Source organism: Oncorhynchus keta, chromosome 34 (genome assembly GCF_023373465.1).
Source record: "Oncorhynchus keta strain PuntledgeMale-10-30-2019 chromosome 34, Oket_V2, whole genome shotgun sequence".
NCBI lineage: Eukaryota > Metazoa > Chordata > Actinopteri > Salmoniformes > Salmonidae > Oncorhynchus > Oncorhynchus keta.
The window spans coordinates 31,368,724-31,438,138 of NC_068454.1; the positions used below are offsets into that span (position 1 = coordinate 31,368,724).

General features: G+C 40.9%; 10 protein-coding genes across 12 annotated transcripts; 2 read left to right on the forward strand and 8 right to left on the reverse strand.

Annotated features, from left to right (window-relative positions):
• The first annotated feature begins 10,862 nt into the window (after nucleotides 1-10,862).
• On the forward strand, nucleotides 10,863-11,844 carry LOC118366939 (gamma-crystallin M3-like). The gene is made up of 3 exons (XM_035749803.2): nucleotides 10,863-11,012; nucleotides 11,143-11,382; nucleotides 11,503-11,844. Exons 1-3 carry the CDS (start codon nucleotides 10,998-11,000, stop codon nucleotides 11,791-11,793), a joined length of 546 nt encoding a protein of 181 aa, XP_035605696.1. The 5' UTR covers nucleotides 10,863-10,997; the 3' UTR covers nucleotides 11,794-11,844.
• Nucleotides 11,845-14,611: 2,767 nt separating this feature from the next.
• On the forward strand, nucleotides 14,612-15,608 carry crygmxl1 (crystallin, gamma MX, like 1). Its single transcript, XM_035749807.2, has 3 exons — nucleotides 14,612-14,684; nucleotides 14,873-15,115; nucleotides 15,261-15,608. Exons 1-3 carry the CDS (start codon nucleotides 14,676-14,678, stop codon nucleotides 15,537-15,539), a joined length of 531 nt encoding a protein of 176 aa, XP_035605700.1. The 5' UTR covers nucleotides 14,612-14,675; the 3' UTR covers nucleotides 15,540-15,608.
• Nucleotides 15,609-17,770: 2,162 nt separating this feature from the next.
• Nucleotides 17,771-18,816, reverse strand: LOC118366936 (gamma-crystallin M1-like). The gene is made up of 3 exons (XM_035749800.2): nucleotides 18,731-18,816; nucleotides 18,233-18,484; nucleotides 17,771-18,115 (listed from the first exon to the last, which is right to left on the reverse strand). The coding sequence occupies exons 1-3, from the start codon at nucleotides 18,737-18,739 to the stop codon at nucleotides 17,819-17,821; spliced, it is 558 nt and encodes a 185-aa protein (XP_035605693.1). The 5' UTR covers nucleotides 18,740-18,816; the 3' UTR covers nucleotides 17,771-17,818.
• Nucleotides 18,817-26,106: 7,290 nt separating this feature from the next.
• LOC118366948 (gamma-crystallin M2-like) lies at nucleotides 26,107-27,865 on the reverse strand. 2 transcript variants are annotated; one of them, XM_035749812.2, is made up of 4 exons: nucleotides 27,730-27,815; nucleotides 27,067-27,125; nucleotides 26,682-26,924; nucleotides 26,107-26,441 (listed from the first exon to the last, which is right to left on the reverse strand). In XM_035749812.2, the coding sequence occupies exons 2-4, from the start codon at nucleotides 27,073-27,075 to the stop codon at nucleotides 26,169-26,171; spliced, it is 525 nt and encodes a 174-aa protein (XP_035605705.1). In that variant the 5' UTR covers nucleotides 27,076-27,125; nucleotides 27,730-27,815; the 3' UTR covers nucleotides 26,107-26,168. The 2 variants fall into 2 exon arrangements, with proteins under 2 accessions (XP_035605705.1, XP_035605706.1); XM_035749813.1 differs by lacking the exon at nucleotides 27,067-27,125 and having other exon boundaries at nucleotides 27,730-27,865.
• A 2,102-nt stretch (nucleotides 27,866-29,967) lies between these two features.
• Nucleotides 29,968-31,627, reverse strand: LOC118366941 (gamma-crystallin B-like). The gene is made up of 3 exons (XM_035749805.1): nucleotides 31,466-31,627; nucleotides 31,008-31,250; nucleotides 29,968-30,314 (listed from the first exon to the last, which is right to left on the reverse strand). The coding sequence occupies exons 1-3, from the start codon at nucleotides 31,478-31,480 to the stop codon at nucleotides 30,039-30,041; spliced, it is 534 nt and encodes a 177-aa protein (XP_035605698.1). The 5' UTR covers nucleotides 31,481-31,627; the 3' UTR covers nucleotides 29,968-30,038.
• Nucleotides 31,628-32,333: 706 nt separating this feature from the next.
• LOC118366949 (gamma-crystallin M2-like) lies at nucleotides 32,334-34,254 on the reverse strand. Of its 2 annotated transcripts, none has more exons than XM_052493675.1 (3): nucleotides 34,109-34,254; nucleotides 33,707-33,949; nucleotides 32,334-33,175 (listed from the first exon to the last, which is right to left on the reverse strand). In XM_052493675.1, the coding sequence occupies exons 2-3, from the start codon at nucleotides 33,881-33,883 to the stop codon at nucleotides 32,903-32,905; spliced, it is 450 nt and encodes a 149-aa protein (XP_052349635.1). In that variant the 5' UTR covers nucleotides 33,884-33,949; nucleotides 34,109-34,254; the 3' UTR covers nucleotides 32,334-32,902. The 2 variants fall into 2 exon arrangements, with proteins under 2 accessions (XP_052349635.1, XP_035605707.1); XM_035749814.1 differs by having other exon boundaries at nucleotides 34,204-34,250.
• Nucleotides 34,255-36,935: 2,681 nt separating this feature from the next.
• LOC118366945 (gamma-crystallin S-1-like) lies at nucleotides 36,936-38,151 on the reverse strand. The gene is made up of 3 exons (XM_035749808.2): nucleotides 38,074-38,151; nucleotides 37,615-37,857; nucleotides 36,936-37,278 (listed from the first exon to the last, which is right to left on the reverse strand). Exons 1-3 carry the CDS (start codon nucleotides 38,083-38,085, stop codon nucleotides 37,006-37,008), a joined length of 528 nt encoding a protein of 175 aa, XP_035605701.1. The 5' UTR covers nucleotides 38,086-38,151; the 3' UTR covers nucleotides 36,936-37,005.
• A 223-nt stretch (nucleotides 38,152-38,374) lies between these two features.
• On the reverse strand, nucleotides 38,375-41,858 carry LOC118366947 (gamma-crystallin M2-like). The gene is made up of 3 exons (XM_035749811.2): nucleotides 41,712-41,858; nucleotides 40,225-40,467; nucleotides 38,375-39,827 (listed from the first exon to the last, which is right to left on the reverse strand). Exons 1-3 carry the CDS (start codon nucleotides 41,718-41,720, stop codon nucleotides 39,552-39,554), a joined length of 528 nt encoding a protein of 175 aa, XP_035605704.1. The 5' UTR covers nucleotides 41,721-41,858; the 3' UTR covers nucleotides 38,375-39,551.
• Nucleotides 41,859-45,775: 3,917 nt separating this feature from the next.
• Nucleotides 45,776-50,750, reverse strand: LOC118366934 (uncharacterized protein C2orf80-like). Its single transcript, XM_035749797.2, has 9 exons — nucleotides 50,715-50,750; nucleotides 49,907-50,002; nucleotides 49,701-49,782; nucleotides 49,480-49,562; nucleotides 49,173-49,263; nucleotides 48,504-48,581; nucleotides 48,083-48,170; nucleotides 47,763-47,872; nucleotides 45,776-46,160 (listed from the first exon to the last, which is right to left on the reverse strand). The coding sequence occupies exons 2-9, from the start codon at nucleotides 49,945-49,947 to the stop codon at nucleotides 46,107-46,109; spliced, it is 627 nt and encodes a 208-aa protein (XP_035605690.1). The 5' UTR covers nucleotides 49,948-50,002; nucleotides 50,715-50,750; the 3' UTR covers nucleotides 45,776-46,106.
• Nucleotides 50,751-51,324: 574 nt separating this feature from the next.
• Nucleotides 51,325-59,093, reverse strand: sgo2 (shugoshin 2). Its single transcript, XM_035749783.2, has 9 exons — nucleotides 59,071-59,093; nucleotides 56,505-56,638; nucleotides 56,174-56,349; nucleotides 55,821-55,898; nucleotides 54,913-54,986; nucleotides 54,638-54,804; nucleotides 52,194-54,518; nucleotides 51,997-52,111; nucleotides 51,325-51,650 (listed from the first exon to the last, which is right to left on the reverse strand). The coding sequence occupies exons 2-9, from the start codon at nucleotides 56,629-56,631 to the stop codon at nucleotides 51,512-51,514; spliced, it is 3,201 nt and encodes a 1,066-aa protein (XP_035605676.1). The 5' UTR covers nucleotides 56,632-56,638; nucleotides 59,071-59,093; the 3' UTR covers nucleotides 51,325-51,511.
• Between the last annotated feature and the right edge of the window lie 10,322 nt (nucleotides 59,094-69,415).

The window sequence follows — 69,415 nt, forward strand, 5'->3', positions numbered from 1 at the left end:
AAATACATTTAAAGTCTGTTTTTCACAATTCCTGACATTTAATCATAATAAAGAATTCCCTGTCTTAGGTCAGTTAGGATCACCACTTTATTTTAAGAATGTGAAATGTCAGAATAATAGTAGAGAATGATTTATTTCAGCTTTTTTTCATTCATCACATTCCCAGTGGGTCAGAAGTTTACATACACTCAATTAGTATTTGGTAGCATTGCCTTTAAATTGTTTAACTTGGGTCAAACGTTTCGGGTAGCTTTCCACAAGCTTCCCAAAATAAATTGGGTGAATTTTGGCCCTTTCCTCCTGACAGAGCTGGTGTAACTGAGTCAGGTTTGTAGGCCTCCTTGTGCATACACGCTTTTCAGTTCTGCCCACAAATGTTCTATAGGATTGAGGTCAGGGCTTTGTGATGGCCACTCCAATACCTTGACTTTGTTGTCCTTAAGCCATTTTGCTACAACTTTGGAAGTATGCTTGGGGTCATTGTCCATTAGGAAGACCCATTTGCAACCAAGATGTAACTTCCTTCTTGAGATGTTGCTTCAATATATCCACATAAATTTCCTACCTCATGATGCCATCTATTTTGTGAAGTGGACAAGTCCCTCCTGCAGAAAAGCACCCCCACAACATGATGCTGCCACCCCCGTGCTTCACGGTTGGGATGGTGTTCTTCGGCTTGCAAGCCTCCCCCTCCTCCAAACATTATGGCCAAACAGTTATATTTTTGTTTCATCAGACCAGAGGACATTTCTCCAAAAAGTATGATCTTTGTCCCCATGTGCAGTTGCAAACCGTAGTCTGGCTTTTTTATGGCGATTTTGGAGTAGTGGCTTCTTCCTTGCTGAGCGGCCTTTCAGGTTATGTCGATATAGGACTCGTTTTACTCTGGATATAGATATTTTTGTACCTGTTTCCTCCAGCATCTTCACAATGTCCTTTGCTGTTGTTCTGGGATTGATTTGCACTTCTCGCACCAAAGTACGTTCATCTCTAGGAGACAGAATGCGTCTCTTCCTGAACAATATGACGGCTGAGAGGTCCCCTTGTTTTAATACTTCCGTACTAGTGCTTGTACAGATGAACGTTTGCGAAATGCTCCGCGTAATGAACCAGACTGGTGTAGGTCTACAATGTTTTTTCTGAGTTCTTGGCTGATTTCTTTAGTTTTTCCCATGATTTCAAGCAAAGAGGCAAAGAGTTAGTAGACCTGGAAATACATCCACAGGTTCAACTCCAATTGACTCATATAATGTCAAATCGCCTAGCAGAAGCTTTTAAAGCCATGACATCTGTCACAACTTCCGCTGAAGTTGGTGCCTCTTCTTGTTCGGGCGGCGTTCGGCGGTCAAAGTCACCGGTTTTCTAGCCGCCACCGATCTACGTTTCATTGTCCATTTGTTTTGTCTTTATTGTACACACCTGGTTTCCATTACATTATTATTTATTCCCTATTTAACCCTCTGGTTCCCTCATGGTTTTGTGCGTGTTTGTTCATTCTTAAGTGTTCGCTATTTTCTGTGAGCTGTAGTATTTTCCTGCGTGGAATTTATTTTGTTGTTTATTTGAGTAAATTACGATTTTTACCCAGTTCTGTGTCCTGCGCCTGACTCCGTCCTACCTGCTGCACATTCACATTTGACAACATCGTTTTCTGGAATTTTCCAAGCTGTTTAAAGGCACAGTCAACTTAATGTATGTAAACTTCTAACCCACTGGAATTGTGATACAGTGCGGTATAAGTGAAATAGTCTGTCTATAAACAATTGTTGGAAAATTGACTTGTGTCATGCACAAAGTAGATGTCCTATCCAACTTGCCAGAACTATAGTTTCTTAACAAGAAATTTGTGGAGTGGTTGAAAAATTAGTCCAGGTTTGCAGCTCTTTCACAACATCTGCTATCGGGATTTGGGGAGACTTGGACAAGTGGCTGTGGGGGGTGCGGAGCTGTTGGCCAGGGTTGGAGTAGCCAGGAGGAAAGCATGGCCAGCCGTAGAGAAATGCTTATTGCAATTTTCGATTATCGTGGATTTATCAGTGGTGACAGTGTTTCCTAGCCTCAGTGCAGTGGGCAGCTGGGAGGAAGTACTCTTATTCTCCATGGACTTTACAGTGTCCCAAAACGTTTTGGAGTTAGAGCTACAGGATGCAAATTTGTTTGAAAAAGCTAGCCTTTTCTTTCCTAACTGGCTGCGTGTATTGGTTCCTGACTTCCCTGAAAAGTTGCATATCGTGGGGACTATTCAATGCAAGTGCAGTTCGCCACAGGAAGTTTTTGTGCTGGTCGAGGGCAGTCAGGTCTGGAGTGAACCATGACGCAGAGTCTGACCCAAAACATGACCCTGTAGGGACAGAACACACTGAACACAATTTGACATATGACATCAATGTATCTTCATGTTTCTGAGAAATTGCATATTTATTGCACTGATTAAATACAAAACAGAGTTGTTATGCAAACACAGAGACAGGAACAATTATTTGTTATGGATGTCTTGTTTCAGGCCAGACATAGAAATTTCCAACTAGAATGTCTGGCAAAACTGATACAAAGCAAACTCTCAGTACCCCCTGAACCTATTGGGCAGGTCTGTGGGCATCTGTTGTCTCTGGTTGGAACCGTAGTCTTTAGTGGTAGCCTAACACTGGACTGTCGGGACAGAGGGGCAGTGTTTGTCGGGACTGATTGTTGGGCAGAGGGGCTCTGCAGCTCTGTGTTGGACAGGCCAGAGGAGGAACTGGCAGCGCCGGAGAGGCGGGAGACTCCGGCAGCGCTGGAGAGGAGGAAGGTTTGGACAGGCGGGAGCACCAGTAAGGATGAGCCGGAGAGACAGCCTGGTGCGGGGTGCTGCCACCGGAGGGCTGGTGCGTGGAGGTGGTGATTAAAGACCGTGCAGGCGCACTGGAGCTCTTGAGCACCGAGCCTGCCCATGGTTGCATTTTGGGACCATATTTAGGTAGCCATATGCTTTGGACACCATTGGCTGGTGTTGTGTCTAGGAGGCACTGGAGACTTGCATGTCAGCACCGGGTTGGGGACACCATGCGCTTCACAGCATAACACGGTGCCTGTCGGTTTTGCACAGGAGTTTGGCGCAGGTTCTTCATGGCTTCGCCACACTTCCTGTGTGCCTCCCCACAAGAAATTCTTGGGGCTGACTCTCTTCCTACCGCGCCGCCGTGCTTGCTTCTCCAACTCCATTCTTCTATACCCTCTTCGCACTGCTCCAGCGAATCCCAGGCGGGTCCGGACTCCTCCTGGGTGCCCACCTTCTATTTCCTCCCAAGTAATATTCAGACATTGCTGCCTCTCCTGCTGTTGCCTTTACCACGCCGCTGGTCCTGTTGTGGTGGGTGATTCTGTAACGGTTTTCTTTAGGTGAAGTCAAAAAGCGTGGTTGTTATTCATTGTACTTTTAAAGAAACTGTACACAAATAAACTAACAAAACAACAAACGTGTGAAAACCTAAACCCCCTGGTGCAAAATATTGACAGGCTACCTAAATATGGTTCCCAATCAGAGACAATGATTTTTGATTGAGAACCATATCAGGCCAGACATAGAAATAGACAAACAAGACATCCAACATAGAATTAGGTTAAACTATGGTCAGGGTGTGACAAGAGTAACTATATAATTGTATTTAATGGTCAAATTAATGTGTGATTGAAGGTTAGCATGCCTTAGAGTATGCCAAATCTACAACAACAAAAATGATGGAGGGTATCCCCGTTCCCCTTGCAAGTTTTTATTTTTTTTATGAATAAATAAATACATTTGTTTTGCTGAAGGCTTTTTATATTTAAAACTCATCTGATTGCATGAACCTGGATTTTTCTAACACTTCACACCTTTTTGTGGGTGTAATTTGTCCTGTTTTCCTGTATCTAACGCACACAGCTGCATGTTTGCAAAACCATTGTGAGACAGTAATTTTCTAATTCACGCCAGTTATCTTTGTTTTCTTTATTAGGTCAGGGTGTGACGTGTATGTTTGATGCTACTCAATCAGAGACAGCTGTTTATCGTTGCTCTGATTGGGGACCATATTTAGGTAGCCATATCTGTAGTTTTGGTTATTGATGTTGCATGTCAGCACTCGTTATATATAGCTTCACGTTCGTTTTGTATAGTTTGTTTAAGTGTTCTTCATTTTCATTAAAGAAGAATGTATTCATCTCACGCTGCTCTTTGATCTCCTCTATGCGACGAACGTGACAAGTGCCTTCAGAAAGTATTCAGACCCCTTTACTTTTTTTCCACACTTTGTTATGTTACAGCCTTATTCTAAAATTGATTAAATTGTTTTTTCCCCTCATCAATCTACACACAATACCCCATATTGACAATATTTTGTACATTTAAAATGTATGTAAGTATTCAGACCCTTTACTCAATACTTTGTTGAAGCACGTTCGGCAGCGATTACAGTCTTCGTAGGTATGATGCTACAAGCTTGGCACATCTGTATTTGGAGATGTTCTCTCATTCTTCTCTGCAGATCCTCTCAAGCTCTGTCAGGTTGGATGGGGAGTGTTGCTGCACAGCCATTTTCAGGTCCCTCCAGAGGTGTTCGATCGGGTTCAAGTGGTGGTTGTCCTATTGGAAGGTGAACCTTGAAACAAGCCATCGCTGGAAGATAATGCAACCCAAATGGCATGACTGTGAATTGGGAACGGACCATATCCAGTGCATAATGCAACCCAAATGGCATGACTGTGAATTGGGAACGGACCTGTCAGGGTTTACCAGAATTGGACCCAGAAGCAGACCAGGACAAGGAGAGTTGGAAGAAGGTGACTATTTATTTACAAGTGAATGTGAATGGGTAGATATATCCAGGTGGCGTAGCGGGCAGTGGTGGTGAGTTGATGGGAGTAAATAGGTGGATCCAATGGGGTAGCGGAATCCTCCGACGACCAGGCGGGAATGGGGTAAATGATCCGGGTGAGTAACTGAAGACAGAACAAACGGAGGTAAGTTTAAGGCAAGCAATACGTAAAAAACAACAAAACAAATTCTATCCAACTTGAGGCTGATACTATGGCACAACATACTGTTCATGGCTAACGATCCGGCAGGGAATGGATGTCAGGTCAGAGCTTTTGAAGGGGAGAGGTGATGATCAGGACAGGTGTGCAGATTACTGATGGGATACAGGTGCGGGTGAACATCAATCTCCCAACAAGCTAATTCGCCCGGCAACCAGACAGGGTGCGTTCCAGGACACCGGAAACACACTCCAGGACAGAAACACAGGCAAACACAGACTCAGGAAGCGGGATTCGTGACAGTACCCCCCCTCCGACGAACGCCACCGGGCGGACTACCTGGAGCGCCAGGGTGGAGGCGGTAGAAGTCACGAAGCAGTTCGTCATCAAGGAACTGACGCCGAGGAATCCAACTCCTCTCCTCTGGACCATATCCTTCCCAATCCACGAGATATTGGAAACCTCGACCCCGCCGACCTGGAATCCATTATGCGGCGCACCGTGTAGGCAGGACCACCTCCGATCATCCGAGGAGGAGGGGGCAACAGAGGACTGATGAGAACCGGCTTGAGGCAGGAGACATGAAAGGTGGGGTGTACTCGAAGCGTTGCCGGCAATTTGAGTCGGACCACAACAGGGTTAATGATTCTCTCCACCACAAACGGACCAATAAACTTTGGTGACAGTTTCCTCGACTCAGTCCGTAGAGGAAGATCCCGTGTAGCCAACCAAACCTTATCTCCGATGGTATAAGCGGGAGCAGGAATACGACGACGATTCGCCTGGATCTGATACCGGTCAGAAACTCTAAGGAGGACCTTCCTGGCCCGATGCCAGGTCCGGTGGCAACGACGAATGTGGGCCTGGACATAAGGAACCGAAAGATCCCTCTCCTGAGAAGGAAACAAGGGAGGTTGGTTTCCATACAGGCATTGGAAGGGGGACATCCCAGTGGCAGATGAAGGAAGGGTATTATGGGCATACTCGACCCAGGGTAATTGAGATGATCAAGAGGTGGGATCAGAGGAGACAAGACAACGCAGCGTGGACTCCATCTTCTGGTTGGCTCTCTCCGCCTGACCATTAGATTGTGGGTGAAATCCAGAAGTGAGACTGACTGTAGCTCCAATGGCCAAACAGAAGGATCTCCAGACAGCAGAGGTAAACTGAGGACCACTGAAACAATGTCACTGGGCAATCCGTGGACCCTGAAAACCTCCCTAACCAGGATCTCGGACGTCTCCGTGGCAGATGGAAGCTTGGAGAGAGGGACAAAATGAGCAAACTTGCTGAATCTGTCCACAATGGTCAGAATGACCGTGTTCCCAACAGAAGGGGGCAATCCCGTGACAAAATCCAGGGCCAGATGCGACCAATGTCGCCGAGGAATAGGTAGGGGGTGAAGAAGCCCAGAGCTGGGCCGATTGGTTTTGTTCTGAGCACAAACAGTACATGCGGCAACAAACCTCCGGGTATCTTCTCCCATGGCAGGCCACCAAAATCGTCTTCGCAGTAGCACCATAGTCCGAGCAACGCCAGGGTGACAAGCTATCTTGCTGGCGTGGGACCACTGAAGAACAGCAGAACGGACCGACTCAGGCACGAACAACCGACCGGGTGGACCGTTACCGGGACCGGGCTGCGTCCGAAGGGCCGCCATCACATCCTCCTCAATCCTCCATGTAACAGCTCCCACGACAAGGTTCTGGGGAAGAATCGTCTCAGTCTTGGCCCCACTCTCATCTGTCTTGGAGAACATCCGGGACAAGGCGTCCGCTTTGCCGTTCTTCGACCCAGGGCGGAACGTCAGGGAAAAATTGAAGCGTCCAAAAAACAAAGCCCACCTGGCCTGACGGGAGTTGAGACGTTTAGCCGATTGCACGTAAGCCAGATTCTTGTGGTCAGTCCAGACCACAAACGGTTGCTCCGCTCCCTCCAACCAGTGACGCCACTCCTCCAAGGCAAGCTTCACAGCGAGAAGCTCCCGGTTACCCACATCGTAGTTTCTCTCAGCTGGTGAAAGACGACAAGAGTAGAAGGCGCAGGGATGGAGTTTACCATCAGTGGAGCTACGCTGGGACAGGATGGTGCCCACCCCCACATCAGACATGTCCACCTCAACAACAAACTGACGGGAAGTGTCAGGTTGAGAGAGAATCGGCGCGTTGGTGAATCGGCTCTTCAAGTTCAGAAATGCTCGGTCTGCCTCAGGAGTCCAACAGAAAATTCTGGTGCAAGACGTCAGAGCAGTTAAAGGGGCGGCCAACCGGCTGTAATCACGGATAAACCTCCGATAGAAGTTCGCAAATCCCAGGAATCTCTGGAGCTGCAATCTCGTACCGGGCCGGGCCCAATCCCGAACCGCCCGAACCTTCTCTTGGTCCATCTTGATCTCACCCCTGGAGATGATGTACCCGAGGAAGGATGTAGTGTGGGCGTGAAAATCACACTTCTCTGCCTTCACAAACAGACGGTTCTCCAATAACCACTGCAGGACCTGCTTAACATGCTGGATGTGGCTGGAAAGCTCATTGGAAAAAATCAGGATGTCATCCAGGTAAACGAACACAAACAGGCCGATCATATCCCTCAGCACGTCATTCACCAAACTTTGGAACACTGCTGGAGCGTTGGAAAGTCCAAACGGCATCACCTGGTACTCGAAATGTCCCATAGGTGTATTGAATCCAGTCAACCACTCGTCCCCCTCCTTGATCCGAACCAGATGATACGCATTGCGTAGATCAAGCTTCGTAAACACAGTAGCACCCTGTAAAGAATCGAAAGCGGAGCTCATCAAGGGCAAGGGGTACTTGTTCTTGACCGTAATATCATTCAACCCCCGATAATCAATACATGGTCGAAGAGAGCCATCCTTCTTACTCACAAAAAAAAATCCAGCTCCCAGGGGTGATGACGAGGGACGAATGAGACCTGCAGCAAGAGACTCCTTTATGTAGGTCTCCAGGGCTTCCCGCTCAGGTCGAGAAATACTGTATAACCGTCCCTTGGGAAAGGCAGCTCCAGGGAACAGCTTAATTGTACAATCATAAGGTCGGTGGGGAGGAAGTGACTGAGCTTTCTGCTTACTGAACACCTCACCCAACTCGTGATATGTTTCAGGAACCAGGGACAAATCAGGAGGAGCAGACTCACTGACCCGATTGGGGACAGCATGAGAACAGGCAGTCCTGAGGCAGTTAGCATGGCACTCAATGCTCCAACTAGTTACCTTATGTAACAGTATAATTTTAAACCGTCCCCTCGCCCATACCCGGGTGCGAACCAGGGACCTTCTGCACACATCAACAACAGTCACCCTCGAAGCATCGTTACCCATCGCTCCACAAAAGCCGTGGCCCTTGCAGAGCAAGGGGAACTACTACTTCAAGGTCTCAGAGCAAGTGACGTAACCGATTGAAACGCTATTTAGCGCGCACCGCTAACTAAGCTAGCCGTGTCACATCCGTTACACTCACCCCCCTTTTGACCTTCCTCCTTTTTCCGCAGCAACCAGTAATCCGGGTCAACAGCATCAATGTAACAGTATAATTTTAAACCGTCCCCTCACCCATACCCGGGCGCGAACCAGGGACCTTCTGCACACATCAACAACAGTCACCCATGAAGCATCGTTACCCATCGCTCCACAAAAGCCGCGGCCCTTGCAGAGCAAGGGGAACTACTACTTCAAGGTCTCAGAGCAAGTGACGTAACCGATTGAAACGCTATTTAGCGCGCACCGCTAACTAAGCTAGCCGTTTCACATCTGTTACACTTACCAGTCACCCAATCGAACGAAGGATTGTGTTCTCTTAGCCAGGGGTATCCAAGATCCAGAGGAACATGGGGGGGAAGGCAAAATGAAAAAAGAAATAACCTCTGAATGATTCCCCGACAACAACATCTTAACCGGTTCAGTCCTCATAGTGATCCGTGCCAGACTACTGCCGTTCAGAGTGGTTGCTTCAATGGCTTCCGGTAATTGCTCCTTGGAAAGCCCCAGCTGTTCCACTAAGTCGGCATCAATGAAGCTGTCATCGGCACCTGAGTCGATGAAAGCGTTAATCGCTAAACTCTGATTCTTATTTATGAGGGTAGCAGGAAAACGAGGTCTGACAGGGCTCTTGAGAGGTTGAAACTGGCTCGCTATCAAACCTCCCAAACTTAACGAGCTGAGCAGTTTAGGAAGCGGGACCAAATCCAGTGCATAATGCAACCCAAATGGCATGACTGTGAATTGGGAACGGACCGAATCCAGTGCATAATGTAACCCAAATTACATGACTGTGAATTGGGAACGGACCAAATCCGGTGCATAATGCAACCCAAATGGCATGACTGTGAATTGGGAACGGACCAAATCCAGTGCATAATGCAACCCAAATGGCATGACTGTGAATTGGGAACGGACCAAATCCAGTGCATAATGCAACCCAAATGGCATGACTGTGAATTGGGAACGGACCAAATCCAGTGCATAATGCAACCCAAATGGCATGACTGTGAATTGGGAACGGACCAAATCCAGTGCATAATGCAACCCAAATGGCATGACTGTGAATTGGAACAGACCAAATCCAGTGCATAATGCAACCCAAATGGCATGACTGTGAATTGGGAACGGACCAAATCCAGTGCATAATGCAACCCAAATGGCATGACTGTGAACCGGAACAGACCAAATCCAGTGCATAATGCAACCCAAATGGCATGACTGTGAATTGGGAACGGACCAAATCCAGTGCATAATGCAACCCAAATGGCATGACTGTGAACTGGGAACGGACCAAATCCAGTGCATAATGCAACCCAAATGGCATGACTGTGAATTGGGAACGGACCAAATCCAGTGCATAATGCAACCCAAATGGCATGACTGTGAATTGGGAACGGACCAAATCCAGTGCATAATGCAACCCAAATGGCATGACTGTGAATTGGGAACGGACCAAATCCAGTGCATAATGCAACCCGCGGCATGACTGTTCCTAGGTCTGTTAATATTGTCGGAACAGGCCAAGGCCTATTAATACGAGCATGGCATTATTAGGTGCTAGACAGTTACCAACTATTGAGTTATTTGAGGTAAGTAAAAGAATGTCTCCATTGGTACTGAATTATTTCCAAATAAATACCAGGTAAATATCAGTGGAAACATACACTCTTAGAAAAAAAGGTGCTATCAAGAACCTAAAATGGGTTTTCAGCTATCCCCATAGGAAAAGCCTTTGAAGAAATCTTTTTGGTTCCATGTAAAATTATTTTGGTTCTAGGTAGAACCCTTATGGGTTCCATGTAGAACCCTTTCCACAGAAAAACATGGGTTCTACCTGGAACCAAAAACTGAGCTTTTATGGGGACAGCCAAACACTTTTGGAAACCTTTTTTCCTTAGAGGGTATTAACCACTATACAAACCTTACTACAATGTTTTGGATTCCAGTTATACAATTTGCCAATTGATACATTTTATGCAGCAGTTTTGTTGGAGGATAGAAAATATCAACAACCATTTTATAATATTAGGATAAAAAAGAAATTCATCCACATGTATTAACACTGGGCAAGACCAGTTAATATGAATACAATAATTCAGTAATGTGTTATCTTTTTCTGATAGACTAATGTTTGAATCATTATGCTACTATTTCTTTGTGCTTTTTTAAATATAAAGATTTAAATCGTAATAACCATGAACAAATGTCCGTTGGATTTGTTGATATCTCTGAAAAGCCTCGATATGAAGAATTCGCCTTCATACTGTTATTCAACAGAAACAATAAAGAGATGGGCTTTCCTCACAAATGCAAACGGCCGCAAATAATGACTCTTTAAAGGCCACTTTGAATTGAACTGTACAGGGTGGGCCTCTGTGTCATATTGCTCTGTCAGGGGTTTGAACAATGGAGCCACATATTCTTTGGCTGTCAGCTCAAGTATAAAAGCGATAGGGGAACATACAGAAAATTGTACAATCCTGAGACCAATACAGTAACCGCAACCATGTCTATGGGAAAGGTGTGGGGAGCTTTGACAGAATTGGACTTTTAAGCTTTTTCTAATTTGTTTATAACAATCAATCAATTGTACTGTACTGTTAGAACTAAAATTTGTTTTTGTAAATTATGGTTTTGTTGTGTGTATTTAGATCATCTTCTACGAGGACAGGAACTTCCAGGGTCGTTCCTATGAGACCTCCAGCGACTGCCCTGAGCTGACCTCCTACCTGAGCAGGTGCAACTCCTGCAGGGTTGAAAGCGGCTGCTTCATGGTCTATGATCATTCCAACTTCATGGGAAACCAGTACTTTGTGAGAAGGGGAGAGTATGGTGACCACCAGCGTATGGGCATGAACGATTGCATCAGGTCTTGCCGTAACATCCCCATGGTAAATTGAAAGGAATCTGTTCATTGACTCCCATAGGCCATACAGACAGTTCCAGCAAAAGCAATGTGAACGTATATTTTGCACAATTTGGTAAAACACCTTTCCCATATCCGTTTACAGCACAGAGGAAACTTTAGGATGAGGATGTACGAGAAGGAGAACTTCGGAGGTCAGATGCACGAGCTGAGCGATGACTGTGAGTCCATGACCGATCGTTTCCGCATGAACGACATGCAGTCCTGCAATGTGATGGACGGCCACTGGCTGATGTACGAGCAGCCCAACTACAGAGGCAGGCAGATGTACATGAGGCCTGGAGAGTACAGGAACATGAGAGAGTTGAGCATGCACATGGGCTCCAACCCCATGAGGGTCAACAGCATGAGGCGTATCATGGATTCTTGTTATTAAACGCACCAATGTCTAAAATTTGAGTATAAATAAAATCACTTACCTTTTAAATTGAAGTCTCTTTCATTTTCATTTGAGTCCTTGGTTCGAGGTAAAGGTGCAATCAGAACATAATTCTGCATTTTCATATGGTTCATTTTCCCAGTGCAACGGGAGCAATACACCAGGACATGTCCTCCTCAGGTGATGAGGTTGTTACGATGTATACCATTTCAAAACCTGATGTGGAGTTAATGGAATTAAAATCTGTTAAAACCACTGATCATTACATAATCTTAATGTTGAATGACATGTTAGTAAGTACTGTCAATTCTAGTAGTAAGTCAACAATTTGTAGACAATACTTTGTATTAGCATCAGTATACATACAGCTCATGCTTCAGCTGCATCAGCTCTTATTATTCATACTGTAAAGGAACAACAGGAATTGTGAATATTTGTTGGGCATTCCTCTTTGGAATGTTTAAACAGCTAAGAAACAGTACATGTTTTATTTTTATTAAAGTGGCAACTTACTGTAATACACCTCCAAGGCTGTACAATGTATGCTCCACAAATACTGCCATCCACAAGTCACAGCAAACCCAGGAGAGGGCAGCATCTCCACAGTATAATAGCAGAGTTCTGGATTATGTGTACAGATGAAGGCCCAAGAAAAGTGATTCAGTCAAATAACTGTATGTCAATCCTGTACAGTGGGAGGTTTATTAGTTTAACCATTAGATACAATCCTTATGTATGTCAGACTCATCTAAAGACTCGCAGGCCCACATTATGATTTCAATCATTATGATTTTGATAATATTTTGTATTTACATTTTATACTAATATATTATTTTATATTATAAATGTATATCATGTTTATTTATACAAATACAATGTATATATCATAATGTATATCTATATATTCATAATGTAGATGTGTATACATTTCTATTAATTAAACAGTGTTGACGAATACTAAATAACACTAAATATACTAATTCGATTTAATGAATAACAAACAGATTCTTTATATATACTATGTCATGAAGCATTTTAATATTGTTCATTAGGAAGCTCATATAGCAACCTGTACAGAAACATGTTTCCTAAAAATACCAATAAACTTGGTTATCTAGCTAGAATAAGGCTGTCAACTCTCAGAAGATTTGACATGAACAAATAACCTGGGTTATTTGGCCTAGGATCTGCAGCTGTAGTCGTCACTATGTTTCCTTACCTTGAAAACAAAAGCCTCAATTGGTTTGTTTATGTTTTATTTTTTTATTTCACCTTTATTTAACCAGGTAGGCTAGTTGAGAACACCTTTATTTAACCAGGTAGGCTAGTTGAGAACACCTTTATTTAACCAGGTAGGCTAGTTGAGAACAAGTTCTCATTTGCAACTGCGACCTGGCCAAGATAAAGCATAGCAGTGTGAACAGACAACACAGAGTTACACATGGAGTAAACAATTAACAAGTCAATAACACAGTAGACAAAAAAGGGAGTCTATATACATTGTGTGCAAAAGGCATGAGGAGGTAGGCGAATAATTACAATTTTGCAGGTTAACACTGGAGTGATAAATGATCAGATGGTCATGTACAGGTAGAGATATTGGTGTGCAAAAGAGCAGAAAAGTAAATCAATATAAACAGTATGGGGATGAGGTAGGTAAAGTTGGGTGGGCTATTTACCAATAGACTATGTACAGCTGCAGCGATCGGTTAGCTGCTCAGATAGCAGATGTTTGAAGTTGGTGAGGGAGATATAGGGAGATGTAGTTATATACATTAATGTTTGATTAACAAAAATAATGGAACTGCAATCTCTCAAATTGTACTGTATGTTTAACCTTAAAGTAGGTTCATACCAAGTTGTGATTGTCTATCAACTAGCAGAGGTGTTACATACAGAGAGGAAGAGCAAGGTGTTCTGGAAGCAGTTTGCTATTTGAATACATTACTGGTGAGCATGTTGGTACACAGTACCTTTTAATAGTTTGGCCTGTTCCAATTCACAGTCATGCCATTCAGGTAGCATTAGGCACAACCGGGAAGCAGCCATTCATTACAGTCAAAATGAGTCCCACTGTAAATATTCAAGGTCACTCTCCTGTTGGCCACTGGGTGGTATATTGTAAAACTCAATACAGTCAATCACATGACCTGAGTTGTTGTCCACACCAGCAGCCACTCACTTGGCTGTGGGTCAACTGAGACCACAGGTGGCACGAGCACAAGTGTGGCTGGAAGTATTCCAAAACCTGACCACTGAAACAGTACTGAAACCACCAGGCAAGGGGAGTCAAATCCCACATTTTCTTACTATCCATCATACTTTTATTATAGTTTGCTGTGTGTTTGAAATGTTCATGAATTATATTTATAAGTAGGGTAGCGATGCAGAAAGTAGTATATGTCAAACAATAATGGTAATATTTGTGCGCATCCGATCATATTTAATATTCACCACAGTGAAGGTGATTCATAACAATCAATGAATGTATATGTATGAGAGCTTACTTTTAAAGATCAAATAAATGCTTGATAAATACATTTTGAATTTTGGTATTCTGTCATCAGTTTTGGGTAGAATATTCTGTCATCAGTTCTTTTAGTTATCAGATTTTGGTTTTCCACTGATAAACATGTGTAGAGTACATGATAAGTTAATTAGCACCATTGAAGCCTTTGTGTACGTAACAAAAAGGCAATTCACCCTGCTGACAAAGAAAAACAACTATCGTTTGTAATTTGGCAGCCATGCTGTATTTTCAAAAAGGCTGACATCTAAAGTCAATTGATTAACATAACAATGTCTCTATTCCTATAGGATATAAAAGGACCATGGCTCGCTTAGTCAGTGTTGCAGTGTGATCCCATTTACCTAACACAATGGGAAAGGTAAGGCTTGTTGTTTCGCTGCGCATCTTTTGTCCTGTCACACCTTCTTGCTCATTGTTTGTCTGACAGAACAAAGAACAATGAACACCTGGCTGTGAGATAGACACTCAGTTGTTCCATCCTTTGCATGGCACAAAACTCAATGTTCATTCCATTGTATGCATGTTTACTTCCATTCGTATTTTTAGATAATCTTCTACGAGGACAAGAACTTCCAGGGTCGCTCCTATGAGTGCAACACCGACTGTGCCGACCTGCACACCCATTTCAGCCACTGTAACTCCATCCAAGTGGAGAGTGGTAGCTGGATGGTCTATGAGCGGCCAAACTACATGGGCTACCAGTACTTCCTGAGAAGAGGCGAGTATCCCGACTACCAGCGCTGGATGGGCTTTAATGATTGCGTGAAATCCTGCAGGATGATCCCTCAAGTGAGCCTATATTCCTCTTTCCTGGTATAGAAGTTAACCTATCATTGATGTAGGTAGTAATACACATGACAAATAAACATGAAACTTTAAACTTAATAGTAAAGTGGCTGAATGAACGTACCCATCTTCTCCTCCTTGTTCTCAGAATCAGGGAGCTCACAAGATGAGAATCTACGAGCGCTCTGACTTTGGCGGTCAGATGCTGGAGTTTGCCGATGACTGCCCCTCCCTCCACGATCAATTCCATTACAATGATATCAACTCTTGCAATGTTATGGAGGGGTATTGGCTTTTCTATGAGCATCCCAACTACAGAGGCAGGCAGTATCTCCTGAGGCCTGGCGAGTACAGGAGATACAGTGACTGGGGAGCCATCAATTCCAAGATTGGCTCCATCAGACGTGTTGTTGCTCACCCAAACTGAGAGGCAATACATTGTCAACATGAAACTGAGCCTGACATTGAAATTAATAAAAGTTAGGTCCACCCGCCATATTATTGTCTTCTCTAGTGTTCACTCAATAAGTATGAAAACATACTATATTCTTTACACCCTGCAAAGTTTCAGCAAATTTGTTGAATTGAGACATTTAATAGTTATGTTTCATACTGTAGAGAGAAAACAACTGGTCATAGTCATCATCCAATTATTTTTTAAATGTTTTTCAAGGCATTATCTGAAGACGTAAGAAGGCTTACTTCACACACCAAAAATACTTTACTACTAAAGTAAAACCATAAAATCACAACACTCACCAGCATCTCACAATACCTCACTGTGAGTGACAGAGAGAATACCTACTCATTCAAGGAAAATCAAGCACAATTCTGCACAGCATAACAGTTAAAACAATTAACTAAACTGAATTACTGTAGTTTCTGTTTACTGTATAAAAAATGTAGATACCACACTTTATTTTTTAGAATGTTGCTCTTCAAATCTGGTTCTTCATCATCATGAACCACACATAAAACTAGAAGTGAATAGTACCCAGTCAGTCACACACACATAAAACTAGAAGTGTTCTGAGCACATTTCCCTTATTTGTCTTCAACCTCTATGCCCATTTTGAAATTAAAAATAAATACACCTTAATCTCACATTTGTTTTTTTTTGCCAATCAGCAGCCCAACACTTTTTATTATCCTAAACAGACTTGAAAACGTGTTTGGCATTTGAGGATATGTTCTCAACTGGTTTACTGTATAGTTTACTAATCAAACGGATTTGTATTTGTGCAGATAGATAACAAATCAAAGTTGAATTTGGTGTTCTGCTATTTTCTTTGGCTGAAATAATAACAGAACCTCAGGCCATTCTCATATGGAATATCAATCCCGGGTTCATAACTGCAGGCTCCAGATTACGATTATTTCCATTGCAATTTCAAACAGTCCACTAGGCGAAACATGTGCGCATATTACGATCTAGTAGGTTCTTTGCTTGCTAGGGTGTTGTGGATGGAGTTAGAAGAAGAGCTTAAACTGTGAGCTACGTCTTCAAGGATCACAGGTTAAGTCCCAGTGCTAGGCACTCATTTTTATCCCAGTTATTTTCTGTTTTAACCCTATCCCAAACCTTACCTTGACCATTCCTAATTAATACCTTCATTTAACCATAGAGTTGAGTTTCAGTTTCACTTTTGCGGAGTCTGACTGACAGTTTACATACATCAAAATGTTCCGTATTTAATATGGGCCCACAGTGCTTTAGTAATTGAGTTGCATAATGTTAATTTGACCTCAAAGCATGATTTACAAAAAAGTTTGAGTTTAGCACATGGACCTGTGGTTTCCAAATTGATTTGGACCTTTATGCACGCTATCCCTTGGTAACATATTCCATAAATATGTTATGCTATTTGTTTGATATGAAGACATCCACAGTTGTGGGCCTCCTGTTGAGACATTATGTAGACAATACCCACTGGCAACGGGGTTACAAACCCCATCTTGGTCATTCCCCTCTCTCTTACTCACTGTATCTGTCTCCTCCTCTACATTCCCTTTCCATAACACGAGGCTTTAACATATTCAAAATGTATTTATATATATTTAAATATATAATTATATGTAATGTAGTTAATTAAATAATGTTCCAGTTGTTCCAATAAAATGTATATTAAGGTAAAGGGATTTATGTTCATGTTAATTATTAGTTTATAGATCAGATAAATAGCTAAACAGTTATAACCAAATGTTTGAAATGACGTGATTGTTATCTTGGTGCTTGCAAAATAGGGAGTTTATATATGATTGTAATGTTATTGATTACTACTGAAATTAATACTAGTGCAGCCATGTAAGCTCAGGCAACCAGTTAAATGACAAACACATCATTTCAACCCTTCTATTATAACTATTTCTTACTGATTTGAAAAACGATCTATGAACTACAGTCAATAACTAATAAACTTTACAAAAGCATTCAGGTATGACCTGCAACTTGGAGGCAGCTTGCACAATTTAAAAGGTTTGCTTGAAGATGTTGTACCATGTGTACCCTACTAGATACTTATACTGTACATGTACATGTCAATGCCCATGTAATCATTGTGGGAATATTTACAAAGCTTCAGTGATGTTTTAAATATTGTGTCCAATTTATTTTGCCTTAAGATGAATACTGGTATCAAAATCAGAAAGACAATTAAGTTATGAAAGATCTTCAATTATTTTATTACCATGAACAATTAAAGACATTTAATTGCACATATCATTGATACGCTTCATGCTCATGAACCTCATGCCACCACTCATGCCTCCCATTCCCATGCTCATCTCCCTGAAGTTCCTGTACTCTCCAGGCCTCATGTACATCATCCTTCCTCTGAAGTGGGGCTGCTCGTACATCAGCCAGTGGCCGTCCATCACGTTGCAGGACTGGCAGTCAGACATACGGTAACGCTCCTGGATAGAGTCACAGTCGTCCATCATCTCGTGCATCTGACCTCCGAAGTTCTCCCTCTCGTAGATCCTCATCTTGAAGGATCCTCTGTGCTGAAATGCAATAAAAAGAACAACATTATTTTAGGACACTTATGTACTTTGAATGTTGTATATCTTCAAATAGGAAATTACACTATAATGTATCATCTATGAGATAAGGTGTCTTACCATGGGAATCATTCTGCAGGACCTGATGTTGTCGAACATCATGCCCATGCTCATCATGCGCTGCATGTCAGGGTACTCTCCCCTCCTCATGAAGAACTGCTGGCCCATGAAGTTGTTGCGCTCATACACCATGAAGCAGCCGCTCTCAACCCTGCAGGACTGGCAGCGGGACATGTAGGGGGACATGTCAGGGCAGTCGCTCATGCACTCATAGTTGCGGCCCTGGAAGTTCCTCTCCTCGTAGAAGATAATCTATAGGAAAAGAGAGACATACTGTATAACAATTCCTGAAAAGGCAAAAAATCATCAAGCCTATAAGCTAATTGCATTTTTAGACACTGGGTATTGTTGAATTACTGAATTCCCATAAGAACTGATTCTTATAACAGATAACTAAATAATGTTACTGTACTATTATATTTACAGAATATAGGATGTACATTTCACTTTTGTAAAACTGTAGCCTACATGTAGCTACTGTGAGTCGGATCAGATTACCTTGCCCATGTTGGTGGTTGGTGGTTGACAGTGGATCAGCTTGTGCTTCTACCATCATTGTGCGGTCATTTTATACAAAAACCAGGGGGCCATGATGTGTTGTTATTCAAATTGTCCAAAGCTGATGATTGAGCAGTATGACACTTTCGCTGATCAGGGCCTATGAAGTGTAACAATGGTTTTCATCCATACATTTCTGGCAGTGATGACCTGTGTTGTCTGTTTCATTATAAGCATCACTTTTGTGTACGCTTGTCAGTAAGAATGTTCTTTGCATACAGTATGGTCCAGTAATCGAGGATGTACAGTAGAGAACTGAGATGAGGTCGATTTTCAGAACACATCTCTGTTGAACACACAGAGACCAATATTAAAGTTATAGTGAAAGAAGAAGTGCGTTTATGATGTCCTTAATCTAGTAGAGCATACATGGATGGTCTTGTTTGAACAGCACTTTTATTATGATTTTATGTACTACTAATAATAATATTTTAATATACAACTATAGAATGTTATTCAAAGCTGTTCTCTCCCTTAGTAAAGGAAAAGGTTGTGTAACCTGTCTGTAAATTGCATTTGTCATCATTTGAGTTTATCCACTGGATAGTGTACAGATAAATAAATTGAAGAATGTTAGTTTAATGAAATTAAGATATGAATTAGTTTTGATGGGTGATTGATTTATAATGACAACAGTTACACCTTCCAGTCACAAGTGCATGTATTTCCTTCAGTCCAAAAATGGAATTAGGTCTGAAAGGGGCTGGCGTTTATGTGAGGCTTGCATGTGAATATATGATTGTTCACTAACCAGGTTTCCATCCAGCCTTTTTATGCCAGTAAAGTACATGTTGGATAAAAAACTGTCACGACAGGCCTGATGTAAACAGCACATTTTCTGGTAAACTTTCCAAATGTCGACAAAACAAAATAAGCTAGACCAGGTGGGATATTTTTGTGTTGGTAAAATGAATGATGCAAGAAATAGCGGTGGAAACGCCTTCGTGTGGAAATATTGATATAATAACCATCGTATTGAAGTAAACTTGGTGTCACGCAGTGACATGTTGTGTGGTCCTCCTGCTATGATTCAGGAAAGCATGCAGTTTATTAGGCTACAGATTAAATAAGTGATGACGAACTTCACAGGGTGGTGAAAGTGCACAGTGATGAGCTTGATACTTCTTTCCAATAAATATTAAGGTTCTTATTCTGGTGCCATTTGACAAATACAAATTATCTCGCTCTCATCATGTAGGCTATACCCTCACTGTATCTGCCAGCTGTTCAAATCAAATCAAATCAAATGTATTTATACAGCCCTTCGTACATCAGCTGGTATCTCAAAGTGCTGTACAGAAACCCAGCCTAAAACCCCAAACAGCAAGCAATGCAGGTGTAGAAGCACGGTGGCTAGGAAAAACTCCCTAGAAAGGCCAAAACCTAGGAAGAAACCTAGAGAGGAACCAGGCCATGAGGGGTGGCCAGTCCTCTTCTGGCTGTGCAGGATGGAGATTATAGCAGAACATGGCCAAGATGTTCAAATGTTCATAAATGACCAGCATGGTCAAATAATAATAATCACAGGCAGAACAGTTGAAACTGGAGCAGCAGCACGGCCAGGTGGACTGGGGACAACAAGGAGTCATGATGTCAGGTAGTCCTGAGGCATGGTCCTAGGGCTCAGGTCCTCCGAGAGAGAGAAAGAAAAAGAGAAAGAGAGAATTAGAGAGAGCATATTTAAATTCACACAGGACACCGGATAGGACAGGAGAAGTACTCCAGATATAACAAACTGACCCAAGCCCCCCGACACATAAACTACTGCAGCATAAATACTGGAGGACACCCCCGGACAGGGCCAAACAGTAAGGATATAGCTGTTGGCTAAAGTGCACATGCCAAGACTACAGTGGGCACATTCATACAACACAACATTTCTTCTGACAAAATCATCAGTAGAGTTGAAAATGCGATGGAAACCAGTGGATACTGCTGAGGTGAGGACGGCTCATAGAAATGGCTGGAACGGAGTGAATGGAATGGCATCAAACACATGGAAACCATGTTGATACCATTTCACTTAAACCGCACCAGCCATTACCATGAGCCTGTCCTCCCCAATTAAGGTGTAGAGTAGGGTACCTCCTGTGATGGAATCCCATTTAACTCAGATTTTTATTCAGCTCATAGGAATTTAACCACAAAATGAGTGGGAAAACTTGCACAATTGGTGGCTCACTACGTCATCATGCACAGACTTACAACAGTCAATTTGATGAAAACATGTGTACATAATGTTGCTACTACCGTCTCTTATGACCAAAAAGAGCTTCTGGACATCAGAACAGCGATTACTCACCTCGAACTGGACGAAGATGTTTTCTTTAATGAGTCCGATGTGAAGGATGTACTGCATTGTCAAGACAAGGCCTAAATCCCCCATAATCAGCGTGAAGAAAAGATGGAGGAAAAGGGGAGGGCAAGGTGACTTGCCAGACGAGTAGGTAAACCACCACTTCCCAACGTGCAATCACGTGCAATCATTTGAAAATAAACTGGACGATCTACAATCAAGACTATCCTACCAACAGGACATTAAACGCTGTAATATCTTATGTTTCACTGAGACATGGCTGAACGAAGACACGGATAATATAGAGCTGGCTGGCATCTCTGTGCATAGGCAGGACAGAGCAACAGCATCTGGTAAGACGAGGAGCCGGAGTGTGTGTCTATTTGTCAATAACTGCTGGAGCGCGATGTCTAATATTAAAGAAGTCTCGAGGTATTGCTCGCCCGAGGTAGAATATCTCACGATAAGCTGTAGACCACACAATCTACGGAGAGAGTTCTCATCTATATTATTCGTAGTCGTCTATTTACCACCATAAACCAATGCTTGTACAAAGAATGCACTCAACGAGTTGTATAAGGCCATAAGCAAACAAGAAAATGCTCATCCAGAAGCGGCCTTTAATGCAGGGAAACTTAAATCCATTTTACTCTGCAACCAGAGGAAAAACCTCTAGACCACCTTTACTCCACACACATACAAAGCTCTCCCTTGCCCTCCATTTGGCAAATCAGACCATAATTATATCCTCCTGATTCCTGCTTACAAGCAAAAACTCAAGCATTTGGTACCATTGACTCGCTCAATACGGAAGTGGTCGCGGATGCTACGCTACAGGACTTTCAAGGAGCGGGACACTTATCCTGACGCTTATAAGAAATCCTGCTATGCCCTCAGACAAACCATCAAACAGGCAAAGCGTCAATACAGAACTAAGATTGAATGCTACTACACCGGCTCTGACGCTCGTCGGAAGTGGCAGGGCTTGAAAAATATGACAAACTACAAAGGGAAACCCAGACGCAAGCTGCCATGTGACGCGAGCCTACCAGACGAGCTAAATGCCTTTTATGCTCACTTAAAGGCAAGCAACAGTGAAGCATGCATGAGAGAACCAGCTGTTCTGGACGACTGTGTGATTCTGCTCTCCTTATTCTGCACTGCTCTCCTTATGCTCCTCGTGTACTCAAAGCATGTGCGGAAAAACTGGCAAATGTCTTCACTGATATTTTCAACCTCTCCCTGACCGAGTCTGTAATACCTAAATGTTCCAAACAGATATCATAGTCCTTGTGCCCAAGAAAGCGAAGGTAACCTGCCTAAATGATTACCACCCTGTTGCACTCACGTCGCTAGCCATGAAATGCTTTGAAAGGCTGGTCATGGCTCACATCAACACAATCATGCCGGAAACCCTAGACCCACTCCAATTTGCATACCGCCCCAACAGATCCACAGAGAACGCAATCTCAATCGTACTCCACACCTTCCAAATATTGAGTACACACCACCCTCACAGGGATGCTGGCCCATGTTGACTCCAATGCTTCCCACATTTGTGTCAAGTTGGTTGGATGTTCTTTGGGTGGTGGACCATTCTTGATTAAAAGAAATGTGAAACTGTTGAACCTGAAAAACCAGGCAGAGTTGCAGTTCTTACCAGAAACCGATGCGCCTGGCACCTACTACCATACCCTGTTCAAAGGCACCTAAATCTTTTGTCTTGCCAATTTACCCTGTGAATGGTACACACACAATCCATGTCTCAATCCATGTCTACACTGATTGAAGTGGATTTAACAAGTGACATCAATAAGGGATCATAGCTTTTACCTGGACCACCTGATTAGTCTATGTCATGGAAAGAGCAGATGTTCTTGAAGTTTTGTATAGTCCATGTATATACTATTCACACACTTTGTTTGTTTTGCAAATTTAAAATATTTTCCTGAATTCCTAATCCACCCCACTCACATGTTTACTACCGAAACAGTGTCAAATAGTCGCAATAAAGGGAGAACTGTGCACAGGATGATCATTTAGATTTTCAAAACCTTTAAATTGAATATAGAGGAATATCATCTATATTGTTCTCTGTAAAATGTTCAGTGTTGACTGTATGAATCTGAAACTTGTTGATTGATTGTATTACTTATGCAACTTATCAATTGTGTTGTTAGATGATTAAATTATCACTTTACCTATCTTTATTTGGGAAAATTGTTTCTGTGTCATGTCAGTCATAGAGATAAATGAAGGACTCTAGATAGATAGTCTTAGTATAAACATTACCATAGAGGGCTTCCACTATTTAAAAGTAATCAACTGGGTGAGAATTCGTATGGGTTGGGAGTGATTAAATATTTACATTTTAGTAATTTAGCATACACTCTTATCCAGAGCAATTTACAGAAGCAGTTAGGGTAAAGTGCCTTGCTCAAGGGCACATCGGCAGATTTTTCACCAAATCAGCTTGGGGATTTGAACCAGCGACGTTTCAGTTTCTTGCCCAACTCTCTTAACCGCTAGGCTACCAGCCAATGACCAAAGATTGTCTTCTTCAAATTGGGTTGCCTATTGTTTGTCAACCAAAGAAAATGGTAATATCTAGCCAAGACCAAGATTTATACACGGACATTGGTCCCTATGAGCAAGACCCGGTGATTTGAGACCATGACAATTTAAAGACTGAATTTATGTAGTCGTGAGTGTTCTAGATCAAGAGTCCATGGGCCCGGTCCTCAATTGTAAGAAACTCAAGTAGAATAAACTCAGGTACAGTAGAGTATTGTATAGTAGAGCACAGCACAGTAGAGTTCAGTAGAGTAGGGTACAGTGCAGTATAGTAGAGTACACAAAAGTAGAGTACACAAAAGTAGAGTACAATAGAGAAGAGTAGGGTACAGTATAATAGAGTACAGTAGAACACAGTACAGTAGAGTAGTAGTAGAGTAGAGTTTATTGGTTTATTCATTTATTAGGATCCCCATTAGCTACTGCACATGCAGCACTCTTTCTGGGGTCCACATAAAACATACAAATACATGACAAAAGTACTGAATTATAATAGACATGAACAACATAACATTACATTAAATAAATACAAAATAGAATAAGAGTTATATATAGGAAAGACACCAAGAGACAACAAAAATAATATTTACATATTATGAATATATATACAGTGGGGCAAAAAAGTATTTAGTCAGCCACCAATTGTGCAAGTTCTCCCACTTAAAAAGATGAGAGAGGCCTGTAATTTTCTTCAAAGGTACACTTCAACTATGACAGACAAAATGAGAAAAAAAAATCCAGAAAATCACATTGTAGGATTTTTAATTAATGAATTTGCTAATTATGGTGGAAAATAAGTATTTGGTCACCTACAAACAAGCAGGATTTCTGGCTCTCACAGACCTGTAACTCCTTCTTTAAGAGGCTCCTCTGTCCTCCACTCGTTACCTGTATTAATGGCACCTGTTTGAACTTGTTATCAGTATAAAAGACACCTGTCCACAACCTCCAACAGTCACACTCCAAACTCCACTATCACACTCCACCAAACTCCACAGTCACACTCCACAGTCACACTCCACCAAACTCCGCCAAGACCAAAGAGCTGTCAAAGGACACCAGAAACAAAATTGTAGACCTGCACCAGGCTGGGAAGACTGAATCTGCAATAGGTAAGCAGCTTGGTTTGAAGAAATCAACTGTGGGAGCAATTATTAGGAAATGGAAGACATACAAGACCACTGATAACAAGATCTCACCCCGTGATCAAAATGATCACAAGAACGGTGAGCAAAAATCCCAGAATCTGGAGGACCTAGTGAATGACCTGCAGAGAGCTGGGACCAAAGTAACAAAGCCTACCATCAGTAACACACTACGCCGCCAGGGACTCAAATCCTGCAGTGCCAGGCGTGTCCCCCTGCCTAAGCCCAAATGTCCTCAACTTGCTGCAAAAAAACAAAATGATCACAAGAACGGTGAGCAAAGATTTGCACCACTTCTGGAGAATCACCTATATACAGTATGTGGCTATGCACATGTATATTTGTATTTAATGCAATAATTCATTCAATACTGATTACTAAAGTTATATAATACTGATTTCTAATTTGGTTGAGACCAGAATAAAAGTTATTTATCTTACAATTGCCTCATTTAAATGTTCTAACATTTGGCAAACACTTTTACAGTGAATCAAACATTTTAGTCCACCAGTGGCAGGATCAATAATGGTTGAGGATTCATATGATATTATTTAGTTCTGATGGAAGCGATTACTCAACTGATATCAAGTAATAACTCAACTCATGTTAATGATAATGATGGTTTTTATGTTTTGTCATAAATAACTGTGTCACAAAGTATTTTGCAAGACATCAGATCTTTAATGTTGTTTAAGATTATTTTCTATATTTTCACAGAGGTGTGGGCTTATTTGTATGTGAGATGCATTATTCATTTTATACTGTACTGGAAGTCTGTATTTGAATGTATATTAACTTACATGAAGAGGCCATTATAAATGTTTCTAAATATGTTTGAATGCTTTACAAATGATTATATATGCTTAGGAATTGTACTACTTGTAATGAGTAATGAAATATTGATTTCTTAATATTTTCTTAATGCTGTGGTGTTCAACTTTAGATTCAATATGTTCTGAGTTATGCTTATTTCTTCTTAGTGGTGTTTCATTCTAAACATGATGTTGTCCTGCCTGCCTCCTTAGATAGCCACTTATGATAGCTAAGGCCATTTGATTTTAGCATTCTGTCTAGTATTCTGAAAACACTAATTGGTCAAGTCGTTAGAGAGAATTAAGTGGTATTTGATCATTGTTTGCACAAGTAATAACCTGACTTTGATTGAATAATTATTGAATATGGTAGTGTCATTTTATACTAACTTATGAGAAACCACAAAAACACAGTGAACATTTAATGAATATTAGTTATTTAAATCATTAATATTTAAACAAGTCAAAGATCATTCATACACAAAGGGGTTAAAAATTGAACCATTTTAATAACTAAGCATGTATTTACAGCAAGTGCTTGAGCAGGATGGCTAAAAGTCAGTGACGCGTCTAAAGGAGCCTACAATGGCGCAGGTGGCGCACCATTCACGGTATCTCCTGTACTCTCCTGCTCTTAGGAAGTACTGTCGACCCCGGTAGTTGGGATACTCGTAGAAGATCCAGAAGCCGTTCATGATATTACAGGAGTAGACGTGGCGGTGGTGGAAACGATCAGACACACAGGGACAGTCATCCATGAACTCCATCATGTGACCGCTGAAGTCGGCCTTCTCGTAGATTCGCATCCTATATGAACCCCGGTACTGTGGAACAACAAGAAGGACAATCAAAATGGCAACCAGTGGATACCGAACAGGATACCGAGATATGAAAAAACATTTCCTGGATAATTCCAGGAAGTACATAAATCTAAAGCATAAACAGAGATAATTTGAGAGTGATAAATGATGTTCTTATCCTTGCTCCAACTCTTGTTTTAAAAGTCATCTTCAGGTTCCTTTCGTTGCTTCAGTAAAGCTTTCACATATGCGGTCAGAACTTACCATTGGAATCATACGGCATGATCGGATACAGCTACTGAAGCCCATCCAACGCTGATAATCAGGATATTCTCCCCTTCTCATGTAATACTGGTGGCCCATGTAGTTGGGGCGCTCATAGATCATAAAACAGCCACTCTCCACCCTGATGGAGTTACAGCGGCTGAAGTAGGAGTGCAGGTCTGTGCAGTCATTGCTGCACTCATAACTACGACCTTGGAAGTTCCTGTCCTCGTAAAAAGTAATCTGCAAATCAAGAAAATCCAATGATAAGTTTCACTTTGGGCTGCCATGGGGGGTGGGAAAATATACTGAACACATTATAGAGCAGAGAAGAGAGTAAAACTGTCAAAGTTTACAGTTCATTAGCACAGGGAAAAAGCCCTACCTTGCCCATGGTCTCCGTTGGAGAGATTCCACATGTTTTCAGAGCTTTTTATACTACCTCTTGACAAACAAAGTATTGTTATTCAAATGCTCACATAGTTATAACTCAGGGTACTGGCACATGTGTACCTTTTTGTTGTAGCACAACATTGGGTGAGAAATATGGATTTGTATTTGGGGGGAAAAGGATAAATAATTACTGGTTTGGTGCTTTGACATGCATAGACAAAAGAAAAGACTAGTATGGTATCCACACATCCAATGGACAATAGGTACAGAACAATATGGAACAGCCCTTTAGCATTAAATATGTTGCCCAGAGAGGTAGCCATTCACTCTCTCTTCTCATCTGCATTTGCAACGCATTTTATGCAAATGAGTACATTTAGAAAGATTGCATCCTGCGGACAACACACAGACTATTTACAGTACATCATGTGTGAATATTCAATGTGTCATGGGCTAGTTACTGTACATTAATCACAACCCCAACATGATTAGGAACAGAATATTACTATAACTACATTATTACCAAACACTTCCACCACTTTTACCATCACTAGTACACTAGTACACCTCTCCTCCCTGTAGTTAAAACAATTCAAAATTGAGTTTTAACCCATTTTTTCCACATTCTAGCAATTGTTTTCATAACATAACTTACCATATCCACTGCCAAGGACAGTCCAAAACCTCTTTCTTACTGGCCCTGCTTAGCTGCACTCCTCCCATGACCATCCTTGACTAATTGCAGCTTGCTTTTATGCAGTAAACAAGCCATTTGTTTGTGTCATTCCTTTATCCCCAGAAATACCAATCAGCTCTGTGTTTCAATTTAAGCATAAAAGTAAACAATGACACTGTGCTGGAAAGCTAAATGTAATTTCATGAACATTACATAGGTCTCTAGTCAACGGTAGTTGGCTATGCTGTAGGCGTATGTCAATAACAGCCAAGTAATGAAGCCGGGAAGCAAAGGTTGATATAATGTAGTTTGTTTTTTATGACAGGCGATGTATAAGACGACTTATTTTGACAGGCTGATGGAAAACTAACTGAAAAGCCACATTTGCCCCACAATACGTTTAAGAAACACCTTAATCACAAAGTACTTGTGACATCCAGATCAAAACGTCAAAACACATTTAATAGTCAAAAACATTGAATCGTCCATAAATGCTCATTGTTGTTCCATAGAAGGCCTGAAGGTTCTACCGTGAAACTAGTGAATGTTAGAGCCTTGTACTTCACAACTTTATATAAGAACTGTCTTGTAATGTGAATGGGGATGTGAAATAGGGTATAACAAATGCCTGGCTTTAGTGTAAACCCAGTGGCCAAAGCTGGTTGAAATGCAGCCATTGGACTAGTTGTACTGTCATTTCAACCTGTTTTGCCCACTACGAAGGGTCCAGTTGTACCTCACAACCCCCAGAGACTAGAAGAGTGTCTAGTTATTGGCCATGCTTTGTTGTTGTCTATAGTTAGTTCATGTGCCCATGCAGAGCTGCTGTATCATTCAGAGACTGGGTTCATGCACTGAACAACAAAGTAGTAATATTTCCGTCTCACTTCATGAAGCATCCCAGGACATAGATGAACATGTGACCTGTAAATGTCTTATCTATGACTTGACTCGTGGAACTTTTACATGAACATTGTGAATGTTATCTGTTATCAGAATCTGTCTTGTCTTACCCCACATCGTATTGCTTTATTACTTGGCTGTTAAACACAAGATGACTTTATGTTGAGAGGGGTAAAGTAAAGTGTGTCAAGTTGTGAAGTGGAGCAGAGAGTCAGTTAGGTTTATTGGCACGTTAAGGAATTCTCAAGACGTTTAACACACACTGACCAAGACAAAATGCAGCTTAACAAATATTGCCCTTAGAAATATTGAAATAATTGTATTTTACAAATATTGTTGGTTATAGTACATAGCTCATTAAACTCAGCATCTAACCAGAGAATGATCCAGTATCCTTATTGTTTTCCTTTCCTTGGTTTCCTACATTTTGTTAAATATTTGTATCTTTCTATTATTTGATAGGTGCGTTCTTGTAAACAAGCTGCATTCATATATAATGAAATATGACATACAAATAAGATCAAAGGAATAAGTAAGACCAAAACAACCTTGTAAAAATCGGATTCTTCTCGTTTAACTGTAGCAGGTACAGAGAAAGAAAAGGAAGTGATTAACAGGCATTTGAATTATGGTTTGTACAATTAGTAAACATATTTGCATGATGTTCATCAATACATTTTTATGATCCGTAATAATAATTGTATATGATTTAGGCACAGTTAAAGCTTCAATATCACTGCAACTATGTGAATGTAGGATTTACAGGGGCACTCATCATTATTGATGGGATGCCTCAAATTCACTACGTTCCCCAGTCAGCACTATTGTATACAGTTAGGATCATGGTATGGATAAATTCAAGCACAATACATGTGCAGCTGGCTAATCCCTTATGGGGCACCAAACAGGGAGAGAGCGGATTCATGCTTTGTCTGATTAACAGGCCAAAACACACTAGGCCAAAGTAAGAGCAATAGCTGTAACGAAATGTATTTTCTCACGTATAATGTGGGGTTTGGTGATTCATCTCAATTTTTTGACATGAAAAAAATATGTTCTAGTAATGATTAGGTTTTTTGATATGTAACTATGTGCTGATTTGTGTAGGGTTTAGATATCTACAGCCTACTGTAGAACAAGATAAATCATCTAGCTCAAATGCTGTATCAAGAAGCGTATTTGGACTGCATGAAGAGGTTTATTGAAATCAACAAACTTTGCATGAATTATCAGTGAGGGTTTCTAGCAATGGGGTTGAGTTCTGAGAAGATACCAATAACCTTCTCAAAGAGAAGTGGAAGACATAAAACTGAGTTTTTTTTATCATGAATCAAAGTTTATTGTGGACAAGAGTGACAGTTGATAGTTCAAATTGGAGCTCTCGTTCAGTTGAAGTCGGTGATCCTTCTGAGGGAGCCGATCTTGGGGCTCAATCCTCCCCAGTCGTTGAACCTCCTGTACTCGCCGGGCCTCACATAGTACTGCCTGCCCTTGTAGTTGGGCTGGTCGTACATCAGCCAGTGGCCATCCATCACGTTGCAGGAGTTGATGTCGGACATACGGAAACGGTCCTGGACGTTGGGGCAGTCGTCATCCAGCTCATTCATCTGGCCGCCCATGTCTTGACGATCGTACATTCTCATTCTGTACTGGCCACTGTGCTGTAACGGGATCAAACAGGTGTTACATAGTTATTAGACAGTAACTGCAGAGTTACTGCATAGTTATTACATAGTTAAATAATTATTACATGGTTACTGTATGCTCAAATGCAGTGTAATTTGTATATTTCTTACATTGACTTAAATATAATGGTGATTTCAGAGATAAACGTTGCTACAGGCTTTAGTTGGCATTTAGATGTATGTTACGTTCAACAAATGTGTGACTGATTCATCTGATGGCAGCTTCATGTTATATATAGGTAGCTTATTTATGCACAACCACTCTTTCATAATTAATCAATGCAATACATGTAATACAATTACAGAGTTCAAATGTATCTGGTTATGACTTTGGCTCTGCTATAAAACTAAATATATGCATATATTTGCATAATTCATTGATAAACTGTTACTTTCCTTCAACCCACCGTACAACGTGTTGGCCCTAGATGTATTACATGTATTACTTGTATTTGTATTTGTGTTACTTGTATTTGTGTTACTTGTATTTGTTTTACTTGTATTTGTTTTACTTGTATTTGTTTTACTTGTATTTGTGTTACTTGTATTTGTGTTACTTGTATTTGTTTTACTTGTATTTGTGTTACTTGTATTTGTTTTACTTGTATTTGTTTTACTTGTATTTGTGTTACTTGTATTTGTGTTACTTGTATTTCGAACCTCACTCACCATGGGGATCATACGGCAGGACCTGATGCAGTCATTGATGCCAATCATTTGCTGGTTATCTGAGTACTCTCCCCTCCTCACAAAGTACTGGTTTCCCATGTAGTTGGGGCGCTCGTAGACCATGAAGCATCCGCTCTCAACTTTGATGGAGTTGCAGCGGTTAAAGTAGGAGTGCAGGTCAGCACAGTCGCTGCTGCACTCATGAGAGTGACCCTGGAAGTTCCTGTCTTCGTAAAAGATGATCTGCAACCAACCACATCACAGAACATCATTATCCCTAAGATCTACAGGACTACTGTTGCTGAACTGCATGAGATCTGTCTGCTAAACTAGTAGCATTATTTTATGTATTTGTAGAAACTGTGCATGTAACATTTAATAAATACTATAAAATATTACTGTTCCATTTTAGTGCATACAAATCTGGAAAGTTGTAAAACCATGGCCTTCTTCCTTACCTTTCCCATAGTCATGTTGGCGGTGGATGGGGGTGACGGCTCAATGCTCAATGTCCCTCAATCCAGCACTGTCTTTTATTTTTAAAAATCACACACACAGGGCAGCTGTGTGATTGCACAGCACAAAGTATTGTCATTCAAATATATCCCTCAGTCATAGTCAATGGTGGAGGTGGGTGAAAAAAATCTGTTTCTGTATAGATGGCCGCGCGTAACCAGTTATTGTTCTCTCCCCCATGTTCATCACAATTCTCAGAAAACACTACTGTATACCAGACTGATACAGTACACTGCACAGCATCAGCAAAACCTATCAACACCATATTCATTATACAGTGGTAGCCAACTAGACGTTAGAGTGCCCATACACGGCCATGAACTGAAAAAATAGTAGTATTTCTTTGAACTTTTTAAGAATCCACTTAGCCTAGTTTATTCATATAATTCAATCTTTATAAAAGAATACATGGTAATTATCAATTTACAGTAGCATATGTGTTGTATACTGCATCTAATCAGAGCGATGAACATGGCCCACATAAGACATATTTACCTTTACCAACATGGTCTTGATATTGAGAAGCCAAGCATGGACACCTTTGCTTTATAATTCACTGTTTCATGAAGTCACGGTTACAACGCATAGGGGCTGCAAATGAAAATAAGCTAGGTAGCTAAAATTCGGTGAAACAATTGTTTTGCATGGTCCCTGACAAATATATCAGGAAAATAAATAGCCAAATCAATAGAGCGATCAGAATATGCATCTCTATAATAAACCAATGTCTGGCTGATATTTGAATTGTGTGATATGCCATCTGGTAATTGTGGTGGGATTGTTGAATAGTTAATTACTAGAATATCAGAGTTCCATGTTTCCATTTGTTTATTGTAGCACTGAGTCATTGGTCAAGAACAGAGCCAGAGACTTGCTACCATTTGCAGACTGAATGTGATCAAATCATATAGTCAGAGATCATCATTGATAAGTATTGGTCCATCATATACAAAGGTCAATATGACATCAAAAATGAATAACCTGATCAGCTGAACATGCCATAACAATACAGGTATTTTAAAATTGAGAAGTGTGTATTGCATTGGTCCTCTTTGTTTTTTGTCTGAAGATATTCCAATTTAAAAGTATAATTTTTGCCCATAGGCTTTGTAATCAGTTGTCTTTCCTTGGAACTTCTTATATCCCATCATGTCATTGTGGTTTGTTCGACATCTTCTCCGATTTAATTTTCACCTTCTCTCTACTTTTATGTTTGTGTTTTATACCAATAACAGAAAATTTGATTCTCCATTAACGTGCAGTGAGGGTGGGGTATACAATCTCTTGACTTGAGTGATTGAGCTATTGTCCCACCATGAGTCCTAGCTATCCACAGAGATGCCAGCCACAACGTCCAATTCATTGATAGGATGGTATGTTTAGTAGTCCATGATTCGTCGAATAGAACCCACTCTGGCACTCCTGCCGCCCCATTCGCTGAATCTCCTGTAATACCCAGGCTTTATAAGGTACATCCTCCCCCTGTAGTTTGGGTGCTCGTAGAACAGCCAGTTTCCTCCTTTCACATTGCAAGAGAAAATGTCATTGATGTTGAAACGATCCATGACGCTGGGACAGTCATCCACCAGATCCATTATCTGCCCACCATACTCTAGTCTCTCAAAGAGACGCATGTTGTAGGATCCAGGCACCTGATATTGATTTGAGAAGGTGAAAAAAACATTAGAATTGTGCCATCTTAGAACTTCTATCTTTATCTTGATAATCAGAGGAGCATTACAAATCATTATGGTTACACAGCCCCAGCCCTACACACACGCACCTGCACCAACTTGTTACAAATGTAATAAGTGACATTTAATCACAAGATTAAAACCCTTCAAGAATTTAGCAATGATCTCTCAGGAGCATGTTTATGCAGAATTCCACACTTTATCATTTGCATAATTTATGCCCCAAATTAGAATGCTCCAAGTTTACCTTTTGAGAGTGAAATATATATAGATTCCACTATATATACATCTGAACATACTTTTATAGCGAATGTACTATTTGTACTATGGGAAAGTGAAATAAACATAGAATACAAGTAAACATTTTTATTTTATTTCAGGAAAAGGTTAACTGGAGCAATATATTCATGCACTTTTGATAAACTGTCCATGAATACACATTTATTAACTTAATTTTTGTAATGGCAGTCATACAAACAGGGAGCTCACCGAGGAGATGATGTGGCATGAGTTGATGTTGTCATTTGTGCCCATCCAACGATTGTAGTCAGGATACTCTCCTCGACACAGGTAGTACTGTTGGCCAGTGTAATTGGGCTTCTCATAGATCATGAAGCATCCACATGTCACCTTGATGGAGTTACACCGGCTGAGAAGGCCGAGCATGTCTGTGCAGTCACCATTGCATTCAAAGTGACGGCCACCATAGTCCGTGTCTTCGTAGAAGATGATCTAGGCATAAAGTTTACATCATGTTGTTAATATTCATAAAGACAGAACATTGAAGATTGATCAAGGATTAATACAAATATTAATTGATCAAGGATAAGCTTAATCCTTTCAATTCTAATCAATGGTGGTACAAGAATACCAGAACACAAAAACACTCACATGAATTCAATGGGAATGCCTGAAATTGATATTGCTATGAACACCCTTTTTACTATTCTACTCTATGATCCCTCATAGCTGTTTCGAAGGTTTACCTTCCCCATGGCAGCTGGGCTTGTTGTGCCTTGTCGGTGTGATCTGCCCAGCCCTTTGAAGACTCCACCTGTCACATATATAGTGAACATGAATTGCAGACTCTGCATGTGCCATTCATATTGTAATACCCAGTGGTCTTTTGCACATAGTGCCATTGTGTCGACCTGAAGAGGTCAAAGGGGAGGAGAAAAGGTTGGGTACACCTTTTTTCCCAAATTGATAGGTTATGGTAGCATTTGGCTATGACCAAGAGATCATGTAGCTTTATTTTGTATGTACTCAAACATGGCAATGCATGACAAGGTATTGGTAATCGTAGCTCCTGCAGTGTTTCTTTCTTTGAGATTTCGTGCCAGCCATTAGTTATACTTATTTGAAGTTATTCACTCTTTATGAAATATACATTTCTCTATTAAATATATTATGTTATTCAATGCATTTCTGTGAATATTTCATGAATTACACATTTTGTAATCACAACCATTACAATAAGTAAACCCAGGGTATGGACACCTCTTTGTCAAAATGTTTAAATGATAGACTAGAGAGGCTAATCCTATAGTGAATATCCCATACTGTCACGTTCTGACCTTTATTTCCTTTGTTTTGTATTTATTTAGTATGGTCAGGGCGTGAGTCGGGGTGGGCAGTCTATGTTTGTTTTTCTATGATTTTGGGATTTGTATGTTTCGGCCTAGTATGGTTCTCAATCAGAGGCAGGTGTCATTAGTTGTCTCTGATTGAGAATCATACTTAGGTAGCCTTGGTTGCACTGTTTGTTTGTGGGTGATTGTCTATGCTAGTTGCTTGTGTCAGCACAGGTCTCATTGATAGCTTCACGGTCGTTATTGGTTTATTGTTTTTGTATTCAGTGTTCAGTACTTTCTTTAATTAAATATTCACCATGAACACATACCACGCCGCATTTTGGTCCTCCGATCCTTCTCGCCTCTCCTCTTCCGATGAAGAGGAGGAAGACCGTGACACATACATCTTACCATTATATAACGAGACAATAATACAATAAGTGGGATTCACACAAGGAAAGATTTGTCTGTTTGGACTTTTTCATCTTTTTGTATGTTTCTGCTTTTCTTCCAATTGAAATGTGATGTGCTTTCCAATGTCTCCACTCTACATAGCTATACTTTCATGAATGGGTTGAACTGAACTATTTGGGATGGGTGGAATCTATCACACATTTTTTTCAGTATATAGTACATGACAGTATAGGTTTTTTTCAGATTATAGTATATGACAGTATAGATTTTTTTCAGTATATAGTATTTGACAGTATATATTTTTTCAGTATATAGTATATGACAGTATAGTTTTTTTTCAGGATATAGTATTTAACAGTATAGATTTTTTTCAGTATATAGTATTTGACAGTATCGAATTTTTTCAGTATATAGTATATGACAGTATAGGTTTTTTCAGTATATATTATATGACCGTATAGGTTTTTTCAATATATAGTATATGACAGTATAGGTTTTTTCAGTATATAGTATATGACCGTATAGGTTTTTTCAGTATATAGTATATGACAGTATAGGTTTTTTCAGTATAGGTAATCTAATAAACAAATGTATTTGTATGTATGTTCTTATCTGTACTTGGTATTATTTTACCACCCTCAGTATAGAAATAGGACTACAGTGGGAGATCCTATTTTAAATGCAGTTACAAAAATCCCAAATTGTCTGTACATGTAGCTTGGCACTTAAAATATATTATTTAATGTTGTATTTTCTTAAATTAAATGTAATTATGAAATATTTTATACATTAAATATTAAATATGAAGACTAAAGATTGATGTTGAAATTGAAATACAAGTGATGTATGTTTACAAATGCATGTCTCAAAATATAAACTTGATGTGAGTCACATTCGTATGTTATTTGAAAAGTATTTGATTTATTGTTTCAGTTATATAGGATAGTATGTTTCCAATCAAATCCTTCATCCTATCCTTACTATCTATACATACCTCTGATTTCTTTGTTAGATTCAGTTATTTGTAAGAAATTGTTCTTATATGTACTATTCTCCAACATAATATGTTCTCCAATAGCATGACAACACAACTCGCTACTAGGTAGTATGTAATCAGACATATGAGCATACAAAATTGACTAACTATGATAGTTTATGCATAGACAAGATAGTTCTGGCCCTTCAAATATTTAGCTCTATAGGCTTCACATATCTGCACCCTTGGCCTCCAGTGGAAGCAGGGAGGTCCTGACATCTATGAGGCCTAGTAGAGATAGCCACATAGTACCTTGTTACGTTAGAAAGGGCTTTATGAATGCATTTATCTGTGGATGTGTAACTCTGCACAGCAGCCACAAATGCACAATATCGAGTATAGTATGTTAACTCCATTAAGGAGGATACACTTTTCAGTTGAATGGCCTTTGTGTTAAGACATCTCAGAGTATCATTTTCTTATAAATCACTGGCCTTTAGACCGCTTTGAGCACTGAAACTGGTTTGTTTGGTTAACACTGAACAGTAATGAGGGTAGAGCATGAATGATCCAGTACAGTATAATAGAGATCACGCTTTGACTCCTGTCTGATCAATACTGCAATAGCTTTATTGATCCCTCTAAGCAGAGCGAGGATGTCGGGTGTCGTGGTGCCACCCCTGCTGCTAACATCCACACTGGAGAGCAGGCCTGCAATGCTCAGAGAGCAAGAACAAAACTGAAAACACTTGAGCACTGACACCATTTTATTCAGTGTGTGAAACAAGGCATAAAGTAGACATTTTACAAGGACCCTTCCTTCTTTAGAGGTCCATAATGCGCCTGATTGAGCCGATCTTGGAGCTCATGCCTCCCCAGTCGTTGTATCTACGGTACTGGCCGGGCCTCAGGTAGTAGTGGCGTCCTCTATAGTTGGCCTGATCGTACATCAGCCAGTGGCCGTCCATCACGTTGCAGGAGTTGAAGTCGGACATACGGAAACGGTCCATACAGTTGGGGCAGTCGTCATCCAGCTCCATCATCTGGCCTCCCATGTCAGAGCGGTCGTACAGCCTCATCTTGAAGTTACCACGGTGCTGGAGGGGACAGAAAAGAAAACAGGGTTATATTCCATGATCATCAGTGTTCTAAATATAACTTTTCTTTATTGTTAATTAACACATCAATACAAAAACAACTATTTAAATGCTCACAGAAAGGCTGGCAATCTAACTGATTTAAGGAATTGAAGATTGATTATGTAAATGTTTGATGATTAACCACTAAGGATAACATGATACACCCCCCATAGATGGTTTGGTGATATACTATGATCAAAACCTAGATTATGTGTAAGTACTCTCAAATACACAGAGATACAGTAAGTAGATCATATGTGTTTGAGAAATAATGGTATGGGACAGTTCCCTTACCATGGGGATCATGCGGCAGGACTTGACACACTCGTTCATTCCCATCATGCGCATGTAGTCGGAGTACTCTCCCTTCCTCAGGAAATGCTGGTGTCCCATGAAGTTGGGGCGCTCGTAGATCATGAACATACCGCTCACCACCCTGATGGATTGGCAGCGGTTGAACATGGAGTGAAGATCAGCGCAGTCACTCATGCACTCATGGTGACGGCCACCGAAGTTCTTGTCCTCGTAGAAGATGATCTGATGGAAGAACAAGGATCATTTTTGAAGTAGCATTAATAAGGAAATCAATGGAAAAACAACAAGTAAAGATGTGATATAGGCAGCCTACAGATATACTGTATGATGAAATGAGTCTAAATAACAACATATGTCTTTGATTAAATATACAATGTGTTTGTATGTGTGCTTGCATATTTCGTTTCTGTAAATGTAAAATGGCCTAAAATACAAAACCTTTCCCATCATATTTGCGTTTGGTTGGTGAGCTGCTCGTTCTGCTTGCTGTGCTGGTGGCCAATGAGGTGGTTTATCTTTATATACATTCCCCTAGGGGGAAACATTGCATGTGTTGTTATTCAAATCAGTCATGCCAGCATGTCAGCACAAACAACATACAGGAGTTTTGCTACTCCTGTTCAATCATGGTGATGGCTGTGTTCAAATCCTAGCGTCCAGAAAAAGCTGCACACATCATTGACAGGCAGGCACTGGAAAGATCAATGAGCTGATGCCAGTCAGAGAAAGTATCACAGACTCAGGTTAACAAGCAATTTAATCAAATTCAGTAATTTGCCGTCATATTTCATTTGATATTGTGTACTCAAATCATCACAAATGTATGCATTTCAATCACTTGAGGTTGATGGACGAAGTGTTGATATGTATTATAGCTATACGTTGTTGGTATAGTCAAAATAGTTCATAATGATCTTATAAAACAATTTGATCTGTGATTGTGCATGTTTAGCTGGGTGGTATGTTGATTGACAGATCTGATAGCCATTTACTGTATATGATGAGTATACAGGTCTCTTTACAGGAAGATACCAAACACGTGTTGCTATGATATGTGTTACATATTCATAGGGGGATCCTTTCAAAACAATAAAAACTCACACATGAAATTCCATGCTTTTGTGTGTGGCCCGTTTTTCCGATTGGGAGCTTTGCCAACATGGTATGTTTTCAACAGTGTAATCCTGTGTTGCACTATTTATGGCATAGAACCCTGGGTGAACACATCAATAGGAGAGGCAGCCAATAGCACCCAGACCCCACCCGCCATCCATCCAGCCACCCTTCTCTCTAAAGCTGTGCGGAAGAGTGCTGTGTCACTGTCTTCAGAGGACCATGCAGACTTGATATCAGAATGGGCTGGCTGTATTCTATTGTCCATGTCAGATTTGCATATATGCCAATAGCAAATCAATTGTTTTCCTCTTACTTTGATCTGAGAGAGAGCACACAACTTCAGGCTATATTATACTCTTAAACCAATGATTTAAATATACACTAGATCACAAATAGGGGCGCTGTGTTGAAGCCACAGTGCCTCCATCTTGGCACTCCCCCAACGCTGTAAGTACACGATTTGAATATGAACTGGGTCCATATCAAACTGGTTCCCTTACTACTGGCCTATCACCAAACTGCATTTACAGTATGTGTTGCAGTGAATTGGTTTCAACTTCACCCAAACTGTTTAGCTAGCCTATTCAAAAGAAATATCACAAGAAACATTCACAATAGATTAATTTATTCAGACTCATTCAGAGTTACCTTTGTAACTTAATAATGACCAAATATCTATTTCAAATTCATAAAATATATTGACACAGTCCTGTGTGTTAGAATAGGCATACTCTTCTATTGACAAGCCAGTGCCAACTAGAGACGAGCTGCATTTAGGGAGGCAGAGAAGGTGTTCTTATCTAAAACTCTGTGATCCTACGGAAGGAGCCAGTGGTGGCACATGTGGCGCCCCAGTCACTAAACTTCCTGTACTCTCCAGGCCTCATGAAGTACTGGCGGCCGCGGTAGTTGGGGTGTTCGTAGAGGGTCCAGTAGCCCTCCAGAACGTTACAGGAGTAGACGTCACGGCTGCGGAAGCGTTCCTGGACAGACTCACAGTCCTCGGCGAACTCCATCGTCTGGCCCTGGAAGTTGGGGCGTTCATAGATGCGCATGCAGTATGGGCCTCCGCTAGTCTGCAGGAAGGGAGATAGGAATCAGGGTGTTCAGGACATTCTAGATTCTTGCTGTATTGTGATATTGTGTTGCTCCATGTCATTCAATATAATAACCGTCATGTCCTACCAAGGAGATTCACCCACTCAATCAGGTTCTCATCACAGAGCCTAGGAATTTGCTGTTTTTTTTGTAAAGAAGAAACCCAAATGTGTTGCATTATCAACCTGCCCTCAGAATGGATTTGAACATTCATAACCATACATCAATCAGAAGGTAACCCCATTCACTCCATAGGTAAAATATTCTACATTCAAAACTTTGTAATCGTTTGATTGATGTCTGAAGTATTACTGAATGGAGTATCAGCCTGGCAGGGTAACACGGCAACACCTCAAAGACAATTAGGTTGCTCACATAGGAGAAGGTACGGCAGGAGCGGATGCTGTCATTGTATCCCATCCAGTGCTGGTACTCTGGGTACTCCCCTCTGGTCAGCACGTACTGATAGCCTGTGTAGTTGGGACGCTCGTACAGCACCCAGCAGCCGCCATCTACCTTGATGGAGTTACAGCGGCTGAAATGGGGGTGCATGTCAGCGCAGTCTGCATCGCACTCATAAGAGCGCCCCTGGAAGTTGCTGTCCTCGTAGAAAGTTATCTGTAGTCGAAATGGGAGGTAGGAGAGCACACAACTTAAGACCGTAGTATACACCTGAGCCAATTGTTTATATATTCACTAGATCACTGATAGGGGGCGCTGTGTTGAAGCCACAGTGCCTCCATTTTGGCACTCCACTCTACATTTGTTTTTGCCACATTTATTCCATTAGACACCTTAATGCATACTTTGAAATTATATGTGAGCGAAAAATAAAAATAAAAGTATAATTTTTTTAGATTACTAATGTTTACTGTCCAAACAACAACAAAAACATACTTAAAATACATGTAATTTTGTCCTTGAAACATTTAATTGAAATACTGTGGAATTCCATTCATTCCTATGGAGGACTGCTCTCCTGGTGAGTGCCAATATGGCCAATAGGTGGCTTCAAACCCTCTCATTGGCCAATATATAGAATCAGCAATACAGGGTTTATATACTTCATGGTCCTGAAACCCACAATGGACTCAACCGTCATATGTTGTTAAATGCATGCATATGATGTGTCATTTCCTCAGTCTAATCAACATCACCAATTTCAACACAATGCCAATGTTTCAAAGTCTAGGTAATGACAATAAATGTGTGGCCTTACTGTCCTGTTCAGAGACAGTTAGACCCAGGGGCGCCATGCCGTAAATCCTGAGAATTTTTATTTAATGATTCACACACACGTCTATTGACTGGTGGTTATTTTGTTTAAAGAAACTAAATATTCTTCTCTGCTCAAATCTGGGTAAAATATTGAAAGTATTGTGAGTATTATTCAGTACATTTAGTTATTGGTTGCTTTTCTAAAGTATACCAATCCTGCCAGCAGGCATACCAGCTAAGATAGTTAAACAACCTACCTACTCTACCTTGATTGACAGCCTGAAATGATTTCAGGGGTAGCTAGTTATGAGGTTGTGAGTTTGGGAACCTATCTGGGCAAGCTAAAGCCAACTTCATATAATTGCTATGTGGCTAGTAGTAGCCTATTACAGAGACAAAACTAACAAATAAAGTGCAGCCCTAATTCTTTTAGCAGGACAAATCTGAGGGTGCACGTGCCCCCTATGGGCATGACGCCTTACTTTGACCTAATATAGTTCTGCTATGATGCATGTTTAGGCTGTGAGTTAAGTTGCAATGGGTTAGCAGAGGGCTGGGAGGAAGTCTACACTGGTTCGGCCCACTATCTTACAGTGCAATATAGAGACAGATAGTGAAAGTGTCCCCTCCTCCCAAGGTCTTACCTTACTCATCCTGGTAAATCTCCCTGGAGCCCGTCCTCTACAGGAGTGATGATCTGGCTCACCAGGCCCAGGGACCACTATATAAACCTCAATTGACAGATGGGCTGATCCCACTTTATTTGTTATTTTAATGAACAGGGATTTGGTGGCCTGGCTGCACTGCCAAAAGTCTTGATCCTGGGCATACAGTCGAGTTAAAAGCCCTGATTCATCAGTGCTAAAAGTCCTAGCGGGCACATTACAGACCAGATCTGACCCTCACGTTTTTCTGTCCAATCAGACTGTACACATTTATCCACTGCTCCACCAAAACAGGATTAATGTTTACCACACAGAATGTTCGAAGTCATCACAAAGGCAAAGCAACCAAGTGTCTGTCTAACCATCTGGTGAGATATGGGTTCATGTAGTCAAGAGTTAAAGTGGGGGAGCCCTATTTGGGGAGCGGGGTTCTCAACCTAACCCTCCGGCTCAAACCTAACTTCATTTCCACACACCGGCTCAATCCTAACCTCATCCCTTACCCTAGCTTCAAGGCCACACCATATCTCAACCTTAATTCTAGCCAATGCCATAAACTCAATCCTAACACTATAGCATAATGCCTAACACAAGCATAATGACCACACCTCAGTTTAACTCTAACCCTAGCCATAATTACAATCCTAACCCTAATTTGATGTCTACATCCCGGCTACTGTTCCACCATCCCATATTCAAATAGGGCCCGATTCAGAATTAGGGAAATGTACGCCTTTCCTAGTCACTTCTTAGTAGATGGTATTCAGACTTACCTTATGCAGGTGCTTAAATGGGCTTTGCAGGCGTGATTCACCTGCACGCACTGAATGCCTTGTTCACGTCATGTCGGAAACTCGGGACATCACAGTTAAAATGAACAATAGTTATTTGCGTAGCTTCCCATTGGTTGATTCTGGTACCTCCCAAGTGGGAAACTCGAGATCCAACTCTTCCACCTAGGTTAGCCAGTCAGAAATATCAGTTTCCGACATGATGTGAATGCAGCATTAATTTTATTAAACTGCTGAAAACCATCCCACCTGCTGGCCAACAGATTGTTCTCGTGGCGATTTCATTCAATAGGGTTTTCAGTAGATTTATCTAAAGTCATCCATTTCAATGTTATTTGGTGTACCTTTAATTAGAATTCTCTTGACAGACTCACTGGAATATCTGAATATTAGGGATCAATTAAAGAAAGCCATGTTTATATTAGTCTCCTTTTCATCACCAACTGGTAGATTAAAAAATATTCTGATCTTGCATAGTATTTAGGGTAGGAAAGTATTTATGAATAATAATAAAAACTGGTTTGGTTTGGAGAGCCTTCACACACTAAATGTATAGTGGTTTGATTCATCATGAAAGTTACCATATTCAATTGTTCAAGCCATTAAATATTGAAACGTGAGAAAAGTGTACAATAGGTTTTGAACAGTAGTCTGTATAGTAGTCTAAAAATCTACCCTTAATGATCCTCACTAAACATGGAACTGTGATGACAACGGTCCAGTCGTCGTGAACCGTGCTCCAGGCACAAGGTTTAAACTGATACTTATGATCTGCGTTCCAGAAGGCTACATGTCCCAAATTATTGCACAACTTGTAATACGTTAGCCTAATATGATCCACTATTCCTAGCAATCCACAGAAACAACCACATAAACATGACCGAAGAAGGAAAGATAAACCAAGGATGTAATGGAATGATGCTAAATGTAAGGAAAACAACACTAAGGTGACAGTTATAAATGTATGTGGGTATTACTGACGGTGGCTTCCAGATAGTGGCTAATAATGTTTATATCGTGTAAAATTTTACACTATATAAAATGTAAAAGAAATACAGTGTAAAGTCCGGGCATATAATTAAAACATTCTGCAAATCATAAATCAATTCGGTAAATTTGGCGCTATACTGTCATTTGATTGAGTCTCCAAATGTCATCCCTGCAAATTATAAGGCCATATGACTGGTTTCACATTTGTCTCCAGCGATCACAAAGTCAAATATAGTAGATCTAAAACAATTGTTATTTACATTTACAATCCTCTTATCCAAACGGTTTACTAATTTACCATAGCTTTTATCAATAGCTCTCAAAGTGTAAATTACCGTGCATGGATAATTATGTTATCAGAAAAAAAAGCAGATGTTGTTCCATTTGGAACCGACAGATTGCTCAGGTGTAAAGGAATTGGAATTAGGAGGGAATTAAGTCAAAGTCAGAATACAGTGTATACAGTGGTGCAAAAAAAGTGTTTAGTCAGCCACCAATTGTGCAAGTTCTCCCACTTAAAAAGATGAGAGGCCTGTAATTTCATCATAGGTACAATTCAACTATGATAGACAAAATGAGAAAAAAAATCCAGAATATCACATTGTAGGATTTTTTATGAATTTATTTGCAAATTATGGTGAAAATAAGTATTTGGTCACCTACAAACAAGCAAGAGTTCTGGCTCGCACAGATCTGTAACTTCTTTAAGAGGCTCCTCTGTCCTCCACTCATTACCTGTATTAATGGCCCGTGTTTGAACTTGTTATCAGTATAAAAGACACCTGTCCACAACCTCAAACAGTCACACTCCAAACTCCACTATGGCCAAGACCAAAGAGCTGTCAAAGGACACCAGAAACAAAATTGTAGACCTGCACCAGGCTGGGAAGACTGAATCTGCAATAGGTAAGCAGCTTGGTTTGAATAAAATCAACTGTGGGAGCAATTCTTAGGAAATGAAAGACATACAAGACCACTGATAATCTCCCTCGATCTGGGGCTCCACGCAAGATCTCACCACGTGGGGTCAAAATGATCACAAGAACGGTGAGCAAAAATCCCAGAACCACACGGGGGGACCTAGTGAATGACCTGCAGAGAGCTGGGACCAAAGTAATAAAGCCTACCTTCAGTAACACACTACGCTGCCAGGGACTCAAATCCTGCAGTGCCAGACGTGTCCCCCTGCTTAAGCCAGTTCATGTCCAGGCCCGTCTGAAGTTTGCTAGAGAGCATTTGGATGATCCAGAAGAAGATTGGGAAAATGTCATATGGTCAGATGAAACCAAAATATAACTTTTTGGTAAAAACTCAACTCGTCGTGTTTGGAGGACAAAGAATGCTGAGTTGCATCCAAAGAATACCATACCTACTGTGAAGCATGGGGGTGGAAACATCATGCTTTGGGGCTGTTTGGACTAGGACGACTGATCCGTGTAAAGGAAAGAATGAATGGGGCCAGGTATCGTGAGATTTTGAGTGAAAACCTCCTTCCATCAGCAAGGGCATTGAAGATGAAACGTGGATGGGTCTTTCAGCATGACAATGATCCCAAACACACCGCCCTGGCAACGAAGGAGTGGCTTCGTAAGAAGCATTTCAAGGTCCTGGAGTGGCCTAGCCAGTCTCCAGATCTCAACCCCATAGAAAATCTTTGGAGGGAGTTGAAAGTCTGTATTGCCCAGCAACAGCTCCAAAACATCACTGCTCTAGAGAAGATCTGCATGGAGGAATGGGCCAAAATACCAGCAACAGTGTGTGAAAACCTTGTGAAGACTTACAGAAAACGTTTGACCTCTGTCATTGCCAAGAAAGGGTATATAACAAAGTATTGAGATAAACTTTTTTTATTGACCAAATACTTATTTTCCGCCATCATTTGCAAAGAAATTCATTAAAAATCCTACAATGTGATTTTCTGGATTTCTTTCTGTCTTATTTTGTCTGTCATAGTTAAAGTGTACCTATGATGAAAATGACAGGCCTCTCATCTTTTTAAGTGGGAGAACATGCACAATTGGTGGCTTGACTAAATACTTTTTTGCCCCACTGTATGTTGACAGAACTTCCTCTCTTTGATCTCCACCCCAAACGAATAGCGGGTGATTGGCATGCTATTCTCAAGGTCAGAATATGCATAGAGAAAAAATATATAATAAAAAATTACGCTGCATTTAGGAGCGCTTAACTCGGGTCAGAATTCCCCCATAATTAGCACTTAAACACTACATGCCTGATTGTCACATAACTGATATACATATGTACTCTTTAATTTAACCTTTATTTAACTAGGCAACTTTGTTACAGACAGTGAATGGTTTATTGTACAATAGTATCTATGATGTAGTCAAACATTTGTATTGCTTATAGATGGACATGGTCTGACCTACAACCAAATATAGACGAAACCCCTAGTGATATGATAACACACTGGAGGATTGATACTTACTATTGGCCAGGGTTCCTTGAAATTTCACCCAGTGTAATAACACAGGAATAACCCTGTAATAACCCTGTAATAACCATCTAATAACAATATAATAATGGTGTAGTAACACAGAAGAGGAAAGGACTTTCCTTAATCCTGTAGAGATTATTGTGGTACTTCATAATGCTCTGCTTGTTCTTTCAATGACTCGCCACTGTCCTGTGTAGGGGACAGAAAACATGGACAGTAAAGAGGAGTTCTAGTTCAAAACACAAGAAAGCAGTAGAGTCCATTCCAGCAGTATTTTTCAACTATATAACAAGGTTGGGATGTTTGTTGAAATAATGATCAAATTCACAACTGCTTAAAATGTCAAGTCTACACTCCCCTACATATTTATTTGGAAAGTGAAGCTAAAACTTTTAATTTGTCTCTATACTCCAGCATTTTGGATTTGAGATCAAATATTTCATATGAAGCGACAGTAGTTTCATACTGTTTTACTGTTTAGAAATGAAAGCACTTTATGTATCTAGTCCCCACATTTGAAGGTGTCATAATTATTTGGACAAATTCACTTATAGTGTATTACATTCAGTCAAAAGTTTAGTATTTGGTCCCATATTCCTAGCACGCAATGACTACATCAAGCTTGGGACTACAAACTTGTTGGATGCATTTGCAGTTTGTTTTGGTTGTGTTTCGGATTTTGTTGTGTTCAATAGAAATGAATGGTAAATTATGTATTGTGTCATTTTGGAGTCACTTTTATTATAATTAAGCAATAAGGCACGAGGGGGTGTAGTATATGGCCAATATACTGCGTCTATAAGGGCTGTTCTTAGGCACAATGCAACAAACCCCCGGGGTGCCTTATTGCTATTATAAACTGGTTACCAATGTAATTAGAGGAGTAAAAATAAAGGTTTTGTCATATCCGTGGTATTCGTTCCGTTATAAACTGGGTGATTAAAGCCCTGAATGCTGATTGGCTGACAGACGTGGTATATCAGACCGCATACCATGGGTATGACAAAACATTTATATTTACTGCTCTAATTACGTTGGTAACCAGTTTCTAATAGCAATAAGGCATCTCGGGGGTTTTGGTATATGGCCAATATACCATGGCTAAGGGCTGTGTCCAGGCACTCTGCGATGCGTCATGCCTAAGTACAGCCCTTAGCCGTGGTGTATTGGCCATATACCACACCCCCTCGTGCCTTATTGCTTAAATATACCAGGGCTGTCAGCCAATGAGCATTTAGGGCTCAAACCACTCAGTTTATAAATAACAATATAATACGTTTCTGAACACTTCTACATTAACGTGGATGCTACCATGATTACGAATAATCATGAATGAATCATGAATAATGATGAGTGAGAAAGTTACAGATGCATAAATATCATACCCCAAGAACAAACGTTCCTGTTATTGGTAATGGTGAGAGGTTAGCATGATTTATTGGATTTTCCATGTAGTCTATATTAAAGGCCACTGCATTTAATATAACAGGCTTTTCAAATTCAACATTGGTGCACAATTTCTACTTAAAATATCAAAGGGAGATAAAAGGTACTCTCGTGGAACGACCCTGCTCAGAATATGGGACCAACAAACAAAACTTTTTCCTGAATGTAATACACTATAAGTGAATTTGTCCAAATACTTATGACACCTTCAAATGTGGGGACTAGATACATAAAGTGCATTCATTTCTAAACAGTAAAACAGATATGTATGAAGAACCAACTAAAAAAAATGTAGCTTCACTGTCCAAATACATAGGGGAGTGTATGTCTATGATTGCCACTCACACAGAGAAAGGAGTTAGATGTGGATGAGGAGGACTGCACCAAGGCCCTCCGTCCATCAGGGGCAGCACCTCGTTTAACCTGCACAGACAGCCATCGCTTCAAATTCTGGGCTGAAGGAAAATAATCAGAGAGAAGGTTGAGTCAATACTGGTCAGGGTGCTTACATAACTTGTTCTATAAACTACCGTAAACACAAGTGAGGAAAGGCAAGTCACATGCGAGCAAGGTAGAGGGAGACTGGCATAGTTGATGCGTTTAACAAATGGTAGTGTAGGATGAACACACATGCACACATCTCTCATACACACACACTGACATACTGTGCTTTCTGGAGTGGTCCACGGCCTTGAATGAGCCCAGCATGGCAAACGGGTGATAGGACAAGGTGAAGGGATGAACAATGGCGCTCTGTTGAGACAGTCATCAGATAAATTTTTCTATTTTAAGACCTTCTAATTAATGTCTTATAATGTTGTGGTACAGTTAGGCCTACTGAATATGTATACAGAGCAACACAGCATTATACCACAGCAAATGATCATTATAGACCAGATAACACTGAGGCTGAAGGCCTACTTACTTACTATACACTGAGGTGTTTTTAATGTTTTATACACTCAGTGTGTTATATATGATACCCCATAATACCTTCTTCCCACACAGACAAGTCTAGGCTGTAGGATTAGGCTATATACTAACACTGGGGATATAGAAATGTGCAGTATTCTAAACTCAGTCTACCTTGGAGTGCTGGTGGGGATAAGCGGCAGACGGTTTGGTGGTGTAGAGGGCAAGAATGTCTTTTACAGGCAAGCTATTCTGGAGCAGAGAGGACAACAGAACGGAGGTTAGAGCAGAGGGGAAATATAGTTTGTAACACAATTCACAATAATCATAAAAGGACCACATGGTCAACCCAGGGAAAGATCATGAACTAGGCAATGCTGCCCAGTTTGAAATATACTGTTGCAGCTGATTTAGAGATTAAACGGGAACTTAAGTTAAGCTCAACAAATTTGTAACATTGTATGAATTGCAAGCGTAACATACTGGATCATATGAAATAGATGACAAGAGTACACAATTGTGTACTTGAGACCCGTTTTGGCTGGTGAGCACTACTTTCAAAACGACCGGTGAAAATTATACAAAACCTTTATAACGTATCTTCAGTCAAAGTTTAGCAACAGAGGAGCATGGCTTTGGAGACTGGTGATTCATTGTGTAGTAACAAGGGAGGTTAGCTTAAGGGTCATTGACACTTTGGACTGAGCCGTGGTAGTAGACTCCCAACTCTGCCAAACTCTTCTAGATTACAAGGGTTACTAAGGGTCAGTAAGACTGCAGACTGAGCCGTGCTAGACTCACAACCCCTGGCATACTGTATGCCCAAGTACTCAGTCTACTCACCAGGATCATCCCAGCGAAGGAAGAAAGGATCATGGCTTCTCTCTCCAGGTGGTTGGGGTACTGGTCATTATAACCTGGGCTTCCCACTCCACTACAGGGAACAAAGTCAATCAATCCAATTTGATTTAGAAAAATAATTTTCATATCATCAGTTGTCATAAAGGGATTTACAGTAACCTGGCTTAGAGCTAAAGCCAATGCAATAGATAAGGAAGTTAGCAGAAGTCTTCATGTCTCAGATAAGGTTACTCAGGACGGCACAATCAAGTGGTATTGTGTTTGGAAGTCAATGTTTCAATGTACTTACACAATGTCTCTGTCCATAACATCATGTCGCTCCTCTTTCTCTAGCCACCAAAGGGCAACACTTATGGCCAAGTCATAATGGGCCTGGATGGAAGTACAGACACATTAAGTACAGGGTTTTAATAAATGTTGAAATAATCATAAAAACAGTCAACGGTTTAACTTTATATAACATCCCACATTAACCCCTGGTGGAGGGTGGTGCACTCCAGAAATTCCTACCAGGTCATCCAGCATGCTAGTGGATCCTTTCCCCTTGGGGTCAAAGCCATTCTCTCTCAGTTTCTGACCAATGTAATCTCCCCTGTTCAAAACACAAAACTGTTTCAAGCGCCTGAAGAAATAGAATGGCTATTCATCTGAATTCTCTCTTCCCACACACCATTCCTCTAAATCTATAATTTTATCATCCACAGAAAGCAACTCACAGAAGGGCTTCGATTTCTCTTCTCAGTCGCCTTGTCTCCATTTCTCTGAGATAGCGCTACTCATGCAGAGGGATAACTCCTTGGGGGTCCTGTAGCCTACACAAAACTAGGTTTGCAAATATAACGTCAAAGTACTTGACAATGACCCTAGGAGTTGGCATGGCAGCACAAACTGATCTTGGACCAGGGTAAGAAATTGGAGGAAGGGAAGTTACATTGTAGATAAAGGATGGAGATGGAAAGAAATCAACAGGTGATGATATATTATGATACTGCATGTCTGTTTTCCACGCTGACCTCAGCTGGGGCTCATATACAAGACATAGTATATGAGACATAAGACATAGTGCAGACTGCAGGGTAGTCTTGAACCTGGCACCTCTCTGGCCCTACACAGGGTCCAGGAAATGTGATTACAAGCCATTAAACTCACATCCAGCAGAACACAAATATGTTTTTACTAAACCTTTAATCACTGAAGATTATTGTGCAGCCTGAAGTGCTTAAGCAAGGCAAAAGCAAGGTGATAAGAAGTAGGTCTAGACTTTGTCTGACAAAGATTTGGCCTCACAACCTTTTCCCACAACTAGTCTCCAAAATGAGATGTTGACCTAAATAGGTCACTGTTGATTTACATAACATTTTATGTAGCATGTGCCTGGTAAAATGGGTGCTTATTCAAATCTGAGTTACATGATCAAATTGGCAATCTAAATCCATATAACATTACAGTTGGCCATATTATATTATATATTATTATATTTTTAATACAGACACACATTCATGTTGTAAAGCAATCTGTACTTACCACACGATGCAGAATTATCAGCAATGGTTACACCCAAAAACTGCAGTACTACTCCAAATGTCAGAGTAGCACAAAATCACAAATGTGTTTCATGTAAATAAACCAACCAAAAGACACACTGCAAACGGTAGCCGCTTCAGGGGACACCTGCTTGTGGAAAGGCTGTGTACAGTAGAGACCGAGGGGAGCAGAAAGACAACCACAGCCTCCTAAGTGAACAGCCTACTCTGAATAATTCACACAGGGCCTCCAGTCAATCACTCACACAATACAGGTCCAGATTATTTTAGAAACATAAGGAGATGCGGTGCGTTGGTCGGCACTTAACCATGATATGATCCAGCCATAGATTAGCTAGATGGTGCAGTCAGTCACCTAAGGATGAGTTGAACAACCTTAAGCAATAGCTAGCTGCCCCAAAGGGCATAATTAAAGTTGTTTTGTAACATGCTCCGTCGAATCATATTGCAACAACTTTAAATATACCATTAGAGGCAACTAGCTATTGCATAAGAGTGTTCGACTTACCCTTAGGTGACTGACTGGACCATCCAGATAATGTATGTCTGTATCGCATATCTGTTACTGTCACAAAACAAAAAATGTGGTATTTCTTACAGGCTTATTCAATTATTTATTATTTCATGACTAATAAAGTGGGTGCTATATTAACAAAAAGATTTTCAACCTAAAATGTATTGACATTTTATTTGTAAACTTATATTAAAACAAAAGGAAAAAACAATAAAAGCATTGGCAATATGTGTAAGAATTAAATGAGATGTCACAGAATAAAGTCAATTAACTGAATGCATGTTCTCCAAACTGCCAGGTTTATATGTGTCCTTCTGTTGTCTTTTCTTCTTCTTCTTCGCTTTAAAAATGGGGGAACTCAGGTACTTGGTGTCTGAGAACTTATCTCCACGTCTCATTTTGCTGTTAAAAGAAAGAAACAACAGTTGAATAATCAAGGGCTGGTATCATAGCCTGATAGAACCAACCTGACCACTAGCAAAACCAACCTGACCACTAGCAAAACCAACCTGACCACTAGCAAAACCAACCTGACCACTAGCAAAACCAACCTGACCACTAGCAAAACCAACCTGACCACTAGCAAAACCAACCTGACCACTAGCAAAACCAACCTGACCACTAGCAAAACCAACCTGACCACTAGCAAAACCAACCTGACCACTAGCAAAACCAACCTAATCACTGTGCAAGCTACTGATAACATACTAAAGGTAAGCTTTAGTTTCATTTCGAGAGCATTCCTCACCAGTTAATGGGTGGCAACTTGTAGCTAATGGCAGCTCCCCGTCGCCTGGCCCGTCCTGTGTCTTCATCATCTGTCCAGTTGGTGTTGGTTAGTGGCTTCAGGGCTCCTTCTGCTACTGTTGGTAAAACATAAAACAACCATTAGAAAACTACATCTCACACAAATAAAAATACAGTCAACAATAAAATCATTCGTACCTGGAGATCTTTCAGCCATAACCTCAGCCGACTCTTTATATACAGCAACCTTGTGAGCAGAAGAAGCAACCCTTTTAGGGCTTGAGGCTGGAGTGACAAATCCAGTCTCATTTGAACAGCTGACATCCACAGAGGACTCCCACAGAGGCCTATCATCCATGAGCAGCTCTCTCAGGCTCTGACGTACTCCCTCACCACTGTCAGGCAATTCTGTGTTGGTCTCAACAGTTGATAACGACACATTAGATGTCCTGCTGTTTGTGTCACCATCATCCTGGGACATGGAGTCAGGAACAATGTGGTTCTTCCTGTTTCTGGTGGAATCGCTAAAGCTATTGGGTATGACAAAAGTGGCTCTACATCTCGGTTTAGGGCCATGGTTGGACCGGGGCTTGAAGCTGCTGACTTTGAAGTCTGGACTCAGGACCTCAAGTGAAGACAAACGTTCATGAGTTTCACAGCTCTCCTCAGTGGTGGCAGAGTGTGTGAAGACGTGCAAAACTTTGGGATCCGCCACAGGCTGTACTTCTGCATTTTGTGCTACAGTGCGTACACCTATACTACTCTGGCTATCCAGAGTCTTACTAGACAAAATATTACCTGCACCCCCAGGCGCCAATCCTTTAGTGATGCTACTTTTAGTCTTTTTTTTCCTTTCTTTCACAGGGGCAAGACAGTAACCCTTCTGTGAATCAGTCTTCATCCTTGATTTTGCCGTCTCCACTCTCCTGGCTTTCTTGGGCTTTTGCTCTGCAGCAACTGAAATGGAGTCACCGATCTCCCATGGGGGCATTTCTTCCTCAACACATAAGCTTTCTTGGCCCTCTGAATTCCTTGCAGGTTCCTGGGTAGCAAACCATGGACGTTTAGAGGAGGCATGAGTTTCTTCAACCCCAGAGTCTGTAGTCTTGCGCCCAGCAGCTAGACAGTGATCTGGGTGAGGTCCAGTCAGATGCTCCTCTATGCTTTCTTCCCTGACCGTTACTTTCCCTTCTTCTGCAACAGAGTCATACCCTGTAGTCGGAGTGCACGCCAGCTTTTCAGCCCAAGCATCATCTAATATTGTACTGTTCACCGAGGAGCTGTCCCTGTTCGCCGAGACCACAAACGTCCCTCTGCCTTTCACTCTGGTGGGTCTCTTACTGCTCCGTGTAGTGGACAGAGGTCTGGAAGCACTGTGTGATTCCCTGTATTCGTGCAGGGTGGTATCCATGTCTACATAGGCTGGGCACCCTTCGGGAGAATGAGACTCCTCTTCAATGAGAGGTTGAGGCAGAAGGAATGGATCCTTTTCTGTTTCAATGTGTAATTCAAGGTCCACCATGACAGGCTGTGCTTTAGTCTTCCTGCGTTCTTTGGATTTCTTCTGGCCCTTTCTAGATGTAGGCTCATTAGAAATCACAAAAGTCTTGTGACCTTTAGTTTTAGTGACTTTGTTCTCCGTGGCATCTATGACCAATGGGTTTGCCCCGGCTAGTTTAAATACAGACTTCTGAGCTTCAGGGTCATCGAAAAAGTCATCTTCAAACGGGTCAGGTGAGACACTTCGATGGGATTTGGATTTGAGAGGCACTTCAAAAGTTTTTCTTGGGTCAAACGTTTTTGGAAAATCTTTTGTTGTTTTATGGGATTCTCGGGTAGGTTTTTTGTGTTTGGTGATGCGAGAGGTGACATAAGTCTTTCTGCGGGCAACAAGGGATTCTATCTCACTAGCTGAGTTCTCAATGAAGTCCTCTTCTCTGTGTTCTACATCCACACTCTCCGCTGTAGGGTTGTCTGTATGTAGTGGTGTTGCGGAAAACACCTTTTGTATCGCTGTCGGCAGCTCCACGTTTACAGCAGAGCTCTTCACCTCTGGATTCTCAACAACATGTGTTGGCCCACAGTTCTTATTTCCAACCTTCGCTAATAGACAAGGGATTTTTGTCTTTGGCACCTTCAGTTTCTTCGGTCCATTAGCTTTCTTGGGCTTGGTCTCCACTGTAACGATTTCAGCAGCGCTGTCCCCAATAGTTATCTCCATCTCTGTATCATTGATGGTGGTCTTCTCTGCTTCCCCGACAGTGGTCTTTATTGCAAGCGCCAATGTGGTCTCCATTATGCTGTTTGGATTGTGCACAACTTTATCAGTACCAGAGGGCTGTAGAATATTAGTTGTGGAGACAACAGAAGGCAAGACTGCTGGGATAGGGTCAAGTCCAGTGTCAGAATACATCTTTGACCACTTTTCCACCTCATCTTTTAGGCTACTGGATTGTCGGGATGTTCTCTTTTGGGTCGATTTCAAAGTATTGTCCACTTGTTGCTCCATCTTATTAATGCTCTCTGTAGGTTAAGAATACATGTGAGTTACTGAAAACCTTCAATAACCAACCTAATGCTGAAAGGTCATGCATTTCAAAATGTGGGGTAGTTCTGAATTCTCCATGCACCAGTCCCCTTACCTTTACTGGCATTGGACTCTGATGACCTACTTTGGGTCCCAAAAGGATTTGTGGACGTGTTTCCTCTGTCATTTACTACAACCTCTTGGCTCATGCTGGTCTGTTTTGAAGGGGACACCAAATCCCTGGACTGCTCTGCTATGATAAGAGGCATCTGAACCGCTACCCTAGAATGAAAATAAATATGAGGGGAAATGTGTGAACAGAAATAATTAACAATAAGACCGTAACTGTATTTCTGTAACAGCAAACATGAATAGGAGTCTCATTATTACCTCTCCATCTGACCATTTTCCTCTTTTTTATCAGGGGGTGGCTTACTGCGATCTTCAGATATTTCAGGGGAATCCTTTGACAGAAAGAAAAACAATTTAGCAGGGCTCTACACTGACATTTTTTTTACAAGGAGCATGTGCTCTTAAGTAAAAGGTTTTAAAAAATGTTGTTTTTTTTCATTAGGAGCACGGTGAATGTATTTGAATAATAAGAAATGTGTACTCATAAGAAATAACTAAACGTTCATGAATAAAAGGTTTCGGGGGCGTTCCATGCTCAATCAAGTACAATGCACCCTCAAATATTTAACTCACTTGTGAGACAAAAACCTTCAGCTGCCCCTTTAAGGGGCGGGAGCCGTTACCGTGGTAATGGTGGGACTCCCATTCAAAATGAGATTCTCCAACTTCCCTTCCCTAACAGTCGAGAAAGTTCAAGCTAGTATGTGAACAAAACGATGTAAATAGCAAAGAAACACAAGAAGAAAGTCACACTTTAATAGACTTTTGGGTAAACTCAACCAACTTTATGCCTGTGCACTTTTAAAAATGAATCCTTCAGCACTCCACTCAGTGCGCACAGGGTCCCAGGCACTGTTGCTGCTCCCCAGACCACTGAGGTAGATATTACTGTATGAGCAGATACTGTTGCACAAGGTGAGATAAATAACTATGTAGAGTCCTGTGTGATTAGCTACCAGTTATGAAACAAAATGGCAGAAATAGTTTTGAAAATAGCTACGGTAGCAATTTATTTAGCTATAAATCACAACTTGCACATGTGCTCATACTCTACTTTTTCAGTTCGCACACATCTACTTTTAGGTGCATATGCGAGTAAAATGGTTGCAATGTATAGAGCCCTGTTTAGCATAGTAGCATAGAGGACATACTGGAAGAGGACTTACATTTTCATCAGAGAAGAGGTCCACAGCCCTTTCCAAGTTATCCAAAGTGTTGCGTTGAAGGTCTTTCAAGATTATAATCTGTAAAAGGATATGTTGTTTTTAGTTGTTGCTTTACAGCACGAGATTTCTTTATGTAATGAATAGCGCTATAGAAGTTGAATAAACAATTTTTCTCATTATTACCTGTCAACAACTACCATGCTTTTATGTCAAACTAACACTGAAGTCTGTGAGAAAATATATCAATATTGTTACGAAGAGCACCTCTAAATAAGTGACCTGGTAAGGAGCCAAATTTAGATCCCACTATGTCTTATTCAAAGAGATGGACTCAGAGTCCCTCTCTAACCCACCAGTTGGTTGTGCTTGAATCTGCGAATAGCCAGGTCAAAATTCAGAGACTCCACTTGTTTCCGTAGGTGCACAGTTTCCACTTCAAGCTGTCTGCTTCTCTCCCTCTGAGCCACCAAGGCCAGAGCCAGAGCCTTGTTGTTAGTCTTCAGGGAGACCTTGAAGAACGAGGATGTGTCTAGAAAATACATGAAACAGAAATTCGAAATAAACATATGATAATGCAGTATGACTTACCAAGTTACCTGTCATTAACCAACAATAGGCTATTACAAACTAAAAGGTAATCCACCTCTTACATCAATTTAGTGATGGCAGCTGTACGCTACTTACTGAGAATCTTGGTCTTTATCTTCGATGCCACTGTTATGGAGTTATTTTTAGCAGCCTTCGAGGGCATAGGTTTCTTCCCTGGTAACATAGTTGAGAGGAGGGTCCTTCCCTCAGCTGACATGTTCATCCTGATCCTGGAAGCATAAAAAAAGGACAGTTGATCAGCCTTTAGTCGACAATCAATCTACCAGTAAAGAATGTGCATGCGCCTCCAAACTACCAAAATGAATATGCAAAATCACAACTGCAGTTTCGCTACTAAAAATAGCTATAGCCTGCTGTCAGAACTAACGTAATCTAGATAGCTATAGCAATGATACTTACTGACATTTCATCTGTTATCATAATCGTTAACTACAATATACCTAGTTTACGTTAGCTAGCTAACTTGCTAGCCAAAATTAAGAAGTTAACGTTAGACAGTTAGCATAGCTAGATTACGTTAACTTGCTAACGTTACTTACCGGGCGTTATGTCTTCTTATTTAAAGTGGCCGAATTTGCTATAGCTATGTAATTGAAACGTTAATATAGCCGGTGAAAACGTTACCAAATTGTATTTACATGCTAGCTAGATAACGGGTGGCTCAGCTTAAACATAAACATTCTAGCAACCAACCGGCGCCGCTGTTTCAAGTAAAAAAATAGGCGTGCTCTTTGGACTGCAACGAGCTAATCACAGCTCAGATCGCTCATTCGAAATTCTAGCCCTGTCTGGGTATAGACCAATCATGTCTATAAGATCTGGATAAACAGACCAATCATGTCTATAAACCATGGATAAACAGACCAATCATGTCTATAAACCCTGGATGACTAAGAGGGCGCTGTATTGAAGCCACAGGGCAGCCATCTCCTCAAGTATACATGTTTTGGAAGCTATAGAAATGCAATTATTCATGTCTACATTCGTTTTGACACGTTTATTATATTACAGACACTCTAATGCACACATTTAAATTATATTATGTGAGCTATACATACAAATCGCTGCAGCTGTACATAGTCCATCTGTAAATAGCCCACCCAATCTACCTACCTCATCCCCATATTGTTCTTATTTACTTTTCTGCTCTTTTGCACATCATCATCTGCTCATTTATCACTCCAGTGTTAATCTGCTAAATTGTAATTATTTCGCTACTATGGTTTATTTATTTTCTACCTCCTCACGCCATTTGCACACACTGTATATAGACTTTATTTTTTGCTATTGTGTTATTGACTATGCTTGTTAATTCCATGTGTAACTCTGTGTTGTTGTTTGTGTCGCACTGTTTTTCTTTATATTGGCCAGGTTGAGGTTGTAAATGAGAACTTGTTCTCAACTAGTTTATCCGGTTAAATAAAGGTGGGGGAAAAAATAATAATCCTTACGGATTTAGGTACGGGCGAGAGAAACATTTAGCGATTTTCTAACAAATGTAATGCAAAACTACTAATTTTTCCATGGGACAGAGAGAAGTTTTGAAGCTTATTTCCTGCAATTCTACCAATTTTGCAATGGTGTGGAAAAATATTTTCGCACTTTTGCCTATAGTTTATCCATGATGTTGTGAAACAATTTAAATCAATACATAATCGTTCAGGTACGCCTTCGCGCTTCAGCAAACAAATGAAATAATGAGAAGGAAATAATTAGTCGAAGTAAGACAATATTAACTTTGGATATTTTCCATGCCAATTCCATCTGTTTCCCCTGTGATATGACGTACTAATACTTTGTGATCTATGTTTCGTTTCAGCGCAGGGCTTTTATCTGAATGTTATCACCCACCCGCATGGCATTGTTTATTATTCAGAAACACCTGCAAAGTTCTTACTTTTCGCGAGTAATGGAAAGCCACCCGCGAAAGAAAATTCCACAGACTTCTTTATCTATTTTGTGCTGTTGTTACATTTGTGTTAGTGTTTCGTTTCGTGTCCAATGCGCTCAGGGTGTTGTTTACATACAGTATCATTTGCGCCAGCATCATGAGCAAAGTCATTGTAGCCTATCATTTCACTTTACCTAGCCATGGCATGAGCACAGGCTGACTTGGCATTGCTGTAGCGCAGCTTGTTAGAAGCCTACCAACCGTTGCACCGTGTCCATTACAAAGTCAAATCTAGTCTGAACCGTTAAATAGTTAGGCTATCCATATAACCAGAGGTTATTTAATATTTCTATGGCGGATTCGCGGCTGCAATTTATGAAACGTGCCAAAACATTGGACGTAACAATATATGGCAAGGATATTGGTTTTCCCTATCCATCTGTGGCAAAGTTTCCCCTAAATACTTATGTCAAATCCAGCTCCAGAACTAACCATAGCCTAGCCAGCTGGCTAATCTTTTGGATACAGTATAGCAACAACATATAACATTAGCCATTAACTAGCAACAATTGAAGTCGGAAGTTTACATACACTTAGGTTGGAGTCATTAAAACTCGTTTTTCAATCACTCCACAAAGTTCTTATTAACAAACTAGTTTTGGCAAGTCAGTTAGGACATCTACTTTGTCCATGAATCAAGTAATTTTTCCAACAATTGTTGACAGACAAATTATTTCACTTAGAATTCACCGTATCACAATTCCAGTGGACCAGAAGTTTAGTGCCTTTAAACAGCTTGGAAAATTCCAGAAAATTATGTCATGGCTTTAGAAGCTTCTAATAGGCTAATTGACATCATTTGAGTCCAATTGAGTTGTACCTGTGGATGTATTTCAAGGCCTAACTTCAAACACAGTGCCTCAGGCAATTTCCAAATGCCTGGAGGTACCACGTTCACCTGTACAAAACAATAGTACGCAAGTATAAACACCGTGGGACCACGTAGCCGTCATACCACTCAGGAAGGAGACGCGCTCTGACTCCTAGAGATGAACGTACTTTGGTGCGAAAAGTGCAAATCGATCCCAGTACAACAGCAAAGGACATTGTGAAGATGCTGGAAGAAACCGGTTCGAAAGTATCTGTATCGACATAACCTGAAAGGCCGCTTAGCAAGGAAGAAGCCACTGCTCTAAAACCGCTATAAAAAAGCCAGACTACGGTTTGCAACTGCATATGGGGACAAAGATCGTACTTTTTGGAGAAATGTCCTCTGGTCTGATAAAAAAATATATAACTTTTTGGCCATAATGACCATTGTCAGGATCTGGAGCAACGAACCGCCCTTGCTGTCTCTGCCTGGCCGGTTCCCCTCTTTCCACTGGGATTCTCTGCCTTTAACCCTATTACAGGGGCTGAGCCACTGGCTTACTAGGGCTCTTTCATACCGTCCCTAGGAGGGGTGCGTCTCAGTTGGTGGTTGAAGATATCACTCTAGTGGTGTGGGGGCTGTGCTTTGGCAAAGTGGGTGGGGTTATATCCTTCCTGTTTGGCCCTGTCCGGGGGTGTCATCGGATGGGGGCCTCAGTGTCTCCTGACCCCTCCTGTCTCAGCCTCCAGTATTTATGCTACAGTAGTTTGTGTCGGGGGCTAGGGTCCGTTTGTTATATCTGGAGTACTTCTCCTGTCCTATCCGGTGTCCTGTGTGAATTTAAGTATGCTCTCTCTAATTCTCTCTTTCTTTCTCTGTCTCTCTCGGTGGACCTGAGCCCTCGGACCATGCCTCAGGACTACCGGGCATGATGACTCCTTGCTGTCCCCAGTCCACCTGGACATGCTGCTGCTCCAGTTTCAACTGTTCTGCCTGTGATTATTATTATTTGACCATACTGGTCATTTATGAACATTTGAACATCTTGGCCATGTTCTGTTATAATCTCCACCCGGCACAGCCAGAAGAAGACTGGCCACCCCACATAGCCTGTTTCCTCTCTAGGTTTTGGCCTTTCTAGGGAGTTTTTCCTAGCCACCGTGCTTCAACACCTGCATTGCTTGCTGTTTGGGGTTTTAGGCTGGGTTTCTGTACAGCACTTTGAGATATCAGCTGATGTACGAAGGACTATATAAATTAATTAGATTTCATTTAATTTGATTTATGTTTGGAGGAGAACACCATCCCAACCGTGAAGCACTGGGGTGGCAGAATCATGTTGTTGGGGTGCTTTGCTGCAGAAGGGACTGGTGCACTTCACAAAATAGATGGCATCACGAGGGAGGAAAATTATGTGGATATATTGAAGCAACATCTCAAGACATCAATCAGGAAGTTAAAGCTTGGTTGCAAATGGGTCTTGCAAATGGACAATGACCCCAAGCATACTTTCAAAGTTGTGGCAAAATGGCTTAAGGACCACAAAGTCAAGGTATTGGAGTGGCCATCATAAAGCCCTGAGCTCAATCCCATAGAAAATTTGTGGGAAGAGCTGAAAAAGCGTGGGTGAGCAAGGAGGCCTACAAACCTGACTCAGTTACACCAGCTCTGTCAGGAGGAATAGGCAAAAATTCATCCAACTTATTGTGGAAGGCAACCCAAAACGCTTGACCCAAGTTAAACAATTTAAAGGCAATGCTACCAAATACTAATTGAGTGTATGTAAACTTCTGGCCTATTATTCTGACATTACGCATTCTTAAAATAAAATTACTTAAAAATCATACAATGTGATTTTTCTGGATTTTCTGTCACAGTTGAAGTGTACCTATGATAAAAATTATAGACCTCTACATGCTTTGTAAGTAGGAAAACCTGCATAATCGTCAGTGTATCAAATACTTGTTCTCCCCACTGTATGTATGTACAGTGGGGCAAAGTAGTATTTAGTCAGCCACCAATTGTGCAAGTTCTCCCACTTAAAAAGATGAGAGGCCTGTAATTTTCATCATAGGTACACTTCAACTATGACAGACAAAATGAGATAAAAATCCAGAGAATCACATTGTAGGATTTTTAATTAATTCATTTGCAAATTATGGTGGAAAATAAGTATTTGGTCACCTACAAACAAGCAAGATGTCTGGCTCTCACAGACTGGTAACTTCTTCTTTAAGAGGCTCCTCTGTCCTCCACTCGTTACCTGTATTAATGGCACCTGTTTGAACTTGTTATCAGTATAAAAGACACCTGTTCACAACCTCAAACAGTCACACTCCAAACTCCACTATGGCCAAGACCAAAGAGCTGTCAAAGGACACCAGAAACAAAATTGTAGACCTGCACCAGGCTGGGAAGACTGAATCTGCAATAGGTAAGCAGCTTGGTTTGAAGAAATCAACTGTGGGAGCAATTATTAGGAAATGGAAGACATACAAGACCACTGATAATCTCCCTCGATCTGGGGCTCCACGCAAGATCTCACCCCGTGGGGTCAAAATGATCACAAGAACGGTGAGCAAAAATCCCAGAACCACACGGGAGGACCTAGTGAATGACCTGCAGAGAGCTGGGACCAAAGTAACAAAGCCTACCATCAGTAACACACTACGCCGCCAGGGACTCAAATCCTGCAGTGCCAGACGTGTCCCCCTGCCTAAGCCCAAATGTCCTCAACTTGCTGCAAAAAAACTCCAGAAGTCTATTGAACTGATCAAGACATGGTCTAACATGTGGCGAGTAAAATTGAACCCACAAAAGACTCAATGTGTCCTCTTCACAAGATGCACCAGCAAAAAAAAAACAGGAAACCCATAGATCTCAAACTCTATGGTGAAACAATAAAAGTAGAAAAAGAAGCAAAATTCCTTGGAGTCACCTTCCAGAAGAACATGCGCTGGACAACCCATATAGCGAACATAGAGAAAGAGGGACGAAAAAGATAAACCACCTAAAAACGCTGGATAACATCTTCACCTCAGACAGTGCTGAAAGTCTACATCAGCTACATCCGACCCCTCTTTGAATACGCCCTGCCAGCCTGGATAACAGCTTCACCTCAGACAGTGCTGAAAGTCTACATCAGCTACATCCGCCCCCTCTTTGAATACGCCCTGCCAGCCTGGATAACAGCTTCACCTCAGACAGTGCTGAAAGTCTACACCAGCAACATTCGATCCCTCTTTGAATACGCCCTGCCAGCCTGGATAACAGCTTCACCTCAGACAGTGCTGAAAGTCTACATCAGCTACATCCGACCCCTCTTTGAATACGCCCTGCCAGCCTGGATAACAGCTTCACCACAGCAGATGAATCGGCTACAGATAGTCCAAAACATGGCAATAAAAATGGCTTACAGACTACCAAGATACATCAGCAATCACTACGTTAACAGCATATCTGGACTGACATCAATCAACAATAGACAGTCAATCATTGGCCAGAAGTTCATCAACAGAGCCACTCACAACCCATCACTGAAGGAAGCCATGGGACAGACCAAATGCACCACAGATACACCCATGTCCATAATGCTGAAACTGATGTAGAAGAGAGGAAAGGAAAAAGGGGGAAAAGGAAAGAAAGGTGTGTGAGGGGGGGGGGGGGAGAATAGAAGAAAATAAATCATTTAAATAATTTAAAAAAATACAAATACAAAATAAATACAAAAATACTAAAAATGGTGTGTGTATGAAAGTGTGTAGATATATGTGACGGCAATCCTTAGCGCCCCACCCCTCTCCCCCCGCACAGTTGTGAGCTATAATTTTAATTCATTTTTTTATTTTAAATTCCACAAACTAGGGAAAAGAAAAATCTGAAACTAATCTACGCCTATTCTGATAAAAACCTTAGGGCATCTAGCCTCGGGGGATGCCTTGCTTGACCACACCCTCCTTCCTTGCTCCTGGCCCGCACTGCATCTTCCACCAATCCATTTGTTTCTTATGGACAGAAACAAGCAGAAGCTCTGAGCTGTCCGATCAGGTCTATTGTTTACTGAGTGGAGTCTCCTCTTATTATCTTTGGTTCATGCGACAATAACAAGCATGGCGGCGCCCGGAAACTATCCATCGTCGGATTACTTTCGATTTCTAGAGAGTGTCAGTTATTTCGATCAACGATGAGCTTTCCCGTGATGTGATTAATTATAGATAGTAATTGCTATTAGCAAATTCATATTGTAGTTTCTGTCAGCCGAGAGTTATAAAAATATGACGCTTGTGTTATGTCAATCTTTCCTCTGTTAGTGCTAGAACAAATGTAGCCTACATTTTTCCGGTTTGGATGATTGTATTATGCTGTAGCTACTTCTGTGAATGTCTGAACATTGCATCCAAAAAATAAACTGCTCACATTCTGGACTTTGTAAGGACTGTGTTTGTGCAAAATGTTTCTGAAAAAAAGTGTGGCCAGCTCAAATACTGATTGTTGCGTCATACCGAAACTGGAGGTTCTAAATAAGCGTTCAGAACGGATCCACCCGTGTGTTGGTACGTGTGATGATGACCTAGTGCAAATACAAATAATTGTTGTGGTTAAATTCCTATCGCATTTTAAACTCTTGATGTTTTTGTCACATTTTTGTTGCATTATATATCGAACATACCCTCTCACATGTGCTCTCTAGCCATCACCTGGTAGAAGATGGCTAGAGTAGCCTACAGGTAGTAGTAGCCTACAGGCTTCATGAGTTGGTGCGTTCATGAATTCACTTTGGAGTGCCAGAGTGCGCTCTTGATGTTCGCAAATTCAGAGGCCATAGCAGAGCGGACGAGGTTGTTTTCATCTTATCTATAGCGTTGGTTGGTGACTAACTGCGTCTTGCAACAATTGAATTACGTTTGTTTTGCCTACGTTTACCAACACCTTCGGTCACATTCAACTCAGTATTGCGCATTCGTTAATTCATCAGTTATTAAATGATTCTGGCACACTCAAACAAGAGTGCTCTGAAATCGGAGTAGATAGCCAGAGTGAATTTACGAACACAACCTATGTAAGGGATACTCAACCAAGCCTTGGTCCAAGGGCTGTAAATTCTACGGAAAATAATGAATGACGTGGTAGGTGTTTGACCTTCCACCGAGTTGCATTTTCCAGAGAACGCATAGAGCCCCAAGTTGAGTATCCCTTTTATACCATGGCTATAATTGAACACGTTTTCCACTAGAAAAGTGTTCATTTGCCGGTAGAAATGTGTTCAACATTCACTGAAGTAGCTAGCAAGTGTGCTAGGTAGCTATAGTAGTTACCGTGGTAACCAAACAAACAGACTCACCGTTTGCCTTATTCTGGAACGTCAGTGGTCGAAGCGAGTTCGTTGCAATTGTGTTTTTATTTGATTTGAGTTCAAGAGAGGAATTAGGCAAGGTTGTCCTATCTCTCCGTACCTGTTTTTATTAATCACCCAACTTCTTGCAAATTCTTTAAATAATAGTCCTGTACAAGGTATTTCCATAGCTGGTAAAGAAATTATTATAAGCCAGCTGGCTGATGATTCTACACTTTTTCTGAAAGACGCTAACCAAATTCCCATATCGATCCATGTGACACAATCCTTTTCCAAAGCGTCTGGTCTATCTATATCTTAACATTAAGAAATGTGAACTCATGGCTGTCAAAGATTGTGTGACACCTTCATATTATGGTATTCCAGTAAAAGAAGAACTTACATATTTAGGCATTACAACCAAGGCATTACAACCATTACAAAGGATCAGAAGTCTAGAGGCTTACTAAATTTGAACCCTCTTGTTAAAAAAACCCAGAAGAAACTAAATCAATGGCTACAGAGGGACTTATCTTTAAAAGGTAGAGTCCTAATAACCAAGGCTGAAGGTATCTCTAGACTAACATATGGTGCTCTATCTTTATATCTTGACTGTAAAATAAGCAAGGAGATAGACCAGATGCTTTTCAACTTTCTTTGGAGAAACCGTACCCATTACATTAGGAAGACTGTTGTAATGAACACTTATGAGAATGGGGGACTGAATTTTCTGGATTTTACTACTTTAAATAATACTTTCAAGATCAATTGGATAAAACCATTCCTAAGAAGACCCACTTCTATCTGGAATTTTATTCCTCATCATGTCTTCTCTACTTTTGGTGGCCTTAACTTCATGTTGTTTTGCAATTATAATATTGACAAAGTTCCAGTGAAACTTTCTGCTTTTCATCGGCGGGTTTTCTTGTCATGGCCCTTAATTTATAAACACAATTTTTCTCCACACGGATATTATATATGGAATAATCTGGATATATTGTATAAAAATACCACTCTGTTTTTAGAATATTGGTTCCGAAATAATATCCTATTGGTGCGCCAACTGGTAAATGCAGAGGGTCTTTTACTCAGTTATAAAGAATTTTTATCACTTTACAAGGTCCCTGTAACACCTAAAGATTTTGCAATTGTTTTAGATGCCATTCCCTCAGGTGTTGCTATGTTATTCAGGAACTCTGACCCTCAGAGCCTACCTTCTATTGACCCTGTTGACTCATCAGTAGGAAAGATTTGTTTCTCTTTTGGTCCATTCAACAACAGAGCAATACGATCCTTGTTTCAGCAGGATGTTGTATCTATACCTTATGTCATGCCTTATTGGAATGGATTTATTGATAATATCTGTTGGAAAAAAGTTTGGATGTTGCCACAAAAATACCTACTTGTTAACTAAATTAAGGAAGTTTCCTTTAAAAGTATTCATAAATATTATCCTGCCAACCACTATATGAAGAAGTTTAAGGAAAACATCAACTCAAATGGCTCCTTTTGTAATGACCACCCAGAAACAGTTGTGCATCTTTTTTGGCATTGTATGCATGTAAGAAAACTGTGGCAAGACATCAGTAGGTTTATAATTGAACACATTTATGAAGATTTTACACTATTGTGGAGAGATGTACTGTTTGGATTCTTTACATACAATAGAAATAAGCGGAATCATTTTTATGTAATTAATTTCATTATTCTTTTGGCCAAATTTCATATACACAAATGTAAATTTACAAACAGAAAACCACATTTTCGTATCCTACAAAAAGAAATTGAACTGTATTTTAAGACGGTTAAATGCTCTACTAACAAAAAAGCTGTTAGAATTGTAAGTATATGCATGTCCCTTAAGGTCCTTGTGTAATTGTAATGTGATATTGTACCCCTAGCTCGATTGTCCATTGTTTGTAATCTATGTATGCTTGTGTTCCCTCATGTGCTTTATGTATTGATTTGTTGTTAATACAAAATATATATATTAAAAAAAATAATAATAACCTTGCCTAATTCCTCTCTTGAATAATTATAGTGGCAAATGTGTTCAATTGTAGCCTTGGTATAAAAATGATAATCAACTAGGGGCTCTATGTGTTTTCTGGAAAATAATGCAACTCTGTGGAAAATCAGATCAACTCCTCTAGCGCGGTGTGGAGCACACCTTCCACATAGTTATTTAAAGCATAGACCCTCTTTGATTATTCCTTGCTTGTCAAATGGCAGCCTAGCCTCGATCAACCAGAATAAGACCCTCGATATTTATTGGAAAAGAACATCAAGCTCATCACCTTGCACTTTCACCACCCTGTGAAGTTCATCATAGTTTAATCTCTAGCCTAATTTACATTTACATTTAAGTCATTTAGCAGACACTCTTATCCAGAGCGACTTACAAATTGGTGCATACACCTTATGACATCCAGTGGAACAGCCACTTACAATAGTGCATCTAAATCTTTTTAGGGGGGGTGAGAAGGATTACTTACCCTATCCTAGGTATTCCTTGAAGAGGTGGGGTTTCAGGTGTCTCCGGAAGGTGGTGATTGACTCCGCTGTCCTGGCGTCGTGAGGGAGTTTGTTCCACCATTGGGGGGCCAGAGCAGCGAACAGTTTTGACTGGGCTGAGCGGGAACTGTACTTCCTCAGTGGTAGGGAGGCGAGCAGGCCAGAGGTGGATGAACGCAGTGCCCTTGTTTGGGTGTAGGGCCTGATCAGAGCCTGGAGGTACTGAGGTGCCGTTCCCCTCACAGCTCCGTAGGCAAGCACCTAATAAACTGCACGATTTCCCGAAAAGTCGTAGTAGTGCGAGGATAACGGAGTCGCTTAACTCCACGTTTATTTCAATATGATGGTTATTATATAAATATTTGCGCATTAAAGCGTTTCCACCTTTATTTATGCCATACTTGATGTTATCAATAACAAAACGATCACACCTTGTCTAGCAAAACTTGTTTTATCAACAAATGTGTTGTTTCCATCAGGCCTGTAATTACATTTTTTATCCAACATGTACTTTACTCGCATAAAAAGGTTGGATGGAAACCCTGTTAGAAACCAATATGATTAACTTCACAGACTTTTGGAGGTACAAGTTGATGAGCAATCACACTTTCTGCAGCATCTCTAGTTGCCAACTAGAGCCGACTGCTAGCTGGTTTCATGTCTCAGGCCCTCTGCCTGTGTGGTGAGAGGGCGGAGTTAGCAGTTTGAGAGTGAACAAACCACTGTTCATAATTCCACTCGGACGCGAAGAGGCAGGCGCGATTAGAATTTAGTCAGGTCAATCATATAAACGTTCTGAGCTTTGATCAATGCTGGGAGCAATATTCAGATATTGACCCGTAATTGATTGTCTTTATTGTGTACTACATATACACTATATATAGAAATGTATATGGACACCCCTTCAAATTGGTGGATTTGGCTATTTCAGCCACACCCTTTTGCTGATAGGTCTATAAAATCGAGCAAACCGCCATGCTATCTCCATAGACAAACATTGCCAGTAGAATGGCCTTACTGAAGTGATCAGTGACTTTCAACGTAGCACCTTGATAGGATGCCACATTTCCAACAAGTCAGTTTGTCAAATTTCTTCCCTGCTAGAGCTGCATGTTCAACTGTAAGTGCTGTTATTGTGAAGTGGGAACATTTAGGAGAAACAACAGCTCAGCTGTGAAGTGGTAGGCCACACAAGCTTATAGAACAGGACTGCCTAGTGTTGAAGCACACAGCACATAAAAGTTGTCTGTCTTCGGTTGCAACACTCACAACCAAGTTCCAAATGGCCTCTGGAAGCAACGTCAGTACAAGAACTGTTTGTCGGGAACTCCATGAAATGGGTTTCCATGGCCGAGCAGCTGCACACAAGCCTAAGATCACCATGCACAATGCCAAGTGTCGGCTGGAGTGGTGTAAAGCACCCCACTATTGGACTCTGGAGCAGTGGAAACACATTCTCTGGAGTGATGAATCACGCTTCACCGTCTGTCAGTCCGACGAACGAATCTGGGTTCGGCAGATGCCAGGAGAACTCTACCTCCTGCAGTGCTTCTACACCTGCATTGCTTGCTGTTTGGGGTTTTAGGCTGGGTTTCTGTACAGCACTTTGAGATATCAGCTGATGTACGAAGGGCTATATAAATACATTTGATTTGATTTGATTTGAATGCATAGTGCCAACTCTAAAGTCTGGTGGAGGAGGAATAATGAACCAAATCTTGGCATTGCGCATGGTGATCTTAGGCATGTGTGCAGCTGCTCGGCCATGGAAACCCATTTCATTAAGCTCCTGACGAACAGTTATTGTGCTGACGTTGCTTCCAGAGGAAACTTGGGAGTGAGTGTTGCAACTGAGGACAGACGGTTTTTACGCGTAATGCGCTTCAGCACCTGACTGTCCCGTTGTTGATGTGTGGCTGAGCCGTTGTTGATCCTAGGAGATCCCACTTCACAATAACAGTGCTTACAGTTGACTGGGTCAGCTCTAGCAGGGCAGAAATTTGACGAACTGACTTGTTGGAATGGTGGCATCCTATGATGGTGCTACATTGAAGGTCACTGAGCTCTTCAGTAAGACCATTCTACTGCCAATCTTTGTCTATGGAGATTGCATTGCTGTGTCTGATCTTATACACCTGTCAGCAACGGGTCTGGCTGATATAGCCAAATCAACTAATTTGAAGGGGTGTCCACATACTTTCGTATATATAGTGTTTTGGGTTTTTTTTCTTCACCAAATTATAAAAACTTACAGGTGTCCTCATATGTAGTTATGGCTACTCCCTGTATATAGGCATGTTATTTTTACTTTGTTTTTTCACTGTGTATTTATTCCTTGTGTCACTATTTCTATGTTTTATTTTTTAATTTTTTATCTT

Coding starts and splice junctions, on each gene's coding strand:
- LOC118366939 (XM_035749803.2), top strand. Junction 11,383..11,502: donor CTTGCCGTAACATCCCCATG/GTAAATTGAAAG, acceptor ATCCGTTTACAG/CACAGAGGAAACTTTAGGAT.
- crygmxl1 (XM_035749807.2), top strand. Junction 15,116..15,260: donor CCTGCAGGATGATCCCTCAA/GTGAGCCTATAT, acceptor CCTTGTTCTCAG/AATCAGGGAGCTCACAAGAT.
- LOC118366936 (XM_035749800.2), bottom strand. Junction 18,116..18,232: donor CCTGCAGAATGATTCCCATG/GTAAGACACCTT, acceptor ATTGCATTTCAG/CACAGAGGATCCTTCAAGAT.
- LOC118366948 (XM_035749812.2), bottom strand. Junction 26,442..26,681: donor CATGCCGTATGATTCCAATG/GTAAGTTCTGAC, acceptor GTTGTTCCACAG/TACCGGGGTTCATATAGGAT.
- LOC118366941 (XM_035749805.1), bottom strand. Junction 30,315..31,007: donor CCTGCCGTATGATCCCCATG/GTGAGTGAGGTT, acceptor ATCCCGTTACAG/CACAGTGGCCAGTACAGAAT.
- LOC118366949 (XM_035749814.1), bottom strand. Junction 33,176..33,706: donor CATGCCACATCATCTCCTCG/GTGAGCTCCCTG, acceptor AATCAATATCAG/GTGCCTGGATCCTACAACAT.
- LOC118366945 (XM_035749808.2), bottom strand. Junction 37,279..37,614: donor CCTGCCGCATGATCCCCATG/GTAAGGGAACTG, acceptor TGTCCCCTCCAG/CACCGTGGTAACTTCAAGAT.
- LOC118366947 (XM_035749811.2), bottom strand. Junction 39,828..40,224: donor CCTGCCGTACCTTCTCCTAT/GTGAGCAACCTA, acceptor CCCTTCCTGCAG/ACTAGCGGAGGCCCATACTG.
- LOC118366934 (XM_035749797.2), bottom strand. CDS start 49,947: ATGGAGACAAGGCGACTGAGAAGAGAAATCGAAGCCCTTCT. Junction 48,171..48,503: donor ATCCCCACCAGCACTCCAAG/GTAGACTGAGTT, acceptor CTGTCTCAACAG/AGCGCCATTGTTCATCCCTT. Junction 46,161..47,762: donor CATCTAACTCCTTTCTCTGT/GTGAGTGGCAAT, acceptor TCCCCTACACAG/GACAGTGGCGAGTCATTGAA.
- sgo2 (XM_035749783.2), bottom strand. CDS start 56,631: ATGAACATGTCAGCTGAGGGAAGGACCCTCCTCTCAACTATGTTACCA. Junction 55,899..56,173: donor GATTCAAGCACAACCAACTG/GTGGGTTAGAGA, acceptor ATCCTTTTACAG/ATTATAATCTTGAAAGACCT. Junction 54,987..55,820: donor ACCTCTTCTCTGATGAAAAT/GTAAGTCCTCTT, acceptor TTTCTGTCAAAG/GATTCCCCTGAAATATCTGA.